Below are 72,089 nucleotides of genomic sequence, written 5' to 3'. Positions count from 1 at the left end.
TTCCCACAGTTGGAATTTCCAGAACGGAATTCTTGAGTAAGCCTATGAGATAGGTTCCACCTCTGATCTTCTTCTTGTGTACGCACTAATTCATCAGTCAAGGTATTTGCTAGTTCTACAGCTTCTTCTATGGTTTGAGGTCTAGTTGCCTTGACTACATGCCTAATCTCTCCAATTAATCCCCAAATGTAACGGGAGATTAATACCGGTTCAGGTGATGCAAGGGTTGGTACTATTCTAGCATATTCAAAGAATGTGGTAGTATAACCCTTACTATCTACCCCGGTCATCCTAAGGTTTAGGAACTTATTTGCTATCTGTTCCTTTTCATTGGGAGGGCAGAATTTCCTTTCTACCATATTTTTAAATTCCTCCCAATCCATTTTGTACCCTATCACTTCCTCTTGACTGGAGGATAGTGTTCCACCATTCTAAGGCTGAGTTCTTAAACAGATTAGAAGCAAACATTATCTTGTCTTCTTCAGCACACTTGCTTATTTTTAAAACAGCTTCAGTTTTCTCTATCCAGCGTAGAGCTGCAATGGGTCCTTCATTGCCCGAGAATTCTATTAGTTTGCAGGACCAGAATTCTTTGTAAGAACAACCATAAGACATGGTTCTTCTTCTTTTGGGAATGGGTACTTGAAGTACGGGTCCATTGTTCACGCTGTGTTCTGGTTCAGTTGATCGCTTACTGTTATGCTTACTTTTATTATCAGCTTCCTTAACAGTTTGAATAATAAATGGCATTGCATCTATGATTCCTTGTGCCACTATGTGTTGGATGGCACTATTATCCATTTGATTTCCATTGTTATTGTTGTTCGGATTCTCATTATTCAGATTGTCGTTATTCAGATAATTATCACTCTGGTTTTCTTGGTTCACTTCGTTGTCCATCTGAATTTTAAACATTTACCACGCATTAATATCACAAAATAATATTTAACATAGCCAATCACATGACACGCACTTTGGTCAAAAGCGTCGATCATTGCGACTTTACTCTATTCATATAATATGCATCTATTACACACCAGTACTGAAATTAAAATTACAATACTGACTGAAATTTAAAGTTACATTACTAGTAGTAGGCATCCGTATATATTTATTTTTATATTTTTTTTCAGAAACATACACACATATTTTATTATTATATTATTATTATTATTTCTACCATTTCCACCATCATTTCTACGGATATGGATTCATCCAGAAATCCATATTGCGCTCGTCGTACTTCCAGATGAGTCACTCTCCCAACTGTCTCATCCTTTCACTACTCTCTAAAATTTCCTCACCAAATGTCCTAAGTTCTTGTACATTGTCTGCACTCATTGGGGGTGCAGGTTCTAGGACTGGGTTCGGAATCTGGGGTGCGGGTTCCTAGTATGGAGGTAGAGGGGCCTGGTATGGGTAAGGATTTTCTAGAATCTCCCTAATGAATACATCATTATCGTAATAGAGATCTAGAGGATCTAACCCTGGGTAGGCTCCTAGGTTCTGCATTGGCATGTATTCTTGAATGGGGTAACGTTGCACATAGTCCCTATTGTCGTCCCACCATGGGTCGTAATTTGGGTCTAAGGGATTTGGTGCGGGTACCCTAGGTATTTCCTCCGGATTAAAATCATGCATTTCTACTTGATTTTCAGGGTTTTCTATGTCCATTGGTTGGTCAGGAATTGGTGGCTGTGGTTGGGGTGCTAACATTTGCTCCAGGTTAGGGTCAGCTGCAGTGGTTGCTAAGACGTGAATGTTGGTTATACCCTTATTAAGCATATCCTGGGCATAAGCATCGGTCTCTCTCTTGGTTGCGGCTAGTGCTCTCTGTTCTTGTAACTTTTTCATACGCTTTCTACGCTCATGTGCTCTCCGACTGAACCATCCCCTCTTTTTCTGAGGAAATGGCTCTTCAGATTGAGCCTTAAATACAAATATTCCTTCTTCCGTATCAGCAGAGTACCCCGAGAGGGCAGGCTGAGAAGAGGTACCTTTGCTTCTAGGCGAACCAGACAATTGACGGTACGTGTCAGATGGTCCTTGGTCGCTCATACTGTAAACTAACAAATAGTCAAATAACACATAACAAGAAAATACAATTATGCACGTATTCCCGTAATTTATTTCCTAACAATTTGAATTTTGGTGTCAGCAGAACACTTCTGTGGCTGAATCAGTGGCTTAGCTCTGATACCACCTTCTGTCGCAACCCCCGCCCCCTATCTATCCCGGGAACGGGCAGCCGCGATTTACAGTGTTGGTGGTATCGGGGTTTATTAATTTGGCATCGGAAGTTTCATCAGGATCGTAGTTAGGAAATATTTTATCAGAGTAAAATACCACATTTTATATACATAAACACTTTGGGATAAAACCCAAGTTTTCATTACAAACTGATTTATAGGGATAATTCCCATTTTATTGAAATACACATCTTCTTTTATTTAGGTAACTTTTATAGCCACTTTTCCAAGCCTTCAGTGTTGTCCAGCTGGCTTCTAATTGGCTTTCACATTATGCAACCTAAAACGCGTTTTAAAAACATTTGTCAGTGGGGAAATACTGGTGAGTGAATCCCAGTTTAATCAAGAAAGGTTAATTTAATTTAAACAGTATTGAGAGCGATTACAATGTTTACATCTACCCAATTACTCATTCAATACTGTCAATCATGACTGGTGGGTCTTATTACACATTGGCTAACTCTTCGTCCAATGGTAACGTGTCTCACATTTTGTATACAAAACCCCAACATACCGGCAATAATTGTAGAATTACAAAGACTCAATCACTGCTAAATTGCATTGTAAAATATTTAAGGTTTTGTAAAAACTGTTTACAAAAAGGAGATTACTCACATTGCTGTCTTAGGTTTTCAGTAAGGATTTCCTGGGAATAATCTATAAATTATACAAATACACACGTGTTAGTATAATAACCCATTTTAACATTAGTAATACCCTCCCCAAGACGGCATTCCAACGACTACGTCGGGCAGAACCACGACAGCCGTTACGAAACCATAGATCAATCGGGCAGAGTATCTAATACGTATCCAGGGGTTATGATACTTACAACGGAGCAAAACTTCGTTATTTAGGGGGTATTAGACCCGAGTATAATGCCTTTACTTTAGAATTTAGAGAAAGAAAACGTTTGTGAGCGATTTTCAACTGAAGTCCGATGCATGCTACTTATAGGGCCTGATTTGGCCTTTTACGCGGCCCGCGTAAACAGAGACCACGGGCTACGCGGCCCACCTAGTAGCCCAGGTAGGGTTTAGCTTGTCCGGGTCAGCATATAGGGTCGACGGGTGTTGGGCCACGTGGCAGCCCACGGTTTCGCAAGCCTTCACCTGGTTGCGGCCCGCGTAAGCTTAAGGGGTGGCTTACGCGGCCCGCCTAAACCCCAATTTTTATGTTTTTAATTTATTTTTATTGGCATAACGTATTTTGGGCTTGGTTTTCGCATACCGGGTGTATTTAGAAACATATTAGGATATTTTAAATATTTTTAGGGTGTCGGAAAATTTATGAGGGTGTCAGTTTTCTTTAGAGTTGTTATAGCGTTGATGAGAAATCCACAGCAGAGGACGTCGAGAAGCAATCTGCTATGGTTTGTCGCATTTTTAGTTGTTTTGGTATTTAGGGGGAGATAGGTCTTCCAGAAAATACAAAAACATTAAAAAATGCAAAAATACAAAAACAATAGAAAACCTAAAAAGAGTTTTGTGTAAAAAGAGGAAATGATAGTACATCAGCTAGACTATCACGGTACGCTAAAGAATTGGAAAGTTTAAAAGCGTTAAACGGTCTCACTAATGATGTGTCGATAGGTTTTTACACATTTAGTAGACTTTCTCGAGATATAAACCTAAAAATTCATATCTTGCTTATTCCATGGGAAACATCTCTCGGATATATAGGTAACCCCTGAAATCTTGTTTGAAAGATTACCTGTTTCTGACATAATAGGTCTATTTACTTAGTGATATCTAGGGTATTATACCTGGACTTCTGATTTTGCGGAAGCAATAGCCTAGTCCTCGTATAATACTTTACGCGCTTTAATGCTTAAAGCCTCCCCTCAGCATAAAAATTGATAAACATTGAAAAATGTAAATCAAATGTTGTTGAAGAAAAGATCCCTACGTGGGACACACCTTAAAGACGAGCCATCATCTCTTTGTCTGAACGGAAGTTCTAACCTGAGCTCTCATGGTCTCGCACTACCCTGATACAGATATTATTATAATATGTTCACCTGTAAGACTGAATATGGGGAATCTGGATACGAGAGTATATTCTGAGGTGGGACACGCGAATAAGTTAAGTTCTTAAAACATTAATTTGTATCCTGAATTAGTTGACGTCTGTGTGAGAATTTAAAATGGATCAGTATATCGACAATCTTGGTGAACTGTTTAAAACTTAGAGTGAAATATAAGCTCAACGGTACCTGTGACTAGTCGGTAGCTGATATGATCCTCTAACACGACTCACAAAAACATGTTTGTAAATAGTTTACTATATTTCATTTCAGATTTATTCCCAAAAGGATTTTCAGTGTGTTTTAGCATAAACTTTCTTAAAATCCAAAAAGATTTTATTTTTCTGCTTTAGTTATAGACAAACCATGGTGGAAAGCTGATCTTCGGAATCTCAGAAGTGAAGCAGAAAGTTTTTGGTTGAACAACTGGGTTGGGAGCTAATCAATATGTTTGAAGTTTTCAAAGTTAAACAAGTTCATTAATTTGACACTTGTACATTTTCAGAGAAAGTTGAAAAAGTTTGAACAAAATGTCAGTTGTTTCGTATCGGGTCAACCAAGGTCATTAATTTGGAATTGGTAGGCAAATTGAGTAACCAGGGTCATTAACTTAGAATTTGAGAAAATTGAAAAAGTTAGGAATTTTTGAACAAAAGTTGAGATTGATCGAACGACCGTCTGATCGGACGACAATCTGATCGGATGATCATCCGGGTGGTAGACAGGCTATATAAGGCAATAACTGATGGTCAAAGTCATTCGTTCGAACCATAATCCTTCTCACACACACTTTTTCTCTCAATTGTTCTTGTTCTTTGATTCACATTCTTGCCATTCCAATCACATAGGATTGTTGGTATACTCATCATTCACTATGGGAAAGGTAAGTTTCTCAAAATTCACCGTTAAATTTCAAGATTTTGATGATTGTTTATGCCGTCAGTGACTGTCATAGGTTTTCCTTAGATCTAGGCTTGTTTTGATGTTGTTTATACAAATTGAACATAGATCTAGGATAATCGGACTTAGATTCATAGATTCACCATTCCAATTTCACCAAAAACACCTTGGATTTAAATTTAGGATGATTAAAGGGTGTCGGAAGCCAATGAGGTTTTCCTCAAATCAAGCCCAAATTAGAAGCTTTTGATAGAAATTGAACATAAGGTTTTGATTATCGGCGAATTCTTTAAGAGAAATTGTGTTCAATTTTTAAAAAAAATGTTGAAAAATTTGATCTTGACTTGATTAATATTCAAACTGTTCTTGAACTTTGATCGAATGGTAATCCGATCAGATGACCATCCGATCGGACGGCCATCCGATCCATTCACACTTCATTGTTTGAATAATTTCTAAGTGTTTATCTGATTGAGTGTTGTTGATTCAACTGTTCTTCATGTTTTGATCGAATGGTAATCCGATCGGGTGACCATCCGATCGGACGGCCATCCGATCCACTACACACTCTTGTTTGAAAGTTCATCAAAATGCTTAACTGTTCATCATGGTGATCGAATGATCATCCGATCGGATGGTCATCCAATCAGATGACCATCCGATCCAAATACACTTTCATGTTTGTATCATTTTTTAGTGTCTAACTGTTTCACTCGAATGATCATCCGATCGGATGACCATCTGATCCATGTCACTGTCTTGAACATTGAGTGATCAGTTATGTTTGTGCTCAAATGATCATTCGATCGGATGACCATCCGAGCCACAACTCATTTCTTTTGAATCTTGGAGCTTATCAGAACAAGCTCATCGGATCGGATTACCATCCGGTCGGATAGCCATTCGTCACATCAGTACTGAGTACTGTATAGAGTGAAAAGTGTTAGAAAAAATTTCAACATTCTGAAATTTTTCACTTTGTACTAAATATCTTGAAATGCGTGCAGGCAAGAGCTTCAGATTTTCATCCAAATCACAACCTTTATTGCATTCTGGAAGAAGATTATCCGAACATGGAACCTTTCAAAGAGGTTATACCATTTCTGAAGGAAAGCGGAATTTGCAAAGCATTGACAGAAAAGCACAAATGCTACGAATCGCATGTTGGAACATTCTGGAGCAGTGCACGATATGATGAGAAAGATGCGACAATTTATTCTGCCATAAAGATGAAGGATGACAAGAAGAAGGACATCGATTTGGAAGTAAAGTTTACAGTGGCTGATGTGAGAAGAGTGCTAGATCTTCAAGATAAGGACGATGATCCTTTCATAATCCCGGAAAGAATGTGCAAGGGATTTTGGCTGCGAATGGGATACTCAGGACACATAAATGATAAAGGATACATCAAGTCGAAATTCTGCAGGCCATATAAGTTTTTAGTGCACTGTGTTGTCCATGCACTTTCTCATAGGAAAGGTGCATATGATGAGACTTCCGATGTAACACCCCAACCCAGAAGGGCTGACGTGTCACAATAACGGTAACATAAACAAAAGTCATAATTCCATTTATTTATTTGATAAGGATACAACCACACGACCATTAAAATTAAGACTAATATACAAGCGGAGATATTCATCTTAATTAACTAACATCTTCAGATTTATTCCTAGGCTTTATTCTTCTCTCTTTTCCCCTCCCAAAGTAACATGTGGACCTGTATATAAAAAAAGTTTACGAAATGAGCCGAATGCTCAGTACGGAATTTTAGGCTCAAATAACAGATAATGCTTTATATGAAATCTTATCCGGATGGAACTTTATGCGAAAATGATACGATGCAAGAACATAATTTCATAATCATATCTTACGGATGTACCCATGAGCAAACTTAAAACGTGACAATACACAGGTAGCTACTCCTGCATAATTATCACATGAGATGGCGAATTGGCATACCCGTTATCCACCTCCTTATACTTAAATTCTAGGATCGATCCATACGCCTCCTAATAGCCTTATGTACCACACTTGTACTTAAGAGACGCCGTGAACTGATCTCTCCGTCACGGATGGAGCACATGATGTTGATGCCACAACAACATGCTCGTGGGACACTCCACGAGAAGCGATACTCAGGGTATCAGAGTACAAATGGTCTTATTCACATAACTTATAAAACTTATTTTCATAACAAAACGGAACATATATTGGAACATGCGATAATGAGTATAACAACATAATACTATCGCATGACATGAAAGTTAAATCAAATGATTAGGATAGGAATCGAACGGACTGTCAACTGAATCGATAATCAAAGACGTGAGGAGTTTTTAGAAGATATAGTAACTAAGTGGTTTATAACAATTTGAATATGAAGCAATAAAGAGTGGGGTAAGGATCCGTACCTTAATAACTCCAAAGTGAAGCTACCTTGTGCTAATCTTTTAGATTTATATGGGCAGAGTTTAGACTACTGATTAATCTTTTAACCTAATTTAAATAACATGCACACAAACTAGGTTAGTAACTTAATACAGCATTTACGATAACTCACGAGATCAAATTCTCACAACGAACGACAAAGTGCGATACTTAAACATCCATCGAATTAACGACGAACGACAAAGTACGATACTTAAACTCATCCATCGAATTAACGACGAACGACAAAGTACGATACTTAAACTCATCCATCGAATTAACGACGAACGACAAAGTATAACCATAATGTGGGCAGCACTTAAACATCCATTGGATATATTGATCGATCGGACAATGAATCGTAATAGCGATCGAGTTATTACCCTGATTGCGGCAGCACTTCGTGAATTAGTGTGTGTTGTGGACTGATTTAACTATAACTCGACGTACACAGAACTTATGAGCGTCGTTTCAACTTCCCAGATCAAGTCCCAATGTCCTCTATTTATACTAATTTTTGGGACATGCCTACCTACCTGCTTGACATGCCTACCTACCTGCTTGACATGCCTACCTACCTGCTTGATTGACATGCCTACCTACCTGCTTGACATGCCTACCTACCTGCTTGACATGCCTACCTACCTGCTTGATTGACATGCCTACCTACCTGCTTGATTGACATGCCTACCTACCTGCTTGACATGCCTACCTACCTGCTTGACATGCCTACCTACCTGCTTGATTGACATGCCTACCTACCTGCTTGACATGCCTACCTACCTGCTTGACATGCCTACCTACTTGCTTGATTGACATGCCTACCTACCTGCTTGATTGACATGCCTACCTACTTGCTTGATTGACATGCCTACCTACTTGCTTGATTGATATGCCTACCTACTTGCTTGATTGACATGCTTGGGTGTCTTAATTAGGGTTTTCTAGTGATTTATAATTACTATTATTCTTTTTTATTTCTAGAATAATGATTTTAAATTTATGGGCATTACAACTATTACCCCCATAAAAGAAATTTCGTCCTCGAAATTTTTCAACAAGAATATAACCTATTGCATAGGTAACAGAAACGAAACTTTTATAGCAGAGTTACTAACTTATATAACCAGAATCTCCTAACCACACATGTGTATCTGAAATTCATAACTAAGGTCATGACTATACTTGTCAATTACCTTATATATGTGCCCTAATGGTCCTTTTATAACGTATCTTAATAAAATATCTTACCGTACGAAAAGTCAATAGAGACTTACGGATACTTAGAGTGACTATTAGTACTGATATTTCCTACGTGGCGGACGATGAGGAGGCATCTATAAGAATAGACATAGGAGTTAAACCAAATAAGAGATCAAGTTGAATCCTATCATAGATATCTACCCATTCCTCACAGGTCTTAATTACTATCTTCAAGTTTTCTACAGGAAAGAGCCTTTGCTCTGATACCATAGCTGTAACACCCCAACCCGGAAGGGCTGACGTGTCACAATAACGGTAACATAAACAAAAGTCATAATTCCATTTATTTATTTGATAAGGATACAACCACACGACCATTAAAATTAAGATTAATATACAAGCGGAGATATTCATCTTAATTAACTAACATCTTCAGATTTATTCCTAGGCTTTATTCTTCTCTCTTTTCCCCTCCCAAAGTAACATGTGGACCTGTATATACAAAAAAAGTTTACGGAATGAGCCGAATGCTCAGTACGGAATTTTAGGCTCAAATAACAGATAATGCTTTATATGAAATCTTATCCGGATGGAACTTTATGCGAAAATGATACGATGCAAGAACATAATTTCATAATCATATCTTACGGATGTACCCATGAGCAAACTTAAAACGTGACAATACACAGGTAGCTACTCCTGCATAATTATCACATGAGATGGCGAATTGGCATACCCGTTATCCACCTCCTTATACTTAAATTCTAGGATCGATCCATACGCCTCCTAATAGCCTTATGTACCACACTTGTACTTAAGAGACGCCGTGAACTGATCTCTCCGTCACGGATGGAGCACATGATGTTGATGCCACAACAACATGCTCGTGGGACACTCCATGAGAAGCGATACTCAGGGTATCAGAGTACAAATGGTCTTATTCACATAACTTATAAAACTTATTTTCATAACAAAACGGAACATATATTGGAACATGCGATAATGAGTATAACAACATAATACTATCGCATGACATGAAAGTTAAATCAAATGATTAGGATAGGAATCGAACGGACTGTCAACTGAATCGATAATCAAAGACGTGAGGAGTTTTTAGAAGATATAGTAACTAAGTGGTTTATAACAATTTGAATATGAAGCAATAAAGAGTGGGGTAAGGATCCGTACCTTAATAACTCCAAAGTGAAGCTACCTTGTGCTAATCTTTTAGATTTATATGGGCAGAGTTTAGACTACTGATTAATCTTTTAACCTAATTTAAATAACATGCACACAAACTAGGTTAGTAACTTAATACAGCATTTACGATAACTCACGAGATCAAATTCTCACAACGAACGACAAAGTGCGATACTTAAACATCCATCGAATTAACGACGAACGACAAAGTACGATACTTAAACTCATCCATCGAATTAACGACGAACGACAAAGTACGATACTTAAACTCATCCATCGAATTAACGACGAACGACAAAGTATAACCATAATGTGGGCAGCACTTAAACATCCATTGGATATATTGATCGATCGGACAATGAATCGTAATAGCGATCGAGTTATTACCCTGATTGCGGCAGCACTTCGTGAATTAGTGTGTGTTGTGGACTGATTTAACTATAACTCGACGTACACAGAACTTATGAGCGTCGTTTCAACTTCCCATATCAAGTCCCAATGTCCTCTATTTATACTAATTTTTGGGACATGCCTACCTACCTGCTTGACATGCCTACCTACCTGCTTGACATGCCTACCTACCTGCTTGATTGACATGCCTACCTACCTGCTTGACATGCCTACCTACCTGCTTGACATGCCTACCTACCTGCTTGATTGACATGCCTACCTACCTGCTTGATTGACATGCCTACCTACCTGTTTGACATGCCTACCTACCTGCTCGACATGCCTACCTACCTGCTTGATTGACATGCCTACCTACCTGCTTGACATGCCTACCTACCTGCTTGACATGCCTACCTACCTGCTTGACAGGCCTACCTACTTGCTTGCTTGATTGACATGCCTACCTACCTGCTTGATTGACATGCCTACCTACTTGCTTGATTGACATGCCTACCTACTTGCTTGATTGACATGCCTACCTACTTGCTTGATTGACATGCTTGGGTGTCCTAATTAGGGTTTTCTAGTGGTTTATAATTACTATTATTCTTTTTTATTTCTAGAATAATGATTTTTAATTTATGGGCATTACATCCGATTATATCATGAACATCATAGCTTGCTTGGTGCTGAACAGACCATATAATATCTCGCAAGTGATATTCAATCACATGGTGGATAACGTTAAAGGCGAGAAGTAAATAATGTACCCAAGGTTCATACAAATGTTATTGGACGACCAAGTTCCTAACTTGCCAAAAGATCCAAAGAATGAACTTAAGTTGCACCATATGGATAGTGAAACTTTGAAGAGGTTGGATAAGTACAAAGGTGTGAAGCCTAAGAATGAGCCAAAGTATAAAGCAAAGTTTGGAAAGATCAAGAAGGCAAACTATGTGGCACCTAAAGGCGATCAATGAAGACATGCTGACAGCAACTCTGAAGATGAAACAGATCGTCTAAAGGACATGGTTGAAAAGAAGCTAAGATTTTGGTATGAGAAGGACGAGAAGAAAAGAAAGAGAACGCCTAAGATTTCACCGAAAGTTGTGATTAAGGGTAAAGTTGGAAAGCAGGAATCATCAGAAAGGTTGGTAGATCATTCTTTTGAATATTATATTAACAGTGTTAATGTTTGTGTTCCAGGAACAGAGAAAAAGAAATCACCACCAAGACTGGTAGATGAAGCTGTTATTCCACCAACAGAATTGATCAAACAAGGCGTAGATTTCCTGAACATGTCATTTGATGAATATTTGAAGCATACAACTGTTGAAGCTTCTAAAGCTACTGAAGGTGCTAATGTTGAAAAGACTGCAGAAACTGGAGGTGCTGGTGAAGGAATAAAGGAGACATTTGTTGAAGGCTTGGTGCATACAGAATCAAGTGAGACTGAAATTGATGAATTTGATCCAACGAAGATTGCTCCAACTTCATATGTTAGTGGCAAGCAAAAGATGAAAAGATCTCTGAAGAAAAAGAAAGCATCTGATGAGGAAGATGCAACATATGTGCCAACACCAAAAGAGAAGAAAAAGATGATAAAGAAAAGGAAAGCTCATCCAACTGGAGTTGTTCCAAGAAGCGTTAGAGCGAGGAAAGACACATCGTCTACTCCTCAGAAAGAATCAAAAGCTCCAGAAAGCCCAGAGTATGAAAGAGTCAAGAAAGTTGATGCGAGGGATGAAGAGGTTGAAGTGGAGTTTATGGGAGAAAGAAAATCAACACCACCACCACCACCATCACCAAAGAATCCAACAATTCATATTTCTCCAGGTCATCAAAAGACTCCTGAACAGCAACAAAAGAAAGTTGAAGATCCTTCATCTGCAAAGAAAGCTACAACTTCAAGTTCTAGTCACGGATTTCCAAAGGTTTCTGGTGAACATCCAGAAGATCTTCCTTCTGGTGATTTTGATGTCTTTAATGATGGGAAGATCAACGTTCTGACAAAGAAAGTTAGTGTTCTTGAGAAAGCTAAGGCCAAAGCTGAAGCAGAACGTGAAAAAGCAAAAGAATAGCTTGAAGCAGTTAAAGCTGAAAATGTGGCGTTGAAAAAGGAGTTCGAAGAGCATGCTGAAGTAATTGATCAGCTGTCTGAAGAGGTTGAAGAACATGCTAAAGTAATTGATCAACTTACTGAAGAGTTTGATGAAGTAAACGCTCAATACAAGACTATTGATGAAGCCAACAAGATGCTACATGAAATGTTGGGAGAATTGCATGCATCTACTTCAAACGAGAATGAGGTATTGAGAAAGGAAGTAGAGGCGTTACGAGCAGATAAAGTTATAAAGGATGAGCAGCTGAACATGTTATACACGGTCATTGAACATAAGCTTGGATTCAATGTTCAAGCTATGTTTGATGAAATAGAAATTCAGAATGTTGAAGCCAGGAGGGCAACAAGGGAAAAGAAGCTAGCTGAAGAAGCTAAGGATAAAAGGAAGGGTTTGGTGATAGATAAAGAGGAGATTCTTGGATCTACAAGCCAACCTGATCCAGTTCAAGCTGAAGAGGTACATGTTTCTAATCTTGAAGCTTCGAATGATAATGAAGTTAAAATGAAAGAAGCTGAAGATGTGGATGATACACTTGCCATTATTCCTATTGGTGAGGTGAAAGACGTTACTCCGGAAGAGATAAAGCTGAATAGAAGAAAGATAATTGAGAAACATCGTGAAGAAGAGAAAGTTGAGAAAGAAGAGGATGAAGAGTTGAAAGAACTGTTTGATGCGATTGATAACTATGATGGTGATGACGATAATGATGACAATAATGATGACGATGATGATGATCAGGGAGCGACAGGGTTGATAATTGTGAAGCCTTCTGGTCAGCATACTCTTGATGACTTCTTGAATGACGAGCTGAATTAACAACAAGAAGATCAACATCATGAAGTTGCTTCTTCTTCTTCTAAACAACATGCTGGTGAAAAGGTATATCTCACTCTTCCTAAAGTCATTTATTTACATGTTGAAGTTGAGGGGGAGTTGGAGGAAGATAGAACCAGAGAATCAATGCTAGAAGAGTTGGGGATGGATGATGGTAATATGAAGTTTGATATTTAAGACGAGATTCCACCTTCTCCGGAAAGAGAATATTATTTCAAATTTGTTAATGAAGCTGATAATTTCAAAGATGTGATTATTGAAGAAGCTTCTGATTTGTCTGAAGAAGATACTCCATTTCATTATACTGGAGATGATGAAGACTTTCCTACTTTGAGCAAATTATTTCAATCTCAAAATGAAGACGAAGTGAGTAGGAAAGTAGTGGAGAGAATCTCTACTGAAGGAGTTCCTGAAACTTTTCCACAAGAAGAACTTCTTGAAGGAAGAAAGCGATGGTTTAAGGTGATGCCGAAGGAAAGAAAGTATAAGAGGCCACGACAGTCACATATCATCCAGATCTCTGGGTGATATTCTTTCGTGGGGCTATTTGGAAGACTTGAAAGTGTATGCAATCTGAAGAGAACATGGAGTGTAGTACTTTGAGTTTCCATCTGACATAAAGACACTTCCATGGTGGGATGTTGAAGAGCTTGTACAAACGAAGAATATCAAACAGTTCTACTACGGTTTGGAAGTTAAAATGCATGATCAGAAGCTGTGGAACTACATAAAGCTGCAAGCCAAAGAAAATTTTCCTGATTGGAAGCCACACATGCCTGAACAAGTTGTCAAAGTTGATCCTATCACAGGCGAAAAAGACATTACTTTGAAGATCAAACCTCCTAGATGTCTAAAGAACATGCCGCTTCGTGCAATGGAGCAAGATTTCTATGAAGACTTCAAAGGTTGGTTATATAATTAAAGCACAGCGGAAGCAGTTATATCATTGTTTGATAAGAAGACAGGTGAAACCAAACGCATCAATGTGTTAGATCCAATGTGGCTGGTAAACTGCTCAAAGAAAGATATTGATTGCCTGTTCTTCAACCAGATAGTATATAATGAGCCTGATAAAGTTCAAGTGCAACAATATCAGAAGATCATGAATGTTTGCTTCGCCAAAGATATTAACTCTGGAAGATACTGGGAAACAAAGTTCAGGGATCTAGAATTGGAAGAGTTTCTGAAGAAAGAGAAAAGAAGTGAAAGATTTAAGAAGATCGCAGAAAGAGCTGTTGTGTTAGGTCGAAGGAAGCTTGAAAGGCCGCCAGTTACTGATCAAACGCCTATTGAATCTCAAGAAAATCAAATTCCTAAGTGGCAGAGATCAAGGGATAGAGATCCAGAGTATCGTAAATGGTGAAATGAAACAGGAAGACCTTTGAGGAGACAGATGTTGGAAGAGAGGAAGGAAAAGAGAAGACAGAAAGCAAGGGAGTACAGGCGCAGCAGGAAGGCACGTTGAAGACTGTACGGGAAGGAAGACTGCAGCTACATCTAAGGGAGAGTCTGTAGATGCAATATATCTGTAGCTTCTGTCTATACTTAGTCTATATTTTGTCCTGTATGTGTCTATGTATAGTTTTGATTGTATGTTATTATATAACTGAGAGAAAAACGGAACGGAACATTAATTGTATAGGTCGTCCGATCGGATGGCATGTGTCATCCGATCGGACGACCATCCGATCGGACGACATTTCCTCTCCCAGTTCAGCTCGCCTATAAATAGAGACTAGGGGTTCTTTTGTTAGTGTTGGTTCTGAATAGTTGCTTGGTTGTCTCTGAGGCGAAGCTCTGTCAAATTCTCAACGGTTCCTTGTACTTTTGCACATCTTAATGAGAATAGAAGCTTTAAACGTTGATCTCGTTGTTGATTCTTCTTCTACACTGTATATGGATTCCGCACTTCTACAGTGATCGATCCGACCTGAGTTGTTCAATATAGAACCGAACCAACCGGTCCTCACGGTAATAAATACATAATAGGGGTTGGTTAATGTACAATATGTGTTAACGTACGATCCGTACCAGATTGAGTTACAACATGCGGTTTTTTGCTCATAACATGCGGGTTTTTTTATAACATGCGATTTTTTCATTTTCAACATGCGGTTTTTTTTCAACTAGCGGCTTTTAAAACTTTATAACATGCGGGATTATTTTTTTTGGAGTTTATAACGTGTGGACTTCAAATCTCGTACGCTCGTACGATAAGGCATATTGTACATTACACTTTCACTATATAATATTTGTATATATATTACTATAATTTTGTGATTATAAATTCTTGCCAATTTTAAATAATCCAACAAATATATTATATCAACTATGTAATTATAACAACGCAAATGGAACTCTTATTTTAGTCACAATAATTATTTTGTAATAAATAAAATTAGTCATTTTTTAAAGAAAATATATAATAGTTTTGCAAATTGTTTATTCTATGTATTATAAACAATCATCAAATTAAATACAACAATTATTATAGAAATTCAACAACTAAATTATTTATTGAAAGTCAGATTACAATATTCAGGTATGAAACTTTGATTATTTTGTATTTTTACATGAATTAATAAATCAAACCATCCAATAAATCCAAACCAAGTCCAATAATTTTCGAAAATTCCATATTTTTGTACTAACATATTCAAGATCAGTTTAGGATGTCCAATTTTATCAAAACCACAATCTAAATTGAAAAGCCTCAAATTTGATTATTCAAGAACCCTAGAATCACAATATTCTAAATTTGAATTTGATTGCCCTCTATCACAGAAATGGATAGAGAGGTTGTGTAAAGCATTAAAAATTGGAATAGGCTCAAGAATTACCTATTTTCGTTGCAAAATGAAGGAGAAATCAAGAGATGAAGTTTTGAGCCCTAAAACGAAAACCTTCCTTAGTTAAAGAAACTTGGGAAACTCAATCCCAACCATTGATCACATGATCTACGTATGAGATCAAAAAGGATTTTAAAAGACTTAGACCATGTTGTTTATTTTATGTGTTAAAAGTACAAAAAGTACCAAAACGGCAAAATAGTATTTTCCTTAGCAACAAATGTTCTCTCCCTTCCCGTCAAATCTTGAAAAACCCAAAGTCTCTCTCTCATATTCATCCCACATCCCCATTTCATGTTCTGCACCTTTCATTAGGGTTGTAAACGAACCAAACGAACAGAAACAAGACCTTATTCGTGTTCGTTTGTTAAGAAATATATGTGTTCACGAAATGTTCATGAACGCTTATCGAACGAGATTTTATGTCCGTATTAGTTTGTTAAGGAAATGAACTCGTTCGTGTTCGTTTGCGTTTGTTTGTTAAATTTAGGCAACGAACAAAAATGAACGTTGATGAACACAAATGAGCACAAAGTTCATAAACACAAATGGAAACAAACGAACATAAACAAGCATTCATGAAGATAATATATAATACACTGACTCTTATTGAATATTTATTTGTTGGAATTTTGAAGTATTTAAATAAAATATAAAAACTAAAAACACTAAGAAATTATCAAACACAAACGAACACGTTACCGAACGTTCACGAACATAAACGAACGAACACAACCTTTGTTCATGTTCGTTCATTTAACTAAACGAAAGAAATTTCTTGTTCATGTTTGTTTGTTTGATAAATGAACGAACACAAACAAACTTCCATCCGAACGGTTCACGAACTGTTCACCAAACATTTGATTCGTTTGCAGCCCTACCTTTTATGGTCAAATTAACACTTAAAAAACATTTAATAATATGTTACAGAACATAAAGCATACGTTACATATATAAATTTTAGTTATTAAGGTACGTAACCTTTAATTTACATAATTTTATATGTAACTAAAAAATAAATGTTACAGACTATAGAAATAAATGTTACATACATCGGTTATGTTGTGTTACATAAAATGTTACACAGAATTGTAACAATGCTAAAACTCAGTTAGGTGTGTTACATAAAAATGTTACTCAGTATTATAGCAAATTTAAGACCAGTTATGTTGTGTTACATAAAAATGTTATATGTAATTGTTATATTGCTAAGACCTAGTTGTTACATTGATATGGACCTCCTTGACTTTTGTGAACTAGCAATGGTTTGTATACAATCGTCTATCCAAAATATCAATGTTACATCAGTACAAAACAATAATAATTCAAAATAACTTCTTAACATCATAGGAGAGAGATAGTGAATTTGAAAATTATAATATAGAGATATGTGAATGTGAATGTGTCAGACGTGGAGAGATATGAGTACATATGTGTTACATTACATTAATACCCTTCTTGCATTATTTGTTAAATAAAAAATCAAATGATGGTACATATATACTTCATTGACATGGAAGTTTGATATCCACACAAATGGGTTTCTACAGTTTCTTTAACTAACACGGGATTTCCTTATATAATTACTCTATATATTTATAGAGATATATATATATATATCTAAAACCTATATAACATATGTATATTAATATCAAGAACCAGTTAGGGCAACAATGTAGCCATACTTAGTGTTAGAATAAGTTGTCCAACCCGAAACACCATTTGTATGTGCGATGTCGTATCTAAATCAAAGCCTACTCCATTTGCGTTACTTTTAGCCCAAAGTTAACCTTAATCAAACTATCAACCACCATCACACATATCGGCAAATACTGATACTTCTAAATCAATCCTAAATCCATCGCACCTACAATCGAAGCTCCCACTCTATCGCGTTGGACCTTCCACTCTTCCAGATTCAAGTCACAATCGCAACAGGTATGTTTTATCTTCTGTTTTCAGATTATTTGTTCAATTTTAACTTCTTAGTTGGGCCTACCACTATTCTCAACAAGATGGTCGATATTAGAATTACAAAATATCGACGATATATCAGAGCATGTATCGCTGATAATATCAGCCACCAATATTAATACCGATATTTCAAACTGATATGCTAGCCAAGGTCCGATAACCCACCGATATATCGGTGATAGCCGAGATTGACTGCATAGTTTAAACCTTGGGCTATGAACTATTAAATAAATGCCCAAGTTAATAGTGTTTAGGTATGGGTCGATGTAGGGCTGCGCAATAGGATGTTCGTTTCCAATTTCGTAGAAACGGTGTTATAACCGTTTGTTGGGTTTTTCACATGTTTATCAAAGCTATTTTATCCGTATAAAATAAAAACGCAGCGGAAAGATTATTTAAAACATGTTACTTACAAGATATAAAACTCATTTTATATGTAAAACCCAATCCTGGATCCATATACGAATATGCATGCTATCAAAATATTAAAACACAACCATAGAGTGTTTCAAGAATACTACCTTCCAAGGAGTAAAGGATATGAAGAAGATGATGCTTCTTGAACGGTTGCCTTCAAGTGTAGAAGACCTCAAGCTTGTATACCCCAAGCCTTCCAACAAACACTTTGATTTTTAGCTAGGATTTTACACTCATGAACTCACTTGAAAAATCCCTCTTTTGGAACCAACCCTTGGCCGAAAATTGAGAGGATAAAAGGAGTTCTTGCACTTGAAAAAACTCTTAGACCTTCCTCATGTTTGGCCGATTTTTAGAGAGGATTCTCTAAAATTTTTCAAGTTCATCTAAGTCATTTTTGTCATACAAAAATGCCCAATCATGTGCCATCTAGACATGCAAATTGCATGTCATATAATTGGACCAAAATTACCTTGGGAAGACCCCATGGGGGTGGCGGCCTATGCTTTTATTTTAAAAATAAAACAAATTTTTCTTTAACATTTTAAGTCTTATATATAATTTTATAACTTTTATAAAATTATAACATCACATGTTTTAAGACTTATACAACTTTTATTAAGTTATTTAACCCATTAAATAACAAAATAAAATATTCTCTCAAAATAAATTATCCATATAATTTATTAGTTTGTCAAGTGCAATTATTTAGAAAACCAATTTCTAAATATTCTAAGTGTTAATATTTATTTATTTGATCATATCATAAATAAATATTATAAGTGTTTGTCTAGCTTGTATTTGGGTATGACTCAACTTGGATCATAACCTACTAGCCACATCAATTTAATATGTGTCTTGGGCATACAGAATCCAACAATCTCCCACTTGCACAAGATACATAGAAGATTGATGCAAGTAGTAAAGACCACCTAACTATAGTTTACTACCCCTAATACGTATGACTATATGTCCCATTCAATAACATCATCCCCTTCAAGTCCCTTACTTGAAAATGATTTAGGTGAATCTATCATTTATCCTTTCGTTACAGGTGTCATGTTAAATCCAAAGACATAGAATGAACACTCTCTGTTGATTTAACTTTAGCATGCCTTATACATCTTACTCTCAATGAATAAGCGGAACAAATCCCTTCTTGACTACATACGTCTCTCACAATCACCTTGTACCACACCTGAGTTTAGCCTTGTGTACTGCCTTATTACAGACAGCGAAGAACTAGGTCAAGGTATAATACTTGGTGAATATCAAGACCCAATATGTATCTCAGGTCAGAGGATATTATGATATTCTCCTTTACTCATATTTACTTATGATTAATCACAAATTATTCCATGCAGTAATATTTGAGAGCGAGTCAGTCCAATATTTGTATCCCACAAATATCTATGAACTTTGGCAGCAACACTTTGCTCTATATTCATACCTAATGAATATCTACCAATCCAAGTTCACAATAGTCTTACATTCATATTTGTTCCCACAAGTATGATCGACTACGGACACTTAGAATAAGTAACTTATTCACGGATTTAAACATGCTAAAACGGAACATAACTCAACATACCATAAAGAGTTATAATAACAGTTGTTCCAATATCCAAATACAAAATAGATCAAATCCAATAACTAGAATATCGAAGTCCCAAGCACAAGTATGACCCTTCATGCTTCGCCCGTTCAAGGAGCTTCGTGAGTGGATCCGCAGTATTTTGATCAGTGTGAACTTTGCGAATACATATCTTTCCCTTTTTAACTTCATCCTTTATGTAGTTGAAACTCCGCACAATGTGCCTAGTCTTTTGATGTGCACGAGGTTCCTTGATTTGAGCAATCGCACCATCGTTATCACAAAGATCTCTAGGGGTTCTGAATGGTAGGGACTACCCCTAGATCGGCAATAATTCAAGTGGCAGATCCATATGAATCATCTCGATCAATGAAGCGGCGATGTATTCTGATTCTGTAGTGGACAATGCTACCCCAATTGTGATCGAGAATCATCTCGATCAGTTTGGAAACTCGTATTCATGTAACCGTTTACAACGAATTCCGAAACTCGCATCCCTGTAACCCTTTACAGCGAGTTCTTCTTCACCATACCCATATATTAGAAACATATCCTTAGTCCTTCTAAGGTACTTCAATATACTTTTAACAGTTACCCTATGACCGTTACTTGGATTTTGCTGGTATCTTATTGTCATGCTTAAAGCGCATGACATGTCCGGTCTAGTGCATATCATTACATACATAATGGATCCTATAGCAGATGCATATGGGATTCCTTTCATTATTTCTTGCTCCTCCTTTGAGCTTGGACATTGAGACGCACTCAATATTGTCCTCTCTTGAATAGGTACTTAACCTTTCATAGAGTTTTCTATCTTGAACCTTTTCAAGACTTTGTCAATATATGTACTTTGGTTTAAACCTATCAAGCGCCTTGACCTATCTTTATAGATCTTTATTCCCAAAATATAGGCGGCTTCTCCAAGATCCTTAATGGAAAAACAACTTCCAAGCCAGGTTTTTACACCTTGCATGGTTGGAATGTCATTCCCAAATAGTAGAATGTCATCGACATATAGTACTAAGAAAGTGATGATGCTCCCACTAGCTTTCTTATACACACAAGCTTCATCGTCGTTCTTGATGAATCCAAAATTCTTAATTTCTTCATCAAAACGGTGATTCCAACTTCTTGATGCTTGTTTCAATCCATAGATTGATTTCTTTAACTTGCATACTTTGTCAGGATGTTTTGGATCGATAAAACCTTCAGGCTGAACCATATAGACATCTTTATCAAGATATACATTAAGAAAAGCCATTTTGACATCCAATTGCCAGATCTCATAGTCATAATATGCAGCTATGACAAATAATATCCTGATTGACTTTAGCATCGCCACAGGCGATAAGGTCTCATCATAATCAATCCCTTGAGTTTAAGTGAAACCTTTTGCTACAAGTCTTGCTTTATAAGTATCCAAGTTACATGCATATTAGTTTTCTTCTTGAAAACCCACTTACTTCCAACTACTTTGGAGTTAAGTGGTGGCACAACCAATTCCCAAACTTGGTTGTCATACATGGATTGCATCTCTATGTTCATGGCTTCAAGCCATTTGTCACAATCGGATTTTGACATTGCATCATGGTATGTGGTTGGTTCATCTGAAGCTACCACGTAGCATCCATCCATGAAAAATCCATATCTTTCAGGTGGACTACTAATTCTACCAGATCTGCGAACATTTTGTGTGTTCTGATCAACCTCTTGATCGTTTTCAACAACCTCTTGTTGAGCGCTAGTATCAACCAAAAGTCTATCGTCTTGTGGTTTTTGATCCCCCTCAAGTTCCACTGTTCTACCACTAGTCCCTTCCATAAGGAACTTAGCTTCTAAGAACTTACCCTTTCGAGCAACAAATACCTTTTGCTCGGTTGGATCGTAGAAATAATATCCTATATCATCTTTAGGATATCCTACAAAGATACACTTAGTGGATCGTACTTCTAATTTGTTTGGGGTGTATTGCTTCACATAAGCTTCACAACCCATACCTTTAAATATGATAATGATGGAGCCCTTCCATGCCATATTTCAAAAGGTGTCTTATCCACTTTCTTGGTTTGGGCCACATTGAATGTACGGGCCGCGGAGAGCAAAGCGTAACCCCAAAATGATAGAGATAATGCGCTCCTAGCCATCATAGATCGAACCATATCCAAATAGAGTTTGATTCCTCCTCTATCGGAACGAAGAACTTTGATTGAGTTGATTTTCTACTTCACTTTCTAAAGGCTTTGAACATTTCAAAACTTCAACATTGTGTCTCAGCAAGTACACATAACCTTAACTACTATAGTTGTCGGTAAAAGTAATGAAGTATCTTTCACCATTCCTAGTCATTGGCTTAAAAAGGATCACATACATCCGAATGTATGATACCTAATAAATCTTTTGCCCTTTCCCACTAAAGGGTTTCTTAGTCATTTTACCTTGTAAACTAGATTCACACGTATCAAATGAACTAACTTCATTTGTCTCCAAAAGACCATTCTTTCGAAGTGTTTACATGCGACTTCTGTTTATATGACCAAGGCGATAATGCCAAAGATAGGTCTCACTCAAATCCATTTTGAGTTTCTTGGTGATTGCTTGGTACATTGAACTGTCAAATGACGTATTATCATGAACCAATCCATAAATACCATTTGAAAGCATAGCTTTAAAGTAAAACATGTCAATTCTCGAAATATAAATGTCATTGTTTACAAACTTTAAATTAAAACCATATTGTCTTATAAGGGAAACTTGAATAATGTTCCTAGCCAAACTAGGAGCATTCAAAACATTTTTAAAACAATTTCCAAACCATTTGGAAGTTTTAAAACATAGTCTCCTAGGGCTTCAACTTGAACTTTCGTTCCAATTTGCCCATGAAGAGACTACTGTCTCCCTTCTTGTAATGCTTATTTCTTTTGAACTCTTGCAACGAATTGCAAATATGAGTTCCACATCCGATATCTAATACCCATGTGTTTAAAGAAATAATATTAAGGTCAATATGTATCATAAAGATTGTACCTGAGGTTTGCCCTGCATCCCTCTTATTTTCAACTCCTTGAGATAGGTTGGATAATTTCTATTCAAATGCCCTATCTCACCATACTCAAAGCATGGATCGTTCATGGCAACCTTTGCCTTCTTTTCTTTTGGTTTCGGTGGTTTCGCTTTAGTCTTTCCTTTTCCTTTCCCTTTGAATTTCCCGTTTCCATTGGCAACATTTGCTTTGGTGTCGGGGTGATGCCCTTTCTTGTTGCCACCCTCATTGATTGTTAGAATGGATAAAACCCTTTTACCTATATTGAGCCTTTCGAGGCGATCAATGTGGCTTTTCATCTTAAAGACATAAGATGAGACCGATTGGTTTTCCTCCATTCGATATGCATGAAGCGCTCGAATTGTTTCGAAGCGTTCTACCCTTAGGAACATTTCCTACAATTGGGTAATCATGTCGTATGCTCATGATGTTCAAAATCCTTTTGAATCTCGGGAATCATAATTCCTAACATGAGGCAAGAGGCTTGCGTAGTATCCTCGATATACTTAATCCAATCGTCATAGGCATCTTTATCTTCCATAAGATGTTCATCGGGATTAGGATCGTTCAACACATAGGATATCTTCTCTTACTTGAGAACGATTCTTATGTTTCGATATTAATCCATAAAGTGTTATGATTGAGACGATCCTTTTCAAGGATAGTTTTTAGTGATAGGTTACGGATGGTTTGGGTAATATTGTTAGCGGCCATCTACAAAATTTAACAAGGTTCAATTTTAGTATTTTCGATACTATTATATTTTAATCATTAATACCCTTTTATGTCTCATAGACAATTAATAATTAAAATCTAGAATCCAACGTTACATTTAAATATTGGTTAGGTGACCTTCATCCCATTATTTAAATTAACAAGGTAGTCAACATTTGACGATTACAACCCTTTGCAACTTCTAGCCATATGGGATCGGTTAAACATCTTTATGTTTAGTTGGCATGTTTAATCCCATCAACAGCTTTGTTCCCCATGCTTCAGTGACCCTAAGTTCATGGTTTCCAAATCAAGCCGTCCAACTTATACACACATGTGAGTTTATACACATAAGTGGTTAGGTGACCTTTATTCCACATACATGGTAAACCCACCTCGAATATACAAGTTCCCTCAAATGTGATTAGGCGACCTTTATCCCACAATAAGAGTTCCCAAGTGATTCGAGTGTTGTATAAAAGGATGGTGTTTGACTTGTTTTATAAAAGGGGTTTTTAATATTTCAAAATTCTAGTTTAGAAAATATTATGTACCATACATTTTCATGCATTCAAATCCTTGGTACTTTAGTGAAAACCAATTTCCAAGGTTCTTTTAATAAAACCCATTTTATTATAAGATCATTAATTTTTAATAACCTTTTATTAACCATTTTAATGATCTTTTAAAGAACCAATTTTAAGCTTGTTGTTTATTATTAGTTTGTTAAGCATGCATATCAACATATCATCCAAACAACATAAATAAACAACCACACAAGCACAACATACATAACAATAGGTGTATAACCATAGCCAACTATTTTGACCACACATGTTAGCCGAAACAAGTGTGTCGAAAGGTCATTCCTAAAGGGTGAATATTGACACAAATAATGTGTCGTTGAACTCCCACTTGATCCCGCATCCAAATGCTTCAAGTCTTCTTCTTGTGTTGTGATTTCTTCATATTCTTTGGGCTTCCAAATGTCTTTTATATTCAGCTCCAAACTCCTTTGGACTTCAAAAATGTGTTTTGGTTATCGGGCTAAAATCCCGTTAAGAACTATGAAATCCTTTAGTCCCAAAATTAGCCAAAACCAAAACCGCATTTTTGTGTGCATCTTCTTTTACAAAAGGTATCCTAATACATTTTTCTAGTAAAAATAAAATGCACCTAATTTATTTATTTTACATACCAAATGAAACTAAATAAATTACATAACTTTACAAATGGAAGAACAAAAATAAATAATTATTACAACCCATTGAATAATTAAATATAAATCACAAACACAAACATTCAACATATTCACACAAGGTCATGGCTAGGTTATAAACACCAAAATATATATCCACATATATATATATATATATATATATATATATATATATATATATATATAGAATTCAAGAAGCAAAAATGGTTCCCTTTTTATATCCCATTTTCGGCCAAGATTGAAAAACCGAAAAAGTGGGTTTTTTGTCCAAACAAAACAATAGAGGTGGCAATAAAAACCCAATCATGATATTTTGGGTTATTTTGGGCCTCTTTAAAAAAGAAAATAAGTTAGATTGGGCTGTCAATTTATTCAAGATGGGTTAGAATGGGTTTTAAAATACCCATCTAAATCTTCCCATGGGTCAAGATGGGTTTTTACTCCTAAACCTAAAACACGCATCAACTTCAAGTCTTCAAACGAATCTTCATAGCTGCTGCTGCTGAACAGGGAGATTAACCCTTGGTGTTCATCAACGTCCAGCGATTCGTCTACAGACCAACTTGCAGTGATTAACCCTTGGTGTTCCATTACGATCAATCAATAGGTATTCACTAATTCTCTCTTTCAACCACAATCAATCGCATCATATGCTCAATTACGATGCCCCATTCCTCAATCGGATGGCCGTCTCCGATCGATTCACACCGCTGATGAATCGTGACTCAATGACCGACGAACCACTGTTGCACCACATTTAGGGTTTGGATTAAAATGTTGAAATTGGTTGTAACTTTTGGTGCTGATGTTTGCTTTAGGGGTATATCATATTGCGAGGATTAACATAGAGGTCAAAAAGTGGGTAATAATATTCCAGATTTGCTAATCGGTAATCAAGGTTGTTATTGTACTATTGGTTAAATTTTATGTGTCAAATTATGCTAATATCTCTTTGTGTTCTGATCTTGAAAGTCTAGAAATGTGATCAGTTGCTATAGGGTTGTTCTTCGGGTTTTTTTAATGGGGTTTCATATCATAACAGATAACAGCAGCAGTGTATTGCTATAAAACGATGTTTTAACGGGTCACGAATGTTAACACATCGCGCTGCGTCGTTTTATTACCAATATTTTGCACTGTTTTAACTGTTTTAACTGCTGATGTTACCAATATTTTGCACTGTTTTAACACATTGCGCTGCGTCGTTTTATTACCAATATTTTTGCACTGTTTTAACTGCTGATGTTGCCAATATTTTGCATTGTTTTAACACATCGCGCTGCGTCGTTTTATTACAACTGTTTTAACTATTGTTACAGGTATTAGATGGTAGTTAAGGAGAAGTTAGAACTGCTGATGTTATCTTATTGGGCCATATTTTAACTGTTTTAACTGTTGTTACAGGTATTAGATTAGATGGTAGTTAAGGAGAAGTTAGAACCGTTTTAAGTGTTTTATTTTTATTTATTTTTTTGAATTTGTTTGAATTTTTTTTGAATTTTTTGATTTTTTTTTTGAATTTTTTTTGAATTTTTTGATTTTTTTTATTTTTTTTGAATTTTTTGATTTTTTTTTGAATTTTTTTGAATTTTTTGATTTTTTTGACAAAAACCCATTTTGACCTAAACCCATTCTAACCCATCTCTTAATAAACCCATCTTAACCCAAACCCATTCTAACCCATACCCATCCTAACCCATTACCCAAACCTACCCAACCCACCCATTTTGCCACTCCTACAAAACAATCATACAAATGACATAATTTTTCAAGATATTTTTATGCATGTAGGAAAATAATCTTGAAAAACAAAAGGAGAACTATGATGAAAAATTTCGGCCATAGGGTTTAACCAAACCCAAAATTTCCATATCCTATGAAGCATGCACTCATATAAGCGGCTCTTGATGCCATTGTTGGGTTTTTCACATGTTTATCAAAGCTATTTTATCCGTATAAAATAAAAACGCAGAGGAAAGATTATTTAAAACATGTTACTTACAAGATATAAAACTCATTTTATATGTAAAACCCAATCCCGGATCCATATACGAACATGCATGCTAACAAAATATTAAGACACAACCATAGAGTGTTTCAAGAATACTACCTTCCAAGGATTAAAGGATATGAAGAAGATGATGCTTCTTGAACGGTTGCCTTCAAGTGTAGAAGACCTCAAGCTTGTATACCCCAAGCCTTCCAGCAAACACTTTGATTTTTAGCTAGGATTTTACACTCATGAACTCACTTGAAAAATCCCTCTTTTGGAACCAACCCTTGGCCGAAAATTGAGAGGATAAAAGGAGTTCTTACACTTGAAAAAACTCTTGGACCTTCCTCATGTTTGGCCACTTTTTAGAAAGGATTCTCTAAAAATTTTCATCTAAGTCGTTTTTGTCATACAAAAATGTTATAAAACAATGAGAGAGGTAGCCACCAAATACGCCCAATCATGTGCCATCTAGACATGTAAATTGCATGTCATATAATTGGACCAAAATTACCTTGGGAAGACCCCATGGGGGTGGCGGCCTATGCTTTTATTTTAAAAATAAAACAAATTTTTCTTTAACATTTTAAGTTTTATATATAATTTTATAACTTTTATAAAATTATAACATCACATGTTTTAAGACTTATACAACTTTTTATTAAGTTATTTAACCCATTAAATAACAAAATAAAATATTCTCTCAAAATAAATTATCCATATAATTTATTAGTTTGTCAAGTGCAATTATTTAGAAAACCAATTTCTAAATATTCTAAGTGTTAATATTTATTTGTTTGACCATATCATAAATAAATATTATAAGTGTTTGTCTAACTTGTATTTGGGTATGACTCGACTTGGATCATAACGTACTAGCCACATCAATTTAATATGTGCCTTGGGCATACAGAATCCAACACCGTTCACCCAAACAGAGCGTCCCTTTGCATCCATCCCTATATCAACAGGTTGTGTCAAACATAAAATTTCATTCGACCTTTATGTTTATAAAAGTTATAAACATTTTGTTTGTCAACTTATCTACTCTATTTTTCTGTTTCGAAATCTATTTGATTGTGTTGTGTTTTTACTGCGTCTATCATGAACTCTGATCATGCAAAGATTTCTAGGAACCATTGTTCTAACATAAACCAGGATTCAATAACCATTTCAAATACTCATAATTTTTAGTTGTCTATGATTCAATCAAAACAATATTTATACGAAATGATAGAACCGCGATACATCTTGTAACTAAAAGAAGAAAGAACACTAACCTCAAGTATAGCCAGAACCACATGCCCGCTAGCCGGACTAAACGAAATTATAACAACAGGAGCACCAATGTTGATCGAAGATATCTCACTACCAGTGTAGGCATCAAACGCAAAGGGGGTGTGTGTTTTTTCTTCAAACATCTTCAAGGGAGCTGATGTCTGCAGGCGCGCAGACATTACCCTTGAAGATTGTTTGTTTTTTTTTTTCTTAAACAGATCTGAACTCAGCTTTTTTCATCTTAAAAAAAAAAAAGCTATGTAATCCCTTCTTAAAACATCTTCACAAAATACTCCTCCCTCATATACTGAACTCAGCCCTCATCTCTCCACCGCCGACGACCACCCTCTTCTCCTCCGACCAGTGCCCCCATCTCTCCACCGCCGACGAATCTCCGGCGACATCCACCAGAGATCCACTCGGATCCGGACCCTCCCGGAGCGGCGATAAAGCTTCCAACGAAGATAAACCTCGGCTCCGACCCGGTTTGGGACTCCGGTGACGTGATCTTCCCGGCGATAAACACTAGCAGAAGACGATGGCCGCCGGCGACTCAACCACCACCGTCGATGAAAACCCAGGTCAGTTTTCAACCGATCTTTATGTATACCCAATTCAATTTCACACTAAATTCACTTCCTTTTAGGGTTAGTTTGAGCCAGCAGTCGTGATCGTATGCACCCATTTGATTTTACAACTAATAAAGAAACGAAACCTCTGTTTCAGTCACAAAGTTAGGATTAAGAAATGGGTATACATTAATAAAGTTAAGAATTGTGACATGGAGAGAAAGGGGAACAGATATGATTGATTTTTGTAAATAAATATATAACATGATGATATTAATGAGAGGAATATTGGTGTTAAAGTTCTTCGATGTTTATATTTCATAGAAAATAATTACATTAATGTTGGATTTGTTGAACAGTTATATATTTTCAGTTTATGCAGACGGTATCAATTTATAAAAACAAACAGTCTTATATTTTCAGCTTGCTGAGCTTCATTCCACATCTTCAGTTGCAGACATGAAAACAAATAAAATTAACTTGCAGACAGTTTATGTCTGCAAAACTGTCTGCAAAAACAAACAGCACCTAAAACTCCTGCTTATGTATATAACCAACATAGTCATTACCATCAAAGTTACTGACTCCAACCATATGGTTCAGAATTACCACATGATTGTGTTAAATTTTAAGAAATGGGTTATCGGTAAACTGGTTATGGCGAAGAAAGATAACCGTTAAAGGTCCTCTGCTTGATGGATTGATGGACCGGAGAAACGTTATTACTGGACAGCCGGATTATTTTGTAGGCTTGTCTTTTGAAAACAGCCCGTTTAGCCCACATATTCTTTTAGGCCCAACTTTTTAATAGCTAGTAAAACAGTTAACAGCTCGGTTAGGTTTATGTGAAAGTTCGGCCCATTTTCTTAAGAAATGTTATTGATTATTGAATGTAGTGAAATTTAAAACCATTTATATTATATTTATATTTAATTCAAAAAGTTTTGTTTTGTTTTTTTTTTAATGACCAACTAGAGGTGCACAAACCGGTTAATTTTAATAACCGGTTCGGTTAATCGGTTATACCGGTTAATTTGACTTTTTGAATTTAACCGGTTAATGCTTTAACCGGTTATTACTTTAACCAGTTATTTTTTTAACTGGTCCGGTTAATTACTTTAACCGGTTCGGTTAATTAACCGGTTATTTTCGATTATTAACCGGTTTTTTTGCCTTTTTTTTGAATTTTTCGGTTATTTTTTCGGTTAACCGGTCTATCGGTTAAAAAACCGGTTAATAACCGGTTACTATACTAAATACTTATAAACATCCTGGATGCCCTCAATTGAGCAAATGCATCCCCTCCTCCATAACGGTCAAAGTTGAATGCATACCCGAGTCATCAAGCCACTAATTCTGGGGAAAACCCACCCGCCCGAAGGCCCACTGCTTGGGAGGACGAAATCAGTAATCCCCGATCAAAATGATTGGTCCAAGACGTTATACAACGCTTGGAAAGACAGATCTGTGACATCACCTTGTCACACATGCTAAAATTGCATATTAATCATATACTTATATTGTACAAGTTAAAGTTCAATCAATAATCATGATTCAACATTTCCGGAAGCAGTGTACATCTTTTAAATCAACAAAATACATGTTAGTATTGACAACAAACAATTTCCACCTTTAACTGCAGCAAATCCAAACACAAACTCAACTCACCTATCTTTACACCATGATGTCACCCCATAAACAAATGTTATTGAGGTTTATTATTATTATTAGCAAGGGCCCGACTCGAGACACCATGCAACAGTTTCACAAATCCAAGGAAACTGAGCTTTCCGTCCGTGTGTCTGATCCAGTCATGAAGGACCGCGTGAACAGGGACCGATGGGCTAAGACCCAGTTCCTAGAAAAGTTAACAAAAAAACTCAGTTTTAGTAAGATCTTGAGAGAATTTGGTTTTGGACAATGATGAGGTGACTTACTGATGCGAGTTCTTCAATCATGATGGCTCGGTTTCCATCTTTTTCAAAGAGTTCGTAGGCACAACGAGCGTGTTGTTCCCATCTATCAAGAGCCTCGAGCTGATAGATGTTTATGGCAGCTGCACAAAATTCCTCAAAATCCATCCGTCGGTATTGAAGAGCGCTAAGCTATGATTCATTAAAACAAGCGTGATAATCATGAAGTATGGAAATAAAAATGACGGTTTTTATAATATAAAGATATTATCAACGACTTACCGATGCTAGGAAATCATGGACTCGCGATTCCTTCATGGCATCCGTAGCATGTTTCATCAAGGCCTGAGAAGGTTTATGGGAAATTAAGTGTCTGACCTTTTATACCGTAAATATCATTAAAAGCCAACATATTTTCTTATTTTGAAGAGTTAATTAACCGGATAGTCCTTGTGGTTTCACTTTTTTCACGTTTAGTCCCCACCTTTTGAAAATAGCAGGTATGCTCCCTATGGTTTGTTATTTTGTACTCGGATAGTCCCCTGAGTAGATTTCAGTTAGTTTGGAAATAGCAGGTATGCTCCCTATGGTTTGTCATTTTGTTACTCGGATAGTCCCCTGACATCTACTCAAGGGACTATCCGAGTAACAAAATAACAAACCATAGGGAGCATACCTGCTATTTTTAAAAGGTGGGGACTAAACGTGAAAAAACGTGAAACCACAAGGACCATCCGGGCAATTAACTCTATTTTGAATGAAAAGTCCCTCAACCTAAACCTACTTTTGGTATACAAAATCCCTAAACTTGTCAAAAATATACGAAAAAATTCCTTCAGTCTGATTTTGTTATATTAAAGTAACTAATCGTTCTAGAATAAACGTACTTGTGAAATATTTAAGATAAAGACAGGTTCAACATTTTTGCACAAAAAAATTGTACCATCTCATTTTGACCGGCTTAAGAGGTAACAATATATTATTTTTAGTTATTTGCACAAGAACGTACCATAATTCGCCTGAGGGACATTTTTACAAGTTAATGATATACCAAAATAAGGTTAAGATATACCTGAATTAAGTCCGTTTCACAGAAAAATAAGAAAGTATCTTGGTTTGTTGTGGTATTAAGTTATTATATATCTTAATATAGTACTTGAAAATCTTATAAAACAAATATAGTTTTTCAACAAGATGTAATAAGTGCATCAGGTACTCACTGCTTTGATATTTTCCATGCTTATAGACCCGTTTTTGTTCGGTTCCAACAGAGAAAACTGCTCTTTTAAATAGAACAACTCGTCTACAGTCAACGTCTTCGATAAAGCCTGCATGCAAATTGACAAGGGAAAAAAATAAAGTTAAACACGAATTAGTAACTCTCGACATTCATCAAATGAACAAAAGACACACCCGTAAAGCAGCTTTACGAAGAGCAGAAGAACGCATATAAGCCTTCATGAGTCTCAACATCGAAATATCAAGAGGCACTTTCACTTCACTGCCACTATTTCTAATCCACGGGTGACCTGCGCCATATCAGATCATAATCAATTCAAGATTTACCAAATAACCTAGGAACCACTGAACCGTATTTACGGAGAAGCTTACAGAGAGCTTGCGCAGCCGTCAATCTTTTCCTAGGATCCTTGTTTAATAAACGTTTGACAAAATCTTTGGCCTCGGGAGATAATGTGGGCCAGGGTACTTCATCGAAACTTGGATTTGCTTTTAAAACAGCACGAAAAATCCCGGATTCAGATCGAGCCCAAAAAGGACGGCTGCCGCACAGAAGGATATACGCTATAACACCAATACTCCATACATCTGCCTCGGTACTGTATGATCTATGTAGAACCTCGGGTGCCACGTAGTACGCACTTCCCACAATATCATTAAGCCTTTCATCTGAAAACCATCGATACATAATATCAGACAAACAATATACATATATATACACACAAATGTGTATGTAATTATGTATATGTAGAGAGATTATACCAGGCTTCACGAAGTCTGACAAACCAAAATCTATGGCCTTAAGCGGTGAGTTTTCATCCTTAGATGTAAACAAGAAATTCTGATGCAAATATTCAAAACGGTTTAAACAAAAAACTGCGTGAACGATCAAAATTATCCATAAACAGATGTAAAAAAGATCAAACCTCTGGTTTCAAGTCGCGGTGAACCACACCTTGAAGATGACAAAACGCGACAACATTCAAGATTTGTATCAATACGGCTCTAGCGTCATCTTCCGAGTATTTCCCGCCTCTGCAAACCAAATTTCAAACCGAATTCATTTCATTAAACCAGTATTGACTAATTGATCTATATTCAATCAAAAGCAATAAAAATAGTACCTTGCAAGTATTCTATCTAAGAGCTCCCCGCCTTCGCATAACCTAAAACCATTCGATCAATATAAGTTCCCCGACAGTTCGCAAGAAACACAGAACAAAACAAAAGCGAAAATCGCAGCACTTACTCCATCACAACATAGACTTTCTCATGATCTTCATATGCATCATAGAACTTCACTAAGTTGTTATGTCCAGTCAAAGCGCGCAATATCTTAACCTCCCTTCTCACATCCTCAATAGCAATAGCTGTTGTCATCTATACAATCATAATTAACCACAATCAAAACACTTTCAGATTATTAATTCAAATAAAGTCAAAGTCAAACAATTGAACTTTGAAATCAAAAATTAACATTCATCCAATCAAACCACCTTCAGATCTGATAACATCAACACAAAGATCAAATCACACTCAACCCCACAACGATTACCAATCACCACACCAACTAAAACAAATTCAAATGAACAAACCTTTGACTTTGGAATAACTTTGACTGCAACATCTTGACCTCTCAATTCCCCTTTCTTAAACTTAGCTTTACAAGTATACCCAAAATGGCCTCTCCCCACTTCTTCCCCAACCTCAAATTTGCTCCCGAACCGCTTCGAAAACCCGAAATTCTTATCCAAACCGGCCGCCCCTTCAACCGCATTCCCCTCGGGTATCCCCGCCTCGTTCGGCTTCACCGAGCCGTGCCGCCGAGCCAACACCGCCTTAATGTGCTTCGCCGGAGACGGCCGCCGGAAAAACCTCCCCGGCGTCGAGCTCGGCGCCGGAGACTTCGCCGGAGATGACTTTTTTGAAAACCAGTTCCGGCCAGGACTCGGACTGTAAAACGGAAAGAATGGAGACTTTGTTGGGTTGTGGAAATTGTCCGACGTCGTTTGGTCTATATTATTATTGTTGTTGTTGTTGTCGTCTTGGGCCGGAATGGTGACGTCATGGTGGGCGGAAAGAGTGGATCCAGTGGGGGGTTTAGAGGTGCAACCACCCATGTGGGTTTTTTGGTAATTGAGAGGATGTTAAGGGGTGTTTAGTGAGGGGATAAAGGAGCTAGCTTTGTTGAAGCATTGTGTGCAACGTTGTTTTGAAAGTGTTTGAATTTGTGTTTAGGGTTTTGTTGTTCTGTTTTGGATGAAGGGAGAGAGAGAGAGAGAAAGAGGAGGGTAGAGATCTGTAAATGGTGATAAATACAGAGAGAGAGAGAGAGAGAGAGAGAGAGATTGGTTGTGTTTGAGGTTTTTTTTTTTTTAATGAAATAACCAATAAGTGTAACGGTACTTTGTTTTTAATAGAGTAGATTTTGGTTTTTAAGTTTTATTTTAAACGGAAATTTGATATTAAAAACTTAAAATATGTTTTTTTTTGTAAGTTTATTTTGTTTAAAACTTTTGTCTTTAATATACTTTTTCCCAATGTTTTAGAAACCGGTTTTTAAGTCATATCGGGTCGTGCTCTAAAATGGTTCAACCGGTTGAACCGGGTTGTATCGGGCGGTTGAACCGGGTTACTAGTTAACCCTGTAAATTCCGTAAAATATAAATTTATCTCAAAAAACAATCAAATCTCAACTAGGATTTATGTAACTGATCATAGTTTTATTTTAAAAACAACTACTTTAATTTTAAACTATTAAGAATATTTTTATTCGTTATAAACAATATTGCATTGTATGAGGTGAGTAACAATTTTAACAACGACGAAATATTGGAATAGAAGGCACTAGGTTAATTACCGAAAATATTGCAGACCGATTCAATGGTTTGAACCGGTAGAACCGGATTTACCACCGGTACATAAGACATACCGTATTCAGGTTTTACCGGCTTTTATCGTACTGGACTCGTGTCCGATATCCGGTTTAACCGATATAACCGGTCGGTTCAAACCGATATTTAAAACACTGCTTTTTCGCATGATTTAATCTTTCTTTCATTATTTTGCCCGTTATCTTTTATATAACTTTATTAGTATTTTAAATTTTATATTATTTTCATTCCAATATTATATACATTTTTATACTATTTAATTTTTTATAAATTTGAGTTTTCTCTTATAACTTGCGTTTGTTAGTTTTTTTAAAGATTGTACGGTGAGGATCAAATAGGAAATTTATGTTGGCTAGAAAGGATAGGAAGCAATAGAATTATGACATGTGTCAAAATTTAAAATAAAGAGCAACGGTATTTTAGTCAATTTCATCCAATCTTCTCTCTTCTTCTCTTTGTAACTTCAAAACTCATCATTTTCAAAACCCACCATCTTCAACCTTTTATTTATTTTCTATCTCAATAATCACTACATCATAGTGCGATTTTCGTCACCAATCAATGATTAAAACACTCAATCAACGTGTTCTTCAACTTTTTTTAAGAAACCCAGTTTAATTTCATACAATATCTCATTTTTTTCTCGTGATTTTGAAGCGAATCACTCGATTCGATCGCTGATAAGTGTTTCTAAAATTCAAATTTTGTCAATCGTTGAAGAAATCTGGAGAAATCGGCTTCGATCTATGTAAGAAATTTTTGAATTGCATTTTTACGATCTGGGTTTTTCAATTGATTCATTGCATTTTACAAAGTAATGAAAAAAACATCATTTTTTTATATTTTTAGTTTATTTGGTTTTAGAAACAACACATTTAATTGTGTTTTTAGTTCATTGCGTTTTAGGTAAAACATATTTTATGTGTTTTAGTCCATTGCGTTTTAGAAAAAAAAAAACACGTTCTTTAGTGTTTTTATCAATTGCGTTTTAGGAAAACACATTTTTATGTGTTTTTTGGTCCAATGCGTTTTAGAAAAACACATTTTGAAGTGTTTTTAGTCCATTACGTTTTAGGTAAAACACATTTTTATGTGTTTTTAGTCCATTGCGTTTTTGAAAGAACACTTTCTTTTGTGTTTTTAGGCCATTGCCTTTTAGAAAAAAGACATTTTTATGTGTTTTTTGGTCCATTGCGTTTTAGAAAAACACATTTTAAAGTGTTTTTAGTCCATTGCGTTTTAGGTAAAACACATTTTCCATTGCGTTTTAGAAATAACACTTTTCTTTTGTGTTTTTAGGCTATTGCGTTTTAGAAAAAAGACATTTTTATGTGTTTTTTGGTCTATTGCGTTTTAAAAAAACACATTTTGAAGTGTTTTTAGTCCATTGCATTTTAGGTAAAAACACATTTTTATGTGTTTTCAGTCCATTGCATTTAAAAAAAAAAACACTTTTTATGTTTTTAGGTCATTTGCGTTTTAGAAATAAGAAATTTCTTTGTGTTTTCTAGCAATTGCGTTTTAGAATAAAACATTTCTTTGTGTTTTTGGTCCATTGCCTTCTAGAAAAAAGTCATTTTTTACGCTTTTTGTCCATTGCGTTTTACGCAACTGGGTTTTCGAAAAAAAATCGAAAATATAGCAATAGTATACTCGTTTTAAAGATAAAAAAACGCTCGTTGTTTTGTGCAATTTTTATAAATAAATAATGTCGTATGAAATATTAACGTTTAAAAAATGAGGGGAATTGGAGGAAAGAGAAACTATTGCCCTGAATTGACTAGAATGCCCCTACACAAACCCACGCGCCTCTTTTTTTTTCTTCAATTTCACTCATTTAATTTTAGCCCTTGATTAAATCAATTGATGGTCAAGATTACTTCCTAGCCAAAAAAACTTCATATTATATTATATCCTGACTCAAAGATCGTATCGATATTATGTTTACTTGTTTTCTCTACATTTAAATATAAATTTTGTTGAAAACGGAGTTGTGCTCGAAATTCATTTAGAGCGCCAATGTTGTTATGGAAACTAGTGTCGGCATTCATTTTAATGGTTTTTGATTGATATAAAAAAAACTGAGTTTATTTTTTGGGTTACGTTAGACAACTTTTGTGTAATGAAATTGTTTTAAATAATTTATTTTTGTTATAAGCTATAATACACGAGCATATCGTAACGAATCAAGTTGTGTTAAAAATAATTTATTTATTTTGTGTCATAAACTACACCGATTGTTGGTACCATACCTGTAACAAAACGAACCAAACCAATACTAGCTGAATTACCGCCGCAAAGGGCATGGAATATAGGGTTGTTCATGAGCCGAGCCGAACCAAGCAAACCTATGCTCGTGCTTGGCTCGTTTACGATCCAAGCTGATCAGCTCGTTTACAACTAAACAAGAAAATCAAACGAGCATTTTCCGAGCGATTAACAAGCGATTTGAATAGCCCTACTGTCTAGTGTGCAATCCAGACTAAGTTTGCAGAGAGAGACAATGACAATTTTGGTTTTACGTTTTTATCCCTTAAAAACGATCATATTTTATAGCATAATATTTTTCAAGAATGATAATGGTGTTGGCTGATTGTAAGACTAAGGTTGTGGTTGATGAGGTAATAAGCAGACTAAGAGTGAGAGACAATTGACTTAAGGTGAGAATGGAAGACAATGAGGCGATGAGCAGACTATCGCTTAGCGGCCAAATAATTCGATTCTGACCGAGGCAGGTTAACTCATTTAGAACTGAGCCGAAATCAAATGAGCATTTTCCAAGCATATTCCGAGAGAGCAACGAAATCCCACTAGTTTTATATATTTATAAGCATGAAAGATGTAATTATTTCTGGGTTTTTTTAACATGAAGTAATTACTTTCATTAACTCTTTAAAAGGAAATAACATCGAAATATAAGGTAAACGGGCAACAAACTACACCACTACTCATTTTTAATAGCAAAATCAAGTCTTTAAAGATGTTATAAATATATTATTTATATTATGGTTATCAACACCAAAAATAGATTAGCTTCTTCTCCAAGTTTTCTTCTCCTATATATACTTCCCATTGTATCTCTTGTATGATATATCTATCAATAAAATATTAGTCTCTTTCTTCCTACATCTTTTTCTCTTATTGTTTGCTATTAGGCTAGTTTCACAACACGTTATCAGCACGAGTTGCTTATGGAGTTGGATCGCACTATCTAAGTCTTTAAGAACAACTGTTATTCCAAGCGAGGGTCTGAATGTTGCACAATGGCGCGGTCTGCTTTCGACATCCGCAATTTTGGATCTAAACTTGAATCGCAAAAGAGGTAACCTTTTATTCTATAAATATGTGTTTACAGTAGTAATGCACGGATTTAAATAATGTGTTTTTCAAAAACCACATCCTCGTTCCTACAAAACAATAACAATGTTTTGACACAATTTTTAATTCAAAGATGGAAGTTCGGGATGAACCAGAATCAATTTTAAGTAAATAATTGTCAGATCTGGATTAACGCATATACTTATTGCATTAAATTACTCCATAACCTTTACGCCATATCCCTCCCACTTTATCTTACAAACACAACATATAAATGATTATGCAGCTTACACCATCTTTTACTTAAAACTCGTGAAATAAATCGAAAGTTAACTATTATTATACTTCATGTCGTTGACATGTGTTTTCATTAGGTTTAAGTAAATCAAAATTGTGTGTTAAAATCAAACTCATCTTTATTATTATTAGATAATAACTCTCTGTAAGTGCATTTTAAATTAAAGTGAGAAATTTATAAACACTAAAGTAGGTGTAATGTATTTCAACCAAATAGGATCGAATTTTAGTGTGGTCAACAAAATCTCCTAATATATTATGTATAATTCGTATTATTCAAAGTAAACTGGTTATATGATTGTGCAGATACAATCAAATAATTTGATTCAAACTTAATTATTATGTATAGTTTGCCGATTCAACAAATTTATCTCACATCATGTTGCACCATCCATCCATAAAACTATTGTTTTATATGAACTTATTTCCATAACACAAAAATATCCTTAATAGTGAATTCGATATCTAGAGGAATGAGATGGTATGAAGATGTTCATAAATATTTATAAATCTTTCACACGTCGTTTCATCATAAATCTGTGTAAACCAGATTGATGAACTGCTTTATCTCTCACAAATTTTTTTATCCGTTCAAAACACTAAATGAGCGAAATAAAGATGTTTTGTCATCAAACCCTGCAAGTGATAAAAAAAAGTTTACACGTTATGTGAGCAAATTCGACACTTTAACGAGTTCAGAGTTACAAAATAAACCGGATTATTTACATCTCACCATTGTCATTTAATTAGTTGAAAACACAAGCTTTATGACAATATATTTTGCATTATTGGCATTTATGTTAAAAAAAACTAAACCATAATTCATTTTGGGAATTAAATAATATTGGTATTTTTATTGATCTCATAACATGATTGTTGTTGATTTTACATGCACCAAAGTTAAAATAGTCTTATCTAACGTATTATGATAACACCTTAATTTCTATTTGCTATTATCAATTTATCATGAATGTAATATTATATATAAATAATTAATGGTAATTGATCCATGATTTGATGACTAATAGAAAAATACAAAACAGTAGCTTATATTGGTGAGTTTGGTTAGTGTTTTTCATAATATTTTATGTTATTAATTATTTTGCGTGCTATGATATTAATTATTTTGCATGCTAGCTACACCGTTAGTTATACAGTCGATTACATGTTATAACGTGTTTTTATGGTATATCTTGTATTCTATATCTTATTGGTTATTCTATAGATAGTATTGAATAGAACAACTAAACCAAAATTGTGGTTTATTATTAAAGTCGTAGTTTATTATTGAGTATAGATATACTTATACATTACACTCGAAGTGTCATACTCATAAATCTTATACGACTTGGCTATCTAATTACTTCTCTATTGGTGTTATGAAAATTGCAAAGAGAAGAATATTACAAGGGAAACTCGGATAAATATTTTCGGTTGTCACATCTCAAATATGCTCTTGAAGTAGCAATATTATTAAAAGGGTATGAAAGGTTTGAAGTGACTTTATATTCGTATGTCTAAGAAAATAAATAATGAAAAGCTATGAAGCTTGTTCATGTTATTCCATTCCCTAAAGTGAATGATATTATATAACGATCATTGAAAATGTTGTGATCATGGACATAGTTAAGAAATTTTGTAATGATGGTCATTTTAATAATGAAATCGATCATCAAAAGTGCTATGATAACCAAGTTGATAATGAGATTGACCATCAGAATGTTATGATAGCCAAGTAAATAATGAGACCGAATATTAGAATTGTAATAATGGTCATAATGAGATAGACCACTAGAAGTAGCAAATTAAAAGAGTGATTACATGAGAACAAAATGTGTTAAGGATAAAAGTTATATAAGATGATAGTTTGCAATGATAATGCGTTGTTCTCTCGCATAATGCAACTAATACACATACGATCGTAAACTAGAAGTTTATGTATCATGATTACTTACTTAGTTGGCATGATCGGTTAGACCACACCGAGTCAATGATGATGTGAAACATAATGAAGAGCTAAAAGATTCTTCAAGCTGGTAATTAGCATGTAATGTTTGCTCTCAAGGGAAATTTTATATTTTGCCATATAAAAGAGGGTGTGTATGCCTAAATAATCTGGAAGTGATTAAAGGATACACATATCCTAACATGATACCATTTAGTGTTTCAAATCGATGCATCGTCTAAATGGTTATCAAATCCACAACTTGAAGTTTTGTGTGATTGTGGCTTAGCTAATGTGATAGCAAGCATATTAATCCAGATTAGTATATTTATTTGGAAATAATGAATTTGATTCCCAAGTTATTAACGATCATTGGAATAAGTGTTATTGTTGAGATGATTAATAAACGTCTACTATTGATTACAAAGCCAGTGATCATGAGAGGAGCAAAAGTTCATTTAGGTACATGTAATTTTAATTCACATCAAGCCAATAAGTTATAGTTCTCCCCATACAGTTGGTTTCTGGTCAGGAACCAAAGATGTCTCATGAAAGATTTTGGTTGTGTGACATATATTGAAACTCATCCACCACACCGCACAAAGATGAGACTTCTAAAAAGTTTGAGAATATGTTGGGTATAAATAATCATCTATTATTGAATACTTAAAGCCATTAGTGAGAAATTTGTTTATGGCTCATTGTTTTTCACTTTAGTGAATGAATGTTCCCAATATTAGGGGGAGATAACAAGCAGTTGGAAAGTGAAAAATGGAATGAATTATCATGTCATCTTGATCCTTAGACTATAAATGGTGAACCAGAAGTTCAAAGGATAATTCATTTACCAATATTAAAGAACAAATTACCAGACAAGTTCACTGACCTAAATAGAGTGACTAAGTAAGTCAACTAATCAACTGCTTATGCTCCAGTTATATTTGGGTCCCAAGAGGACAACCACATAGTTTGTAATAAGTCTATTGCACGCCTAAAGTGTGGTAGACTAGTTGATTCCAATAATAAAGTTCCTCGAAAATTGGAGCAAATAATTAAGATGGTCAAGTCGAGGTTATAGTAATAAGATCTCCTGAAAAGACAGTAGACATGATGGTTCAAGAAGAACCTCAGGTACCTGAAAATAAAGAGATCTCGATAAGTTGTATCATGTCTAAGATATGCATGGAATCGAAATAAAATCGACGTCGTTATACTTTTGTATATAATATAGCGCTTGAAATGATGAAGTGTTGAGGATCAAGATTTAAGATCTGCCTATGAATGAAAACATATATATTATTGGCCAAATGGAAAGACACAAATAAGGCAGAGTTGAATTCTCTAATAACATGGAAAGTTTATGGACCATCAGTCAATACAACTGAAATTGTAAAATATGTTGGATACAAATGGGTCTATTATGTGAATCATGTGAAAATTAAACAAAGTGATATAAGGTAAAATTGGTGGCACAAGTATTTTCGCAAAGACCTATAACTGATTATGAGGAGACGTATTCTCCGGTGGTGGATGTATTGGCTTTCCAATATTTAGTTAGTCTGGTAATATAAAGAGAGAACTGATATGTGTCTTATGAAAGTTATGTATCACTGGATACTAAAAGTTTACATGAAAGTCCCTCAAGGATTTAATTTATTAAATTTAATGAAACATAAGTTCTCGAGAACGATATGATCATTTTATACAAATTCATATTTGAATACGTTGAATATAATTAGAACTCCTGATGAGTATTGTAAAGCATTTAAGTGCTTATAAGGTTAGTTGAAACATCTTAAGGATGTAATTGTTGTGTACCAATAACTATACATAGAAAACTTGTGCCAGGTATTATGGCATCTTAATGTACAATGTATAAGCATGGTACAATATGGATTAAATATTCAAGACATCCTTGCATATAATATAGAAATCAATGAGGGAGAATATGTAATAGAACTCCTAAAGAGTGAATGCACATACATTGTTTTTCAAAGTTGAAAGAAGTATGTATATGATTGCGAATTCCTGAAGCATTGATTTCAAGTCCTCAAGAATGTATCTTTATAAAGTTAAAGATAGTATGAACTAAAATAGTCAAGTTGAGTGTCATACAACTCATGATATATTCTAATAAAGAGCAATATAAGTTTGATAATATTATCCATCTTTATCAAATGTTCTTTCTTAAAAGTTCACTATAATCGCAATTTACAGTGATGATGTTTAAGCATCATCAAGAGAAACTGGCAAGCTTTTAGAAGGGGGATTTTTTTAATAACCCTAGCACAATCTAATTATTACTCGACTTGCAGTTCGAGTATATTTGTAATCATACTTTTATTCATCTATCAAACTACATCTAGAAGATGTTGTTGGGACATTTTAGTATGTATAGAGCTCAACCTTATAGTATGTTAAAGGTTGTTCAGACACTTTTTATAAGAAATGATTATTATCATATCCTACTAAAGTAGAAATTCTCATTTCAAAAGTACCATGGCTAAAGTACAATTGTGCATTAACTTAACTTTCTAGCTATGCATGATAATATATATATATTTTTATTTGAATTTATCAATATGATATAACACATGTCCAATGAGGAGACATTTGAATGGTAAAGCAGATATGTCGATACCCTAAAGGTAAGAATGATATGTGTCTATATTTTACTAACCCATGAAAGCTAGTTCTGTTAGTCTTGTAGATATAAAGAATGTAACACAAATAGTCTTGGATCTTATGGTATTTGTTCGCAAGAGGAAGCACTAGAAGTCTCACAAGAAGATTTTACAACATTACTCAATATAAAGGATTGCACTTCAAGGCATCAAACGACAAGTCATTCTACAAAAGTTTTGAGCAACTTTCGAGGATGATGGACACAATTTACTTAAAGGATACATATTAAAATGAGGGGGAGATTTATTCAAGTTGCACTCTTTTTCCCTTAACTAAGTTTTATCCTAATGGGTTTTCTTAGTAAGGTTTTTAATGAGGCAACATACATGATCCAGAAGTATCAGGGGGAGACGATATGCGCTGCACTCTTTTTCCCTTAGCTAAGGTTTTGTCCCACTGGGTTTTCCTGGCAAGGTTTTTAACGAGGCAGCATCTCCAAGCGTATCAAGTTGATAACCATGGGGGAGTGTTATAAATATATTATTTATATTATGGTTATCAACACCAAAAATAGATTAGCTTCTTCTCCAAGTTCTCTTCTCCTATATATACTTCCCATTGTATCTCTTGTATGATATATCTATCAATAAAATATTAGTCTCTTTCTCCCTACATCTTTTTCTCTTATTGTTTGCTATTAGGCTAGTTTCACAACAAAAGAATATTTTTTTACATTATCATTTCAAACATTCTTAATTCAAAGATAAGATTAGAAAATGATAATATAAACAAAAATTATAAAACAATGATATTGGATTCATGACTAAGTAGCGTTTGCTATGAAGAAATAGAAGGTAAAATGGAATTGATCATTCTGATGGAATTAAAAAAAAAACATATTTGGTTATCATGTGATGATAGAATGAAACATTCCACAAGAAATGTAACTCCTTACAAATATAACAATTTTCATTACTTAGTAAGGAGGTGTTTTTTTCATTCATTCAAGGAAGGAATGAAAGAAATATATTATTATTGTTAATTGTTAGTACTAATATTTTTATTATTTGTTTTTTACCGTTAATATATTATTATTATTATTATTATTATTATTATTATTATTATTATTATTATTATTATTATTATTATTATTGAGGCGATTATATTCTTATCGTTTTTAATAAATTGTATTTCGTTACTTTTTTTTCTCTATCAAACTGTACAAAGTAATGATTCATTCTATTCATATATGAGTAACCAAATATTACAATGGAATGGAATAATCTGTTTCATTCCATTACTTTGTGTTGGAAAATTAGAATAATGTGAATGGAAATTAATTTAGTGATAATTTATGGGACTCTTCATGGTGACAAACTCTTGAGTAGAGTTTTTATGTCACTTGATTAGCTTTTATTAGAGTTTTTATTTCTCTAATTAAATACCTAATTAAGTGAAACTTTACTAGAGTTTGATGTCTCTAATAAATCACCATTTAAGAGAAACTTTTCATAACCCACATCTCTTGTAAAAATAGTAGGCTTTGTGCCTCATTTTGAGATAGAGAAAAATGCTAGAAAAATACAAGAGAATGGATACAAGAAATATACATGAATATATGGAGAGTTCTTGGAAAGAAGAAATACTTGGAGACCCATGTGATGGGTACTTAGAGAAATATGTTTTCTCTATACGATTTCATCACCTTTGTATCATAATTTTCCACAAGTTCTAACACTACAATTACCGGATGTAACCTTGGGCCCGTGAGCCATCTCCGGCAGTACAGACTGCTTCGGCTGTTGTACCCTGGGAGACAGACGCGTCATCTTTAGTAGAGGCGCGCAATCTGTTTTAAGGGAAGCGTGTTGAACACGTGCCTCAACCAAATTCGTCAACGTTTTAGTGTGCTCTTTGTTGCAGTCAAGGAGTATTTTTCAAGACTCAAGATGATGAATACTCGAGTCTAGGATGCTATCAAGTGCGCGTGAAGGACCCACCAGAGATGCGGCTTGAATTAAGATTGGTATATATAATTATATTTATATTCTTTTATTTAGTTATTGCAACCAGTATTGTACCATGATATTTCCTAAGAATAACGAGAGTCTCGTTACGATATATTTTGTAATTATATTTTACAAAAGGTGAACCTATTTCCTACAAACTTAAAACAGATTTCATGAGATTGTTGCTACAATCTTAAAACCTTATTTATAAGGATTTTGGGTTCACAAAAGGATTTATAATAATAAAAAAAATATATATTTTAAAGATTATGATCTTGTAAATATTTGCTTTTGGGAAATATGTATGTGGTACAACTTGTTGTGTTTGGATTTCTTGAGATTGAGATACAATCTTAAATCCTATACCGCGGTACAAAACGAATGGTTTTGGTTCAACCGTTTGGTTTTTAAACGATTTTGGGAATCGTTAATTTTTCTACTTTTGTGTTAGATCGGGTTTATTTGTGTAAACCATACGTTTTTTGTAAACGTTAAATTCTCTAACATGTGTGTTAGACAGGAATTATTGGTGTCAACCATACGTTTTTTGTAAACGTTAAATTCTCTAACATGTGTGTTAGACCGGAATTATTGGTGTAAACCATATGTTTTTTGTAAACGTTAAACTCTCATAAGTAGAGTTTTTTTATTACTTTAAATAAGAGTTTTATGTTAGTTGATTAGAGTTTTATGTCTCTAATTAAGTCTCTTTTTAAAGTAGACTATTCATCCACCCATGGATTGATATGAACAAATAAGTCTTATAATGATTTTTGTAATCATTTGTCTTGTAACATGTGTGTTAGAAACGTTCATGAAACGCGTTAGTTTGAAGCAATTTTTTAATTGTTTAGTTTCTAACGGTGTATTAGAAATGACTTATTTATTTGAACCATATATGTGTTTTAGCAAGTCGAATTAACATTTTGTGGAAATGTTAAGTGCGCGTTAGAATTTCTTTCATTTTAATATGATTGTTGAAAATGGTTAAAATACAAATGCTTTGAAATGTTTTATGTTGACATTTTATATAAGCAATTTGTTATAGCATTGTTTTAATGCTTTGTATGATTTAGAAATAAAATGTCATACATCAAAGTTAATGGTTGATTGGCTTCAAGGAATTAAATCACCATAAAGTGATGGTGTGGTAGTTATATGAATTTAATGAAATTAAAATCATTTACTAGACTCTTCATATGGAAGATAAACTCTTAAGGAGAGTTTCAAGTCAATTTATTAGTTTTTATTAGAGTTTATTTCTCTAATAAAATCTCTAATAAAGTGAGACTTTTACTAGAGTTTTAATGATGACATTTGATGAGTTTTATTAGAGTTTAAATATATAATTATTGAGACTCTTAACTCTTCATATGTGAAACTCTTGAGTAGAGTTTTAATGGTGACATTTGATGAGTTTTATTAGAGTTTAAATATATAATTATTGAGACTCCTGACTCTTCATATGTGAAACTCTAGGTAGAGTTTTAATGGTGACATTTGATGAGTTTTATTAGAGTTTAAATATATAATTATTGAGACTCTTAACTCTTCATATGTGAAACTCTTGAGTAGAGTTTTAATGATAACATTTGATGAGTTTTATTAGAGTTTAAGTCTATAATTATTGAGACTCTTAACTCTTCATATGGTGAAACTCTTGAGTAGAGTTTTAGTGATGAAATTTGATGCTTTAATTTGGTCATGTTATATATATAATGACTTAAAGTTTTCTAACATGTGTGTTAGAAAATGTGTATCACGAATACGAGGTTAGAGATTGTTCATAATGGACATAAATGTTTTATGTAAACATTTAATTGCCTATGTGTGCATTAAAACTGATGAGAAACAGTTTATTTTATAAACTATATCTTTGGAAAACGTTTTATGTAAACGTTCGATTCTATAATGTGCTTGTTATAACATTTTTTTTAACATGTGTGTTAAAAAAATGTTAATGGTGAAAACAACTTGGTGTTGTTGTGAACAAATTTAATTGTTCAAGTTTACTACTTAAATGTAGTATTTGTAACAACTTGGTGTTGTTTTAAGCATAATTGTCCAAGTTTAAAGTTTCAAGATGAAATGGGAAACTTGTCCTTACAAATGCATGGAGTCTTATTGAGGGAGTACCTCAAGACACGCCATGGGACAATATTGTTGAGAAGATTTCGGTCAGATTATAAAGTGTTGAAGATAAAAGCACTTTGCTATTTGATGTCTACATATTGTCTATGCTTCCGTTTAAATTTCAAAAGTGATTGGCACTTATGATTTAGTTTCCAATGTATTAATTTTATTGTTTTGTGTTCAATATCTTCGGATAACACATGCAATTTTTTACAAAGAAATAAATCACTAATGGTTGTGACGTATAAATTATTTTTGTGGAAAGTAATTATATCGTCGGTTATACATTGTTTAAAAGAATATGATTTTAAACGGATAGCACATGAAAAATACTTGGACATAAACAACTTGAGAGTTGTTACATTGACTAAAAGTCAAAGATGAAACATCAAATGTATAACCACATCATGAATGAGTAATGAAAGAACGTAGTGAGTGTATTGAGATGAAATACACTAACGACATTCATGTCGCATACTTCATTAAAAGTCATTGAAAAATTCACAAGTGTGAATTCTAACATATGAAAGTAAAAGTACTATATGTTATTGTATACTTTTAATAAATCTTGCGAGATTTATAAGTAGATGCGTCTACCACTTGATTATTGTTAGATCTATATGGAGATTTTACATTCATTAGGAGAGCATCCTAAATATACATATCTCCTAATGAATAACAATAGATGTGTGCAAATCACTTATGGCAAAATTATGAATGCCATGTTGTTGAGTGTCGATCTAGTTAACTCTATCTCACACATAATAGTGATTGTAGACAAGAAACATTCATCTTGTTGGTGATGAATGTGTTCAACAAGTGACTTGGATTAAGACTTATGTTTAAGTACTTACGAGTCAATGGTAGATTGTTGGAGATCAAAGGTAATCAAGTTATGTTCCTTAAATGAATGATGAAATTTAGCTTTGTGCTATATACAATAATTTGTGAGACCTTCCTAAATATTGATGTTTTAGGATTATGAATAAGTCTCATTATTTTGTCTTAACAAGGGATGAATGTTGCAAAGTGATATTATGATATCCTTAGGGCTGTGAAGAATCAGAATGATGCATCTTCTGTTCACATGCTAAAGTATTGTAGTCTAAAGCATGCTAGACTAGTACTTGGTTAATTATGGGTCTTGACGGAGACTAATTAACTCTAAACATTCAAATGTGTATGAACACAAAAAGAATTTGTGTATGGACAAAGTTGAGAGAGAATTTTCATTCATTATAAGGAAATGACATGTAACTTTTAAAAGTTTGTTCGAAAAGCTAATGAGGAGAACTCATTGTCTAAGCTTATTCTAGATGTTAAATTAGAATTATTCTAAGTTGGTGACAAACTTATGACAATGGCATGTGTTGCTTTGGTCAGCTCGGAAGCTTGTGTAAGCTAATGCAATATGAGTTGAATTCACTGATACAATAAGGTTGGTCTTGTTCAATCATATGTGTATAAATGTCGCCATAAGTGGTGTTACGGAAATGTTTATCAAATGGCAAGAAATGTGGGGGAGGAACCATTTAAGAAACAACCCTATAAGGGTATGTAGAAATGGTTCTCATTAACACATCTAAATGTTATCCAATAACACTTAAATGTGGGGGGTGTCTTGCATTTGTTTTTAGCAATAAGGATTTTGTAATCCAATCTAACATTGCAAATAGACGACTAAGTGGAGGACACAAAGGTCGTAGTGTATAATGGAGATGTGTTTGCCTTAAATGATACACGTATCTTACGAAGACATATGTTATAACCAGATTCAGATGGCCACTGAGGTTATAGTCTTAGAAGTTGACAATAGGCAAAATTAACTTATGAGTTAAGAACACATCATGACAACTGATCTCAAATACGCAAAGTTATTTGCTAATGTTATGGATCCAACAACCTGAGGGTTTATTAGAGATCAAGTTGTGGAATGGGACTGAAGCCCTTAAAAAATGAAGTTCATATGATGGAAACCTAACTCAGTAGACTGGAGATCCCAAGAATTGAGTTCAATAGGAAAACCTAATTGTATGAATAAGAGAGGTCACTGTGGGGGAATAACCCTACGCATTTAATAAGGTAGTTTATTATAAAGATTAATAAACTTCCTAGTCCATTCCTAAAAGTGACAAGTGTGAGGCTAAGCATAATATGTGGTAAATGATTTGGATAGATCACGGTAACCACAATGCTTTTAATGATCTAAGGAGAATCACCTATGTTAGAGAGAAGTGGGGTCGCTTCGAATGGAATTGAGGGCACAATTCCTAGAGCTCTCGCAGAACCAGGAAAGTGTTCCACGACCATTATTGGACACGACTATGAGGAGATGACCCGGCTAGGGAGAGTCTTGTGTGAAGTGTATTGTCGTCTACACAAATGGCAGACGAGTTCAAAGACATCGAGATCTACTCAGAGCTAGTGGGCTAAGTGCATTTCATGAGCGAAGGTTCAAAGGGTAACACCTACCTATCGTATGCAAAACTCAACTGTCGAGGTTCCATTGGATTTTTGTGTGTTTTGATTAATCTCCATTCATGTGGGGGATTGTTGGAAAATTAGAATAATGTGAATGGAAATTAATTTAGTGATAATTTATGGGACTCTTATGGTGACAAACTCTTGAGTAGAGTTTTTATGTCACTTGATTAGCTTTTATTAGAGTTTTTATTTCTCTAATTAAATACCTAATTAAGTGAAACTTTACTAGAGTTTTATGTCTCTAATAAATCACCATTTAAGAGAAACTTTTCATAACCCACATCTCTTGTAAAAATAGTAGGCTTTGTGCCTCATTTTGAGATAGAGAAAAATGCTAGAAAAATACAACAGAAGGGATACAAGAAATATACATGAATATATGGAGAGTTCTTGGAAAGAAGAAATACTTGGAGACCCATGTGATGGGTACTTAGAGAAATATGTTTTCTCTATACAATTTCATCACCTTTGTATCATAATTTTCCACAAGTTCTAACACTACAATTACCGGATGTAACCTTGGGCCCGTGAGCCATCTCCGGCAGTACAGACTGCTTCGGCTGTTGTAACCTGGGAGACAGACGCGTCATCTTTATTAGAGGCGTGCAATCTGTTTTAAGGGAAGCGTGTTGAACACGTGTCTCAACCAAATTCGTCAACGTTTTAGTGTGCTCTTTGTTGCAGTCAAGGAGTATTTTTCAAGACTCAAGATGATGAATACTCGAGTCTAGGATGCTATCAAGTGCGCGTGAAGGACCCACCAGAGATGCGGCTTGAATTAAGATTGGTATATATAATTTTATATTTATATTCTTTTATTTAGTTATTGCAACCAGTATTGTACCATGATATTTCCTAAGAATAACGAGAGTCTCGTTACGATATATTTTGTAATTATATTTTACAAAAGGTGAACCTATTTCCTACACTTTGTTCATCATTCTCTTGTTTATTTCATTACATCATATCAAACAGACCAGTCTAAACTAAAAATTGTTAGTTGTGTGTAAATGCAAGAGAATACTTCATGATTTGGTTGTCTTGAAAAAATGTAAATTAGCAACGAATTTAGCAAAATTTTATGGTTATATCAATCCTTGTGATTTATTAATCATTTTATTTTTCATGGTGGTGAAGGGTGCGTGATGGTCTGAGATGGTTGTGAATGGTGGTGGTCTGAGATAGTGGTGAACAATGGTGATAGTAATTAGGTGGTGTGGTGGTGGTGGTGACGGTCTAGCGTGGTGGTGGATGTTCCTGAGAGAGAGAAAGAGAAAGAGAGAGAGTTCATAGAGAGGAAGGGTAAAGTGGGTTAGAGAGAGAGTGTGGGCGTGCGATGTCTTTTTCCATATCATCATACATGTCATCATTCATGTCATCAAAAACTAACTGGGGTAAGGTCATGCGTGCGTAACGGGCATTATAGAGGCGTTAAAGAGTTTGATAATGACCCCAACACCGTCCACCGGGGCATTATAGAGGCATGAAGAGGGAGGAGCCTTTCTAGTATAACGTCAAATAAAAAGAAAAAAATTGGAAAGTAATGATTGAAAAAGCATTAAGGACGTAGCCATTACACTTTTTTTAACGGACGTTATAATACTGATGTGGCAGAAAATGTTCCTTAGGAAGTATTAACCATTATAATACTGATGTTACATATTCTTTTTGATAACATTTCAGGTTTTCTTCAATCTATTATAGCCACTTACTCAATCTGTCATAGACTTTCAACCATAACTTTATAGAACTTTAAATTAATTAACATAGAATGGTATAAAATAAAAAAGTAGTTAAAATTGTTAGAATGATACAAAATACCTTGAAAATAAGTTATAACATGTTTGTGTCACAAAACTATTTCAATCTTTACTAATCATGAGAAAATCTCTTGATAAGTTTATCATGAAAAAAAAACATATCTTTGTGAACCATCATCTACTTCATTATTAACCATCACCAGTGTTCAAGTGGTAACAACGATTATTTAAGTTTCATCTATAGTGGGTCTGGTGAGTTTTCCTCTCCAGGTCTCAAGTTCGAGTTTGGGTGATAGGAGTTTTCCATTGAGGGGTTTAAATTGGGGATCTATTATGCGAGGGGGGCTCTCTAGCGCAGACCCGGTTAAAACAACGTATGCTAAACCTCCCGACATTCACGAATAATTCACACCTTTAAAAAAAATCTACTTCATTATTAAATACTAACCAACGTCATATAAGAGTTGATAATTTCAAAAATCCTACTAAAAATGTAACTAACTCAAGTAATAAATAAACCATAAAATACTATAAAAAGATTATGGACCTTAGATCATTCGTAATGATAAATGCCCTATAAGGAGCATTTTTCGCCACATCAACATCATGTCGCCCCTTCAAAAAATGTGTTATGGTTAACTCCCCTTAATGCCCTTTCAGTTATTCTATACCAATTGTATTATACTAGAAACATCCCTCACTATTCATGCCCCTATAATGCCTAGAGGTTGTATTGAGAGCGTCATCAAGCCAGTTCACACCCCTATAACCTATAATGTCCATTACAGATAGTGTTAGGGATCGTTTGATTCATGCAAATCAAAGAAATTGAACTGGAATTGGGAAAAAAAAATACATCAAAAGTTATGTTTGGTTAACCATTGAATTAATCTTCCTATATATTAAAAACTAAACGTAATGAACAGTAATTGAAGGCTATTTTTGTAAATTTAATGCCAAATCAGTTTCAAAGGTCAACCAAATACGGTGGTCAGCTTTAGAACCCAGTTGAGAGAATCAGACAGAGATAGCGCTGAGAGACAGACAGAGAGCGATGACGAACCTTCTCGCCGGCGTTAATAACACTTGACGACCATGTTTTCATCATTGTGGTGGCGGCGAACATGGTTTTTACCGGAGAGTGACGAGGTATGTTCGATCAGTTGCTGCCACAGCTCTGACAATGACGGCGGTCAAGCGGTTAGGGTTTCGATCAACTTCCGGTAAGCCCTTTTCTATTGCATGTTCACTATTTTTTTAGATCGGTTGTCACTGAACCTTAATCCGGCGTCTAATGTTGATCTGATGAGTATGTAACGTCTGCTGAGGTTCCGGTGAACGGCCAGGAGAAGATTTCAGTGAACGGGTAAGCACACAACCCTAATTATGCGTATTGCTTCAGTGTGACGTTGATGATGTTGTGACGGTGTGGCTGTTAGGGTTTGTTTGCCCTAATAAGTCGTTCCCGAACCCTAGCTGGAGATAAGAACTGATGGTGGACCAATGAAGATTGATAAGGTAATTTTAACTGTTTATGATTGTTTGATGATGGGTTTAATATTTGAATTGGGTGAATTAAGTGTTTGATTTGTTGTTTTTATGGTAATTGGATTGTACTAATTAGGGTTTGTTTGAATGGTTTAGGTTTAGTTGGTAAGAGTGGGTCGAAATGGAAGTTATGAAGGAGTTCTTCGGTGGAAATTGATTCGGGTTGGAAAGGGTTTAAAGGGAAGTACAGGGGAGTGGGATCGGATGGGTCGCTGATGTGTGTAAAATGCAACATATAAAACACATCAATTAAGGCATAAAACTAACCCTTTTTAAGTACTAATGTTGGAAAAAGAGTGTTTTTGTCTTCCTTTTGTATTTTCAGGATGAAATGAGCTCAAAATCACAAAAGAAGCAAAAAGACCACTAATTCTACCATAAATACAAGAAAAGGGACAAAAGTAAACTGCCCGGACCCTCAACGGCACCTCCCAAGACAAAGAGAAGAGAACAGAGCCTGAACACGCCCCGTGTCCAGTGAACACGGGGGCGTGCCCAGGAAGCAGCAGAAAAGACAAACCAGTAGAAGCTTCCATTGCTCACCACGGGGCCGTGCCCAGCGGACACGGGGGCGTGTTGAAAGTACAGCAGGCGCATTAATTGTAATTCGCAATTACAATTAATGAAGAGAGAGAATGTCAGACGGGCACGGGGCCGTGTTCAGCGAACACGGGGCCGTGTCCAGCGTTCTGTTCAGCCTATAAATAGAGGAGCTTGGCTTCATTCTCTCTCATCCCTTGGCACACCACCTCTCTCACACTTCATCCACCACCCACCACCACCATAACACCATCATCCACCACCATCATCCATTGTCCATCATAGAGTGTGTGAGTCGTCTCGGGATCCAAGATTGATCGTAAGAGTTCTTGACAATCAAGGCCATGGTTGCCTAAGTCTCTTACATCACTTGGTGAAGACAAGTGTTTAGTATAATACTTTTTATTTTCAATCTTTTGCACTTTTTATTTGGTTTTGTATTAATGACTTTAATAACTAGTTACTTATGTTGAAGGTGATCTTTCCTTATCGTTTGTCCGTGGTGTCTTGGCATTATTTTACTGTCTATATAAAATAAAAGATTTTCACCATTCATATCTCCACGGTCTATATGGAGGTATGTTGGCTACCTGGTCGGGGGTTAAGGGAACGGTTTGGTAAAGGTCTTGCCCTTGTTCAGCGTTTAGAGGTCCTGCTTGGGACCTGGGTCAAATTTAGTAGGATCTCCTTCAATGCCCATAGGTATTGGATGGCGGGGATCCAAACTCTTTGACCCCCTCATAAGCTAACTACTATTAATACTATAACCCGGCTATTTAGGACTGTATCCCTGCTGACTCAGACTACTTAGCCGAGGGTAACGTCACCGCCAAAAGCGGGGCCTACCATAATTTGCATTAATAACTTAATTCATTATCTTTCAATAATCCAACCCTTTAGGATTGTATCCTTGCTGACTCAAACTACTGGGTTGAGGGTAACGTCACCTCCGAAAAAGGGGCCTACTACAATAACTAAGATAATCTCTTAAACAAGTGCAAAAGTGCGAAAATAATCAAAGGTTATACTAATACACGTGTCGGATCCAAGTGATTCATCTTGTCTATCTGTTTTTATTTTATTTTATTTTTCAGCATTTAGTTAGTTTTTATTTTTCTTGGTTTAAAAAACATTTTTCTAACTTTTTGATTTGATTAGACGTTGAGGATAAACCGGTATTAAAAGCTCTTGTGTCCTTGGACGACCTCGGTATCTTACCAACACTATACTACGTCCACGATGGGTGCACTTGCCCATATGTGTGTTTAGTGTTAGTAAATATCGTGTTTTATAAATTTAAAACTTGACTAAAAGTGTAAAAAGGGCTTAAAAATATATCTAAATTATATACACACCGACACACATCAAGTTTTTGGCGCCGCTGCCGGGGACACAAGGATTTTAAGAAAGTTAGGAATCAACGGCCTAATCATCTTTTTATTTTTCTTTAATTTTTTAGGATTTTTTTTTAGATTTTTCAGCTTCTGCAGAGCTCAGCACGGGGCCGTGCCTGGTCGGACACGGGCCGTGCTCAGCAACGTCACTGGCAGTTTTTGTTTTTCAAGATTACAGGAGGCTGACCACGGGGCCGTGTCGGTGCAACACGGGGTCGTGTCCAACTTCCAGTAACTGGGATCTGAAAAACAACCACTGTATCTCCGACCACGGGGCCGTGTTCGCTCGACACGGGGCCGTGGTGAACCTTCTGACCAACATTCTTTTCTGTTTTTATTGCAGGACTTGGAACCCGACGCCAACCTCGCGTAGTGTATGAGCTCCAGTTCCAATAAAGACATAAAGGAACCATTAGAAGAACCCGAACGCTTTCTCAGAAAAAGGTTAAAAGCCAAAAACCAAGAGAAAGTTTCGGGTGACCCACCCCCAATGGCGGACCAACGTACCCTCATGGATTACTTACGGCCCACCGTAGGTAATCTCGGCGCCGCTATCAATGCCCCGAATGTCGAAGCTAATAACTTCGAACTTCGACCGCACTTGATACAAATGCTCCAAAACTCCGCAACCTTTCACGGGCTCGCGGACGAGGATCCCCATCTACATATAACTAATTTCTTAGAAATATGTGATACATTTCGGATCAATGGAGCATCAAACGACGCCATCCGCCTTCGTATGTTTCCATTCTCACTAAAAGACCGAGCGAAAGCTTGGCTTAACACCCTCCCAGCTGGATCGGTAAACACCTGGGATGAACTAGCCCAAAAATTTCTATATAAGTATTTCCCTCCTTCTAAAACTGCTAAATTAATGGCTGAAATTAACACATACTCACAAGAGGACGGGGAATCCTTATATGAAACTTGGGAAAGGTTCAAGGAGCTACTACGCAAGTGTCCCCATCACGGCCTCGCGATATGGCAACAAGTATCCACTTTCTACAATGGATTGTTGCCACATACTAGACAGACACTTGATTCTAGCTCCGGGGGACTTTTAGGTAATCGACGCCCACACGAAATATATAATCAGATTGAGGAAATTGCTCAAACCAATTTTCAGTGGCACACCCCCCGGGGAAATAAAACTATTGCCCCGGGCGCCCATAAGGTAGACGAAAACACCTCTTTACAAGCCCAAATCGAGGCCCTTTCTTCAAAAATAAAAAAATTAGAAATGACAAAAACAGTCTCGGTCATGGCTTGTGAGGGGTGTGGTGGGTCACATGAAAATTGGAGTTGCATGAAAGAAACGGACAATCAACAAGAAATGGTAAACTACATTGATAATAGACCTAGGCCGTCGGGTCCTCCAACGGGGACCTACAACCAAGGATGGCGAAACCACCCAAACCTTGGTTGGAGGGAGCCCGGCAATAGTAGTAACCAACAACCACAACGAACAAACTTTCAGCAATCAAGAAATGAGTCACAAAATTTCACTCAACAACAAAGTGGGAGAGAAAGGCTCGAAGATACTATATCTCGCCTCGTCTCTGACACTGACAAGAAAAATTCGGAAAGATTCCTACAATTAGAATCAAACTTTAGGAATCAACAAGCTAGCATTCAAAATATAGAAAAACAAATAAATCAACTAGCTCAAAATTTTTCCGAAAGACCACAAGGCGCGTTACCTAGCAATACCGAAACCAACCCGAAGGCACAAGTTCACCTCATCACGCTACGAAACCGAACCGTAGGGCCTGCAGAAATACCTCCAACCACGGAAGAATCAACGCCAACACATCTGCAGGAGAAGGACCCTCCCCCATCAACAGAGCCTACCAAGGCTCCTCGAGTCCCGTACCCCGGTAGGTTAATTCGTCAAAAAACCAACGAGCAATTCGCAAAATTCGAAAGTTTGCTAAAACAATTGCATGTCAATATTCCTTTTATCGAAGTCCTAACCCAAATGCCCAAATACTCTAAATTTATGAGGGACTTCCTTACACATAAAAAGAAAATTGAGAATTTGCAATTAGTTAATTTAGGCGAAGAATGCTCTGCCCTCGTACTCAATAAACTACCCCAAAAGAAGATCGATCCCGGAAGCTTCACGATTCCGTGCTCAATAGGGGAATCTCCCGTTCGCAATGCCTTGGCCGACTTAGGGGCAAGCATTAACCTCATGCCCTCTTCAATGTTCAAAAGGCTTGGCTTGGGAACCACAAGCCCCACAAAAATAAGCATACAACTCGCGGATCGATCGGTCAAGTTCCCGCAAGGTGTCATCGAGAATGTCTTGGTAAGGGTAAGCCGGTTTGTTTATCCTGTTGACTTTGTCATACTCGACATGGAGGAAGACAACGAGGTCCCCCTTATTCTAGGGAGGCCTTTCCTTGCCACCGCACAAGCAGTAGTGGACATGAATGAAGGGACACTAACGTTGAGGTATGGGGACGATGAGGTAAAATTCGGAGTTGGGAAAAGAATAGAGGATGACGACCCGGTCCACTACATGAAGGTTATCGACTCAAGCTTGGATGCCGCTCTCCGACGGTGTAACTTGGGAGGCAAGGCACCCCAATCAAATGACGTGTGACCGGGAATTGGGTCTAGCCAAGGACCCTTATAAACGTGGCGCACCACGGAGGCATTCCGCGGATCTATCCTTAGTTTAAGTTTAATCTTTTAGTTTTTGCAGAATAAAACACACTCATGGTGGTAATGGATGAAAAAGGGAACGAGAAAAAATGGAACCATGCAGAAGAACAGAACAAACCGACAAAAATCTCCATAACAGAAGGGTCCACACGGGCCGTGCCCAACCAACACGGCCCCGTGCTGAGCCCCCTGCAGGAAATCACCCAGTTCAGGTAAATGGACACGGGCCGTGTTCAGCGAACACGCCCCCGTGTCCATGCTTCTGTCTCAATTCTATAATTTTTGTTACTGGCACTTGACCACGGGGCCGTGCCCGGTCAACACGGGGCCGTGTCCAGAGTGCCAGTAACACAAATCTTTGTTTTTAAACACACTTTTACATATTCTAATCAACCAAAAACTCTATTTTTGGACACATTGAGGACAATGTGTAATTTAAGTGTGGGGGGGATGCTAAAACCTTGGAATTTTGCAAAATCCTAAAACAAGCCTTACACAAAACTCTATTGGAACCGCTAAACACCCCAAATTTTTTCAAAAACTTTTTCATTTTTTTTATTTACTTGTCTTAGTTTAAGTTGGGAATAACAAGTTATAAAAGGGTTATATTTTTACAAACTTACAACCGATAGCGTCGTGATAAAAAGAACTAACATAAGAAAATTATGAAACGGTATAACAAGTCTAGCTAAAATTCGATTATATATGCTTGGTCACATTAAAAACCCATTCCCACAAAAAGTGAGTTTTGAGCCTTTATTGAGCATAAAAATACACATACTTAGATTAAATGCTCATTTTTCGTTTCTTGTGTGAATAGCCGCTCGGTCTTTACAAATCTAGAACTTGCCACGACGATACATTCCCGGTCCTTACCAACTTAAACCCAAGTAAGTAAATGATGGAGGCATTAGGACTAACTATTTTTCTTTCAAAACCATTATTTTTCATTTTTTTTACCTACCCAAAATCCCCCTAGAAAACCCCTTTGAGCCTAAACCTTTCATTTCATTACCCCCAAAACAATTTTCTACCCACCAAAAACCTTTTTCATTTTCTTTCACCTTTATTTTAGTGACAAACTCGGTTTTTCATAAACATACCCTTTACGTGACGAAAGAAAAAAAAAAAAAAATATGATGAAGTCAAAAACAAACATAAGCTACAAAAAGCTTGTTTGGAGAAATACTTCAAAAATAAATGTCACCAAAAATAAGGTATTTTACGAAAACCGACACTTGTTACGATTTTCGCCCTTTTTACTAACCACTAACCAACCACCCACCTTTAAACCCAAGCCTTCACCCCAAAAGACCTCTTGATATTTACAAAGGTAAAAAGTTAAAAAGGAGGAGGATTGATCGCTTGGCAAGCATATGGAAAATGTAAATCCGTGCCGCTCTCGAGCGATTCACTTAGATATACACCTTCGGCCGAGTGATTGAGTGATCTCCCGTGAGGTATGTGAACTTGTATATAAATGGAATTTTAATAAGGCATGCTATGCCAAATTAAGTAATTTATCTTATGTAAAGTTCAAAATAAACCATGACGAATAAGATTGTAAATAAAATAAAAATAGAACCTATACAAACCTTGGATTCCCGACACTCTAGGACAAGTTAAAAAAAAAAAAAAAAAAAAAAAAAAAAAAAAAAAAAAAACTTCTCTTCTACCTATTCCATTTGGGAGTGTAAGCCACATTAAAAAGAGTTTTGCTTGAGGACAAGCAAAAGTTCAAGTGTGGGGTATTTGATGTGTGTAAAATGCAACATATAAAACACATCAATTAAGGCATAAAACTAACCCTTTTTAAGTACTAATGTTGGAAAAAGAGTGTTTTTGTCTTCCTTTTGTATTTTCAGGATGAAATGAGCTCAAAATCACAAAAGAAGCAAAAAGACCACTAATTCTACCATAAATACAAGAAAAGGGACAAAAGTAAACTGCCCGGACCCTCAACGGCACCTCCCAAGACAAAGAGAAGAGAACAGAGCCTGAACACGCCCCGTGTCCAGTGAACACGGGGGCGTGCCCAGGAAGCAGCAGAAAAGACAAACCAGTAGAAGCTTCCATTGCTCACCACGGGGCCGTGCCCAGCGGACACGGGGGCGTGTTGAAAGTACAGCAGGCGCATTAATTGTAATTCGCAATTACAATTAATGAAGAGAGAGAATGTCAGACGGGCACGGGGCCGTGTTCAGCGAACACGGGGCCGTGTCCAGCGTTCTGTTCAGCCTATAAATAGAGGAGCTTGGCTTCATTCTCTCTCATCCCTTGGCACACCACCTCTCTCACACTTCATCCACCACCCACCACCACCATAACACCATCATCCACCACCATCATCCATTGTCCATCATAGAGTGTGTGAGTCGTCTCGGGATCCAAGATTGATCGTAAGAGTTCTTGACAATCAAGGCCATGGTTGCCTAAGTCTCTTACATCACTTGGTGAAGACAAGTGTTTAGTATAATACTTTTTATTTTCAATCTTTTGCACTTTTTATTTGGTTTTGTATTAATGACTTTAATAACTAGTTACTTATGTTGAAGGTGATCTTTCCTTATCGTTTGTCCGTGGTGTCTTGGCATTATTTTACTGTCTATATAAAATAAAAGATTTTCACCATTCATATCTCCACGGTCTATATGGAGGTATGTTGGCTACCTGGTCGGGGGTTAAGGGAACGGTTTGGTAAAGGTCTTGCCCTTGTTCAGCGTTTAGAGGTCCTGCTTGGGACCTGGGTCAAATTTAGTAGGATCTCCTTCAATGCCCATAGGTATTGGATGGCGGGGATCCAAACTCTTTGACCCCCTCATAAGCTAACTACTATTAATACTATAACCCGGCTATTTAGGACTGTATCCCTGCTGACTCAGACTACTTAGCCGAGGGTAACGTCACCGCCAAAAGCGGGGCCTACCATAATTTGCATTAATAACTTAATTCATTATCTTTCAATAATCCAACCCTTTAGGATTGTATCCTTGCTGACTCAAACTACTGGGTTGAGGGTAACGTCACCTCCGAAAAAGGGGCCTACTACAATAACTAAGATAATCTCTTAAACAAGTGCAAAAGTGCGAAAATAATCAAAGGTTATACTAATACACGTGTCGGATCCAAGTGATTCATCTTGTCTATCTGTTTTTATTTTATTTTATTTTTCAGCATTTAGTTAGTTTTTATTTTTCTTAGTTTAAAAAACATTTTTCTAACTTTTTGATTTGATTAGACGTTGAGGATAAACCGGTATTAAAAGCTCTTGTGTCCTTGGACGACCTCGGTATCTTACCAACACTATACTACGTCCACGATGGGTGCACTTGCCCATATGTGTGTTTAGTGTTAGTAAATATCGTGTTTTATAAATTTAAAACTTGACTAAAAGTGTAAAAAGGGCTTAAAAATATATCTAAATTATATACACACCGACACACATCAGTCGCATTCGAGATAAAATCTCCCGTGCAGAAGAGGCAACAGGTTGAATGGGAAGTTGCATGTTCTATGTATATGGCATTGATTTGATCTTTGAATCAATGATGATTTGCAGTTGTTCTCATTTTTTTGTTGTTAAAAAGGAATTTTACATTCTATTTTTGATATGTTTGTAGCCACCAAGAATAATATATGCTTTGAAGATTCTGAGCTTCAACAGCTAATGCAGGAATGAACATGTATGTACTGCTTTAATGTTTTTTTAGTTCTCAACTTTGTTAGAGGTGAAGTGGAATTTATAAGACGCAAGTGGTGCCGGTTCGAGGACGGCACCCACTTTTTTACTTCTTTTTGTTTTTTCTACTTCCCTGATACACGACAGAGAAAGATAAGGATATCAAGATCACTGCTTTCTGTTGTCTGCCTTCTTTCAATACTAGAAAAGCCCCAAACTACTCTATATATTTGTTGCATTTTCCCGAGTTATTGATTTTGCTTATTAATTACAAGATATCACCCATACCGATCCGCTACATTTGGTTTTCGCCCGCATTTTAGGTAGGTTTTTATTTCTGGCAATTGTGGGACACATGTTTTTGGGTATATATTCCTCTTCTAAACTTGCCACATATATTCAACCTATGTGCTAGCTACCATTGTTCATGGAATAACGCCGATAATTTGGACAAGAAAGGGGGTTACGGACAGAGGAGAAAAGGTGAAAAGAAGAGTAAGAGCGATTGAGGAAGTTGAACACAAATGTTTTTTCGCCTCTCAAGCACCTGTAGGTATTTGTTTTGTTTTTACCTTTGCAGTTTTTATGAGTTGGGAGCTGAATTAATTATAGGAAGTGTTTTCTTCGTGCTGGATATGTGCTACGTGAGTTTGTAATGGTTTCCAAGAGGCATGATCTTTTTAATCGAATTTCCATGTCAGAGTTTGTCCAAGTCATATTTTGGTTTATTATACGTTTGGAGGCTCTTTACCCGGTCATAGCTAGATGATTCCTTAAATCTTTACCAAATGGTGGGGGAAAAACCAAGTGAAGCCTATAAATATTCACTGTAAGTATTTTAGAGGTGTTTATGATTTTTGAGTCCTGGTCCTATTATAAATAGTTTAGTTCAGTGTGCTTTTTTTAAGCTTATGAAGTTTTTTTTAAAGCTTATAAAATGGTGTTACATGTCTATATTCATAATCATTGTAAAAGCTTATAGTATGTTACATAAATAGTCCAAATGAAATAATGTTATTATCTTCTATTAATATATTTGCTCCTAAAACATTGCTTAAAATTGTTGTTTTGTTAACCCAAGTACCCAGAGTAACAAATAAATAAGTCAGCTTAACTACGTTTGGTTGACTTGAAATTTTTGCTGATGGTCCCACTTTTCTTAGAAATTAGCTTCATAGAATCTAAATATTATAATCACATGAGTAGTTTCAATCTCTTTTCTTTTTAACTATTTCCTACTTTTGCTGGTTTGAAATGTTAGGAAGCCCAAAGTCTACATTTAACTTCAAGTTCACCATAGTTAAAGGCCTTTAGGGTTTTAAGTTAAAGACAATAATTTGGCTGTTTTGTTCTATTGAATATTGTTATATTTTAAAGGCGAACAGTTTAAACTTAAAATCAAATGGTTAAGTTTGTAGATGGACCATGGTCAAGTTACATTAAGTGTAGAATAGTGGAGTTTGAGGTCTTTGAATGACTTGGTCAATGACATGTAGTATGAACTCATATAAATTAGTTTCAACACTTCGTTTATTTGGGTTGATGTTGTTCTTGATTAATTGATTGTTTCAATTCTCTATGCTTGAAGGCACATAAATTTTAAAATCTTATTTACAAAATATTTTAATAAATCACATTATTAAATGCAGGTCCTGAAACTATGGTGTTGAAGAAAGGACGACGTGATGACACAACTAATTAACTAAAGCACCGACAACGCTGTCGAAGAAAGGAAGCTGCATCCAAGATCCGCTTATTGTTTAATGTAAAAGACTTGATATGTAAACACAAAAACTACTTAACTGGACCATGGGGAAAGTCCTTTTGATAACAAGTTTCTAATGTTCCGCCGCTGTAAGGAAAACACAAACGTCTCTCGCGCAACGCGCGACATCGAAAACACACTAGTTGGAATTGAAAACTTTTCAATCCACCAATGGAATTTAACTTTCCTTCACTAGGGTGGAGGATTTTAAATATTCCAACACAATGTTAAAACATTACCAAAAAGCCATCTATCGCTCTTGTTTCCTCTCCATTGTTGCCATCTTTGATGGATTCAAAAAATAATTTATCACATAAACCAAAATAAACAAGTATTGACACCAACAAATTCTTATATTAACTAAAGGCTACAAATTCATCCTGATACTATACTATGATAACAACAACTAATTTCTTCCACAACAACAACATTACAACAACAACAACCATACTCAGTATAATCCCACCTATAGCGAAAATATTGATAGGGTCTGGGAGGGTAGGATATAGGCACGCCTTACCTCTATCCCAGGGGGGATAGAGAGGCTACTTCCAGTGAGACCCCCAGCTCCAAAAACCATAACCAAGACATAAGCTTCTAAAAAAACATATATAAGCACGCCACTAATACAAAAGATAGAGATAAAAATAATAATTAACACATAAATAAGTAAGTGCTTGTTAGTAAAACGACGACACCGAGAATAGGTGCAAACCTATATATATATATATATATATATATATATATATATATATATATATATATATATATATATATATAGAGAGAGAGAGAGAGAGTAGGAGTTGGGTAGAAAGTGGGTTTTTCCTAAAAGTCTAGGAAGCAATCAGAATGCGACATGTGGCATTGAAGATTTTTAACTAGAAGGGCAATTGTGTACTTTCACATTCTATTTTTATTTTTGGAATTTATCTTCATTAACTAACTATCCATGTCCATATTTTATAACCGTTTTTCCTCATGATTTTCTGAATAATTTGTTTTCGAAATCTAAACCAATCGCATATTCCATTGTTCAGAAGATTACTGGAAATTATCAGCATGTTCTTGGTGCTGTGTTTTAACACTTTACAGGGCTAAAGTCAATTTTTTTTATAGATTATAAAAGTGGTTTTGTAATTGGCAGATTACTGTTTTGTAATCTGCTTGCTGTTAAAACACAGCGTCAAGAAATCCTCCAGCATTACCAGCATTGATGGTAAAACACAGCGTATGAATCTGCTTGTTGTTAAAACACAACTGCACGAATCTGAATGCTAAAACACAACTGTATGAATCTGCTTGTTGTTAAAACACAACTACATGAATCTGAATGCTAAAACACAACTGTATGAATCTGCTTGCTGTTAAAACACAACTGTATGAATCTGAATGCTAAAACACAACTGTATGAATCTGCTTGCTGGTAAACACAACTGTATGAATCTGCTTGCTGTTAAAACACAACTGTATGAATCTGAATGCTAAAACACAACTGTATGAATCTGCTTGCTGTTAAAACACAACTGTATGAATCTGAATGCTAAAACACAACTGTAGGGGGGGTTATTGCACGGACCTCCCAGCCGCTGGAGTGATCCCACTCCACAAGCTAGTACCGTCCCAATACTGCCTGGCGGTGAATACCCTTGGCCCTGAGTTGATTCCGTTTCCTCTGGGAAGAGGTGTGTGGCTTGTGACCATCACTGGAGTCGAACCCGGGTCTCTTGGAAGAGAAAGGGTGGGACTGGCCAACTGGGCTACCCCAGTTGGTAAGCTAAAACACAACTGTATGAATCTGCTTGCTGCTAAAACACAACTGTATTAATTTGCTTTCTGTTAAAACACATCGTCAAGAAAACGGAGATGATATGAACAGTATTTGAATAGTGATGATGAATCAGAGATGGTGGAGATGGAGAAGTGTTTTAATTTGATCCGGTGCTCTCCATCCTTTCTAAAGTTATCTTCTTCCATGATTGTAGTTAATTTTGGTAGGGATTGGGGTTTCGAAGATGGGTTTGGAGAGAGAGAGAGGGAAAATCGCGTGAAATTAGGGACTGGGTTTGACTGACGGTTATCTAGTTGATTTAAAACACGATATATTGACAAAATTGCCCCTAGTCTTTTAAAACAATGAATTATATAAACTAAAAAATTACAAGATTGCCATTGACTTCATCTTAACCATTAAACACACCCATTGGATGGCCTAGATCGCTTCCTAGACTTTCTAGGAAAAACACACTTTTCGCAGGATCCCTACTCTCTCTATATATATAGGGTAGGAGTTGGCTACAAAGCCAACTTTTCCTACAAAGTGTAGGAAGTCATGTTCATGTGACATGTGGCAACTAGTTAATTTAATCAAAAGGGCATGATGGTAATTGATTAAATAAGTTATTTACGAGAGAGATAATTATGGATCATTAATTGAGATTTTTATGGAAACCCTTATTTCTTACACTCACAATTGATTCAGTTACTTATACCACATTAAGGCTATAGGGTGTGGTCATGACCCTCATGACTACCATGACCCTCCATGTTAGTGCCATGTAACTAATCTTTAATCCACCATCCAAAACCACTACCCTAAGGGTATGGTCATGGCCCAAATCATTAGCCCCTTATTTATTATCTTTGTCTAAACAAAAAGGAAATGATTTGTTGAAAAATGGAAAGGAGGACCATGGTTGCCATGGTTTAATCCATGCAAACCATGGTGGATCAATCAAAGGGGTGGTGTAGCCTTCCATTCATGTTCCTAGGTGGCAAATCATTTCCCAACCATGATCCCCACACCCTATAGCCTAATAGAATTTTCCATCTCACATTCATATTATTCGAATCCGAAGTCTGAAACTTAAAACACACTAATTGTTTCTTGACGTTGTGCTTTACCAGTTTCTGAGTTCTTCACATCGTGTTATACTAGTTTTCACAATAAAACATAGTATCCTTCATGGCACATTCATCTCATCCTTCATCTTAAGTTCAAAATATGAAACATATTAATTATTTCTTGACGTTGTGTTTTATCAGTTTATTGTTTTTTCACATTGTGTTATATCAGTTTTCGCAATTAAACACACCCCTTAAACATAAACACACTAGTGTCTGAAAAACACAATATAAAACAAACCAAACATTTATAACACGTTTCTGGTTCTCTTTACCCATCATATTGTGTTTTATCAGTTTATGGTTTCTTCACATTGTGTTATATTTACATCCATGATTTTAGGATTTTTTGGTTGTTTTTTAGTATAGAAGGTGATAAGAGTGAGTGAGTGAGAGAGAGAGAGAGAGAGAGAGAGAGAGAGAAGCTTGCGAGATTGAATGAGTGGTTTATGGAATGACGGTTATTTGCCTTTTTTAAAACACGACAAATGACTTTTTTATCCTTCATCAATCAAATCATTCTTTATTTAAAATACAAATATTACTAAAATGCCACCAAGATGATCTCAACCATTAAAAACACTCATCCAATGGTCCAAATAACTTCCTACACTTTGTAGGAAAAACACACTTTGTAGAGGAACCTTACCACATATATATATATATATATATAAACTATATCACACCTCATAGAAACTGAAAAAATAAACTCATAAGACAGGGACCTAAGCTAAAAACCAGGCCAAACTCCTAAAAATCTTTAACCTTAATCCTACGTCTCCACGAAGTTCTATCCTCGACCATGTCCTCAAAGAGGTGCAAATCTAGCAAATCTTGCCTAATCCGCTCATCCCACGTCATTTTCGGTCTGCCTCTACTCCTCCTTCTAATTACCGCGAGTGTTTCAACTATTCTAACAGGGTCTGTCGTCTGCCTCCTCCTGACATGCCCAAACCATCTCAGTCTCCCCTCCCTTATCTTGTCTGAAATACTAGCAACTCCTAATCTTTCCCTAAACACCTCATTTATTATCTTGTCCAACCTAGTGTGCCCACACATCCATCTTAGCATCCTTATCTCTGCTACCTCTAGCTTTCGTGCATGAATTTTCTTGATGGCCCAACAATCTGTTCCGTATAACATAGAGAGTCTAATTGCAACCCTATAAAATTTCCCTTTTAGTTTATCAGGGAACCTTTTGTCGCACAACACCCCTATGGCTGCTCTCCACCTACACCATTCAACCTGGATACGGTGAGCTACGTCACTGTCTATCTCTCCATTGCTCTGAACAAACGATCCTAGATACTTGAACTTAGTTGCCTGTGGAACCACCTGGCCCTCAATGGTGATCTGGGTGTCGTGCTCATCGTCTGCTCCACTAAAATCACAGTAAAGGTTCCATAAACAAAAAAGGCAAAGCAACATATATAAACAGAAGTTATGTTTCAGAAACCATTGATTCGACGAAAACCATAGCTTTTTCCTTGAACCCAAAATTGATGTTCACTGAAACCCAGAGACCAAAACCTATGTTCATTGAAACCCATAAAGGATTTTTTTATTGAGTTTCCACCAAAACGTAGAAGTGAATTGAGACCCTAAAGAGCAGATCAAGCAACGATGATTAAACCCATGTCCAGTTCTATACGAATTAAGATCCCAATATGTGAATTGAGAAGCGAATCAAGAACCAAAACAAAGAATTGAGCATCGATGATGAAATTTCGGTCAAGTTCTAGGAGAATCGAGCACTCGACTAGCCATGATGAAATCAAGGTCGAGTCCGTAGAGGTGAGTTCTAGGTAGGAGAAGATGGAGCTTATTCAAAATTCTAGCAATAGACGATGATGCTTATGAAAAACCGCGAATGCATATGTTAGGGATTTTAAGAGCATTCATATTGGGTCCTTTACATTAACGTGAATTAAGATCCCAATATGTGAATTGAGAAGCGAATCAAGAACCAAAACAAAGAATTGAGCATCAATGATGAAATTTCGGTCAAGTTCTAGGAGAACTGAGCACTCGACTAGCCATGATGAAATCAAGGTCGAGTCCGGAGAGGTGAGTTCTAGGTAGGAGAAGATGGAGCTTATTCAAAATTCTAGCAATAGACGATGATGCTTATGAAAAAAACCGTGAATGAATATGTTAGGGATTTTAAGAGCATTCATATTGGGTCCTTTACATTAACGTGAGATAGTTCTCTATATTGTATAGATTTATTGTAACTGGTTGTGAGTGGAGGAGAGAGAGAAGATGTTACCGTTTATCAGACTATTTGGAGAAAACACTGTTTACCCTCTATAATTATCTAATATTTTTTAAAGTGATTGTGAGTGGAGAGAGAGAAAAGGTAAAGATAAAAGTATAAAAAATATTATTTATCTGAAAATAAGAGACAAAATATAGTGATTTTTAGTATATTATAGGGATGGAAAAACATAATACATATTGAATGCTCTGAAGGATATTTTAGAAATTCAATTTTTTTTTTTTTTTTTTTTTTTGCATTCCATCGTCATTCATAACTTTTCAAAAGAAACACAATACAAATTTTTAATAGAATTAATTTCAATTCCCTCAAATTTCATCTCCAAATGTAATTCAAATTCCTTTTAAGAAATTTACATGACCAAACAACCCCATAAAGTATCAAGATAATGAAGATTTGGATTTCAAAATTTCCGTGTTAAAAGGAAATGTTGATGTGAGTGACACTTTATAAACAATATGGACTTATTAACGTTCGTGTTCATGAATTGATGAATCAAAGCTGATACTAAGCTGAAAATTTTACACAAACTTGAAAATGATATGAATTTGAATATCGTGACAAAGGGCATGTAGCCTAGCTACAATAACGTGTCTAGCAAACGTGTATGGTTGAGAGTTTCGGTCCTATAGTGGACATAGGTGTAAATTTAGGAGCATATATAATAGGTGTGAGTTAGACGTTCAACAACAGCAATAACATCCCTGAATATCATGACATACATAAAAACCTAAACATGGCCCACGTACTCACCGATTGGCACGCATATAGCCGTTTGACCCAAAAAAACAATTTTATCTCTGAAATTAGAAATTCGTAACTTTATATAATGGTAACAAAGTTTCCAAATGTCTCATTAATGTTACTCTAATTTTTTTTTTTCTGATACAAAGTCACTTAACTTTCATTTGCAATCTTGTATAATTTTTTATATTAAAAAAAGTTTAGTTAGGCAAATAAAAATATATGAATCTTGTTTATCATCTAATGATTGTTTTCTTTTCCAATTTGACTTAAATAGAACAATCAAAAGAATTGGTTATCATATTGAATATATGTGTTTTCCATGTAATTTGCCTTAAAATCTCCTAATGACTCCTTTGTGTTTCTCATAACCATACTAATAGTATCGTTTTTATAATTTCCATTTGAATTTTGTGAAATACTTATAAGTTTGTTAAACTAAAATCAATAAATCAAGAACAACAAAATCCAAACAAAAACAAGGAGAAAAAAACGAATGGCAAAATGGACCACACCTCAATACCTCATATATAACCCAAAAACATGAAAAGGATAGATCTTAAAACAGGCTATCCAAAATTTTCACATGCATTTTTGTTTCTTATTGTTTTCTACTACTTTTTATATTAAATACTATTAATGGACGAATTGGCTTGTGCTTCAAGTTCAAACTTAAGAAAAGCATTGCTTGTGAATAAAACATGGATCAATAATTATAATTATCACACCCAAAGATAAATTTTAAACAAAGTGATTAGTATCATTACAAGAATTTAAAAGGTGTGTCGGTAGACCTAATTGTGTGGTTTATGAATTCATTGAAATGTTAAAAATGCCACAAATCTTATTTTTAACAGATTATGAGGTTATAATCAACTTAAGTACATGTTTAACCAAAATAATAGGTTTTAAGCTAATAAGCACATAAGTTTAGGTTAATAAAGCTGTTAAAAATAAGTTTATTGGCCTTTTTTATTTATAATAAGCTCATAAATCTTATTAATAAGTTCATCATAATTTTTGGATGAGGGAAGTGGAAAGTTGAGTTATTTCAAAAGGTATATTCTATCAAACAATATTTAAAATTGGGACTATATTTCTTTTGTATTCTAAAATGTTTATATATTTGAAGGGTGGAGATATGATAGGAAATTTATTTGGCTAAGAAGGTTATGAAGTGATCTTGACCATCCATTTAGTTAATCAAGGGCTAAGATTAAATCAGGAAAATTGAAGGGAAGAAAAGAGGCGCGTGAGTTTGTTTAGGGGTATTCAAGTCAATCCAAGTCAATAGTTTCTCTCTCCTCCAATTCCCCCCCCATTTTTTAAACGTTAATAACTCTTTCATACGACATTATTTTTTATAAAAAATTCACAAAAAACGAGCATTTTTTATCTTTAAAACGAGTATACTATTGCTATATTTTCGAAAAATTTTTTCTAAAACCCAGTTGCGTAAAACGCAATGGAAAAAACTCAGTTGCGTAAAACACAATGGAAAAAAAAAACTAAGAAATGACATTTTTCTAAAACGCAATGCACCAAAAACACAAATAAATGTCTTCTTTGTAAAATGCAATGGCCAGAAAACACAAAGAAATGTCTTATTTCTAAAATGCAATAGCCTAAAAACTCAAAAGAAAATGTACTTTCTAAAACGCAATGGACTAAAAACACATAAAAATGTGTTTTTACCTAAAACGCAATGCACCAAAAACACAAACAAATGTCTTATTTTTAAAACGCAATGGCCAGAAAACACTTAAAATGTCTGTTTTCTAAAACGCAATGGACTGAAAACACATAAAAAGTGTTTTACCTAAAACGCAATGCACCAAAAACATAAAGAAATGTCTTATTTGTAAAACGCAATGGCCACAAAACACTTAAAAATGTCTCATTCTAAAACGATATTGCCTAAAAAAATAAAAGAAAGTGTTCTCTGTAAAACGCAATGGACTGAAAATACCTAAAAATGTGTTTTACCTAAAACGCAATGACTAAAAACACTTCAAGAATGTGTTTTTCTAAAACGCAATGGCCAGAAAACACATAAAAATGTTTTAGTTTTAAAACGCAATTGCCTAAAAACACCAAAGAAGGTGTTCTCTCTAAAACGCATTGAACTATGACAATAGTTTTGTCTGTGCTGTGAATTGTCTGTGTAGTGAATTGTCTGAACCAATGCAGTTTTCCAGAGGCAATTTACAGAAAATTAAATTTTCTGATGCATTTTTATCACAGCAATTAAATTGTCTCAACCCCAGCCAGGGGCTGCCGCCCTGGGACCCCGCTACCAGGGGCGCTGCCCCCGGACCCCCGCCAAGATCGTAAAACGCAATGACTAAATCAAAAACTCAGATCGTAAAAATGAAATTAAAGAATTTCTTACATGGATCGAAGTGATTTCTTCAACAATTGACGAATTTTGAATGATTAAAACACTTATCAGCGCTTGAATCGAACGGATCGAGTGATTATCTTCAAAATCACCGGAAAAAACGAGATTTTGTATGAAATTAAACTGGGTTTTCTTCAAAAAAGCTGAAGAACACGTTGATCGGGTGTTTGAATCATTGATTGGTGACGAAAATCGCACTATAATGTAGTGATTATTGAGATAGAAAATGAAGAAATGGTTGAAGATGGTGGGTTTTGAAAATGGTGAGTTTTGAAGTTACTGGGTTTTGAAAAGGAAGAAGAAAGGATAAGATTGACTAAAATACCCTTCCTCTTTATTTTAGATTTTGACACATGTCCTAATTCTATTGCTTCCTATCCTTCCTAGCCAAAATAAACTTCCTATTTGATCCTTACTCTATATTTGAAATGAAAATGTTTTTTTTTTTAGTTTTTTATTTATATTATCTAATAAACTATAATATTGTATATGAATATATTTTAGTCACATAAAAATTCACAGTAGTATACCTTAGTTTTAAAAGTTG

General features: G+C 35.5%; 2 protein-coding genes and 2 long non-coding RNA genes across 5 annotated transcripts; 2 read left to right on the top strand and 2 right to left on the bottom strand.

Annotated features, from left to right (window-relative positions):
- Nucleotides 1–30,528: 30,528 nt before the first annotated feature.
- On the bottom strand, nucleotides 30,529–34,541 carry LOC110912508 (CDPK-related protein kinase-like). 2 transcript variants are annotated; one of them, XM_035984238.1, is made up of 11 exons: nucleotides 33,753–34,541; nucleotides 33,407–33,537; nucleotides 33,282–33,323; nucleotides 33,084–33,192; nucleotides 32,920–32,998; nucleotides 32,530–32,826; nucleotides 32,332–32,447; nucleotides 32,139–32,246; nucleotides 31,201–31,263; nucleotides 30,943–31,110; nucleotides 30,566–30,863 (listed from the first exon to the last, which is right to left on the bottom strand). In XM_035984238.1, exons 1-11 carry the CDS (start codon nucleotides 34,275–34,277, stop codon nucleotides 30,711–30,713), a joined length of 1,791 nt encoding a protein of 596 aa, XP_035840131.1. In that variant the 5' UTR covers nucleotides 34,278–34,541; the 3' UTR covers nucleotides 30,566–30,710. The 2 variants fall into 2 exon arrangements, with proteins under 2 accessions (XP_035840130.1, XP_035840131.1); XM_035984237.1 differs by having other exon boundaries at nucleotides 30,529–30,863; nucleotides 32,530–32,998.
- A 3,546-nt stretch (nucleotides 34,542–38,087) lies between these two features.
- LOC118487405 lies at nucleotides 38,088–43,908 on the top strand. Its single transcript, XR_004881768.1, has 2 exons — nucleotides 38,088–38,373; nucleotides 43,305–43,908. It is a non-coding gene; the product is annotated as an uncharacterized LOC118487405 (long non-coding RNA).
- An 8,742-nt stretch (nucleotides 43,909–52,650) lies between these two features.
- Nucleotides 52,651–53,378, top strand: LOC118487404. The gene is made up of 3 exons (XR_004881767.1): nucleotides 52,651–52,845; nucleotides 53,025–53,140; nucleotides 53,267–53,378. It is a non-coding gene; the product is annotated as an uncharacterized LOC118487404 (long non-coding RNA).
- Nucleotides 53,379–66,869: 13,491 nt separating this feature from the next.
- Nucleotides 66,870–67,547, bottom strand: LOC110914222. Its single transcript, XM_022159029.1, has one exon. The coding sequence runs from the start codon at nucleotides 67,545–67,547 to the stop codon at nucleotides 66,870–66,872; it is 678 nt and encodes a 225-aa protein (XP_022014721.1).
- Nucleotides 67,548–72,089: the final 4,542 nt, after the last annotated feature.

Source organism: Helianthus annuus, chromosome 15, assembly GCF_002127325.2.
Source record: "Helianthus annuus cultivar XRQ/B chromosome 15, HanXRQr2.0-SUNRISE, whole genome shotgun sequence".
In the NCBI taxonomy this organism is placed as follows: domain Eukaryota; kingdom Viridiplantae; phylum Streptophyta; class Magnoliopsida; order Asterales; family Asteraceae; genus Helianthus; species Helianthus annuus.
The sequence above is the reverse complement of the archived record's forward strand: the minus strand, read 5'-3'. Positions and strand labels throughout refer to the sequence as shown.

Excerpts from the sequence above, each read along its gene's own strand:
- LOC110912508 (XM_035984237.1), bottom strand. The coding sequence starts at position 34,277 with ATGGGTGGTTGCACCTCTAAACCCCCCACTGGATCCACTCTTTCCGCC. Across the intron at positions 33,324-33,406 it reads AAAGTCTATGTTGTGATGGA|GTTATGCGAAGGCGGGGAGC; the intron begins GTAAGTGCTGCG and ends GAATGGTTTTAG. Across the intron at positions 33,193-33,281 it reads TTAGATAGAATACTTGCAAG|AGGCGGGAAATACTCGGAAG; the intron begins GTACTATTTTTA and ends TTTGGTTTGCAG.
- LOC110914222 (XM_022159029.1), bottom strand. The coding sequence starts at position 67,547 with ATGTTGCTTTGCCTTTTTTGTTTATGGAACCTTTACTGTGATTTTAGT.